The sequence below is a fragment of the Paramacrobiotus metropolitanus genome, unplaced genomic scaffold, assembly GCF_019649055.1.
Source record: "Paramacrobiotus metropolitanus isolate TYO unplaced genomic scaffold, Prichtersi_v1.0 Parri_scaffold0000096, whole genome shotgun sequence".
NCBI lineage: Eukaryota > Metazoa > Tardigrada > Eutardigrada > Parachela > Macrobiotidae > Paramacrobiotus > Paramacrobiotus metropolitanus.
Genome location: NW_026570316.1, coordinates 343,386 through 413,498, shown reverse-complemented (window position 1 = coordinate 413,498; position 70,113 = coordinate 343,386). Strand labels below are relative to the sequence as shown.

The 70,113-nt window shown below is 43.0% G+C and overlaps 7 protein-coding genes across 7 annotated transcripts; 3 read left to right on the top strand and 4 right to left on the bottom strand.

Annotated features, from left to right (window-relative positions):
- Positions 1–209: 209 nt before the first annotated feature.
- LOC129596826 (uncharacterized protein K02A2.6-like) lies at positions 210–1,493 on the top strand. The gene has a single exon (XM_055494200.1). The coding sequence runs from the start codon at positions 210–212 to the stop codon at positions 1,491–1,493; it is 1,284 nt and encodes a 427-aa protein (XP_055350175.1).
- A 23,264-nt stretch (positions 1,494–24,757) lies between these two features.
- On the bottom strand, positions 24,758–43,906 carry LOC129596804 (uncharacterized). The gene is made up of 5 exons (XM_055494173.1): positions 43,775–43,906; positions 42,870–43,568; positions 42,021–42,519; positions 25,404–26,011; positions 24,758–25,284 (listed from the first exon to the last, which is right to left on the bottom strand). The coding sequence occupies exons 2-5, from the start codon at positions 43,435–43,437 to the stop codon at positions 24,788–24,790; spliced, it is 2,172 nt and encodes a 723-aa protein (XP_055350148.1). The 5' UTR covers positions 43,438–43,568; positions 43,775–43,906; the 3' UTR covers positions 24,758–24,787.
- A 1,123-nt stretch (positions 43,907–45,029) lies between these two features.
- Positions 45,030–50,332, top strand: LOC129596825 (transmembrane protein 151 homolog). Its single transcript, XM_055494199.1, has 3 exons — positions 45,030–45,054; positions 48,568–49,125; positions 49,569–50,332. The coding sequence occupies exons 1-3, from the start codon at positions 45,030–45,032 to the stop codon at positions 50,024–50,026; spliced, it is 1,041 nt and encodes a 346-aa protein (XP_055350174.1). The 3' UTR covers positions 50,027–50,332.
- Positions 50,333–50,718: 386 nt separating this feature from the next.
- On the bottom strand, positions 50,719–52,938 carry LOC129596802 (serine/threonine kinase-like domain-containing protein STKLD1). Its single transcript, XM_055494169.1, has 3 exons — positions 52,414–52,938; positions 51,736–52,355; positions 50,719–51,640 (listed from the first exon to the last, which is right to left on the bottom strand). The coding sequence occupies exons 1-3, from the start codon at positions 52,514–52,516 to the stop codon at positions 51,536–51,538; spliced, it is 828 nt and encodes a 275-aa protein (XP_055350144.1). The 5' UTR covers positions 52,517–52,938; the 3' UTR covers positions 50,719–51,535.
- A 406-nt stretch (positions 52,939–53,344) lies between these two features.
- Positions 53,345–57,395, top strand: LOC129596811 (mitogen-activated protein kinase kinase kinase 4-like). The gene is made up of 3 exons (XM_055494186.1): positions 53,345–53,718; positions 54,083–54,464; positions 56,291–57,395. Exons 1-3 carry the CDS (start codon positions 53,647–53,649, stop codon positions 57,076–57,078), a joined length of 1,242 nt encoding a protein of 413 aa, XP_055350161.1. The 5' UTR covers positions 53,345–53,646; the 3' UTR covers positions 57,079–57,395.
- A 4,856-nt stretch (positions 57,396–62,251) lies between these two features.
- On the bottom strand, positions 62,252–65,000 carry LOC129596798 (serine/threonine-protein kinase sepA-like). The gene is made up of 3 exons (XM_055494164.1): positions 64,485–65,000; positions 63,646–63,991; positions 62,252–63,218 (listed from the first exon to the last, which is right to left on the bottom strand). Exons 1-3 carry the CDS (start codon positions 64,998–65,000, stop codon positions 62,572–62,574), a joined length of 1,509 nt encoding a protein of 502 aa, XP_055350139.1. The 3' UTR covers positions 62,252–62,571.
- Positions 65,001–65,665: 665 nt separating this feature from the next.
- LOC129596799 (uncharacterized) lies at positions 65,666–66,489 on the bottom strand. The gene is made up of 2 exons (XM_055494165.1): positions 66,434–66,489; positions 65,666–66,174 (listed from the first exon to the last, which is right to left on the bottom strand). Exons 1-2 carry the CDS (start codon positions 66,480–66,482, stop codon positions 65,675–65,677), a joined length of 549 nt encoding a protein of 182 aa, XP_055350140.1. The 5' UTR covers positions 66,483–66,489; the 3' UTR covers positions 65,666–65,674.
- Positions 66,490–70,113: the final 3,624 nt, after the last annotated feature.

Sequence of the window (70,113 nt, the reverse complement as noted above, 5' to 3'; positions counted from 1 at the left end):
AGGACACTTACCGGAGCCGAGAAGAAAGAAGGCAAATAGAGAAGGAGGCTCTCGCCCTGGTTTTCGGCTGCCGCAAATTCCACCAGTATATAGCTGGTGGCGAATTCACGTTATGCACGGACCACAAGCCGCTGCTGAGTGTCTTCGGAAGGAACAAAGGAGTTCTGGTCGTGACTGCCAACCGACTCTAGCAATGGGCATTACTGCTCATGAGCTACTCGTTCTTAATTGAGCATCGGCGCACCGAGGATTTCGGACATGCCGACGGCCTGAGCCGCCTGCCACTCCATTCGACCGAGCTGGATGGATTAAGCGGGCTGGGGATGGACAGGATGGTGAATGCTGTACACGGAGACAACGTATCACGTTTACCTGTCAAAGCAGAAGGAATCGCCAAAGCAACCGCCGATGACCAGGATCTGTCCACGGTCCACGGTTACATCCTGCATGGATGGCCGGCCATGGTTGATGAGCGGTTTCGTCCCTACAAACGGCTGGAGAATGAATTGGTGCTGATCAACAATTGCATCTGTTGGGGATCGCGTACGGTAATTCCGGTCCAGCAGCGTCGGCAGATACTGGACTACCTGCATGAAGCGCACATGGGAGCCGGTAAGATGAAAGGCGAGGCACGCGCCTATTGCTGGTGGCCGCAGATGGATAAAGACATCGAGCAGATGTCTCGCGAGTGCGGGATCTGCTCCGAACGCGCTAAGGAAACGGCCAAGGCACCGCTCTCGCAGTGGGAAGTGCCCGAAAACCCATGGATGAGGCTGCACATTGACTTTGCCGGTCCATACCACGGCACGATGCTGCTGCTGGTGGTCGATGCCATGCCAAAATGGCCGGAAGTGGCGCAATTGAAACACGCTACATCCGATGGCGTATTGGAAACTTTGCGCAACCTGTTCAGTTGGTACGGCGCTTGTACCGAAATCGTTACGGACAACGGCACCCAGTTTACGTCACCGGAGTTCGCAAACTTCTGTGCGGAACACGGGATAAAGCATCTCAGGACACCACCGAAACACCCACAATCGAATGGACAGGCGGAGCGGTATGTCCAGACCATCAAGGACGGAGTTGCAAAACTCATGGCTGACCGGAAGAACCTGTCCGAAGCACTGCGGCAGTTCCTCTGGAGATACCGAGGCGCGCCGCATGCTACAACTGGAAAGTCGCCAGCGGAGTTGTTACTGGGTAGAAAATTCCGTACTCAGCTCGACCTGTTGTCTCCTGTCATGTTCACACATACGGATAGAAACCGTCAACGGTGCCAGCACAATTTTGAAAAGCGCACCAAGCGGAAGAGTTTCGTGCCTGGCGACTTGGTAATGGTTCGCGATTACCGCCTCAACCGAACCGTCGACTGGACCAGCGGCCGGCTGGTCAGACGTGAAGGCACCCGGTTATGGGAACGTGTCTGTCGAAGGCGCCATCTGGCGCAGACACTTGAACCAGATCCGACCGAGATACTGGCTGCAGCCGGATGAGCGACAGGTGGCGAATTCCTCACTGCCCGCACCGGTTGCATTGCCAGTGAATACCGGAAACAACACACCCCGCGGTAACAGTGTGGATGTCTATTGATTAATAAATCGCTACGTCTCGTTTTCAAAGAATATTCCATAACACCTGATTTGAGATTCAAAGTTTGAAACCCTGCAGATTTTTGAAAAAATAAGTAGCTTGTTACAAGAATGCATGTGGATTTGCAAGTGGTTTGCAAAAAAGTTTGAGTAGTCTCCGATTCAGCGAAATTTTTAGAATTTAGTGCTGTGACATTCTGGAATATTCTAGAAAGTTTCAGAAAGGTCAATAACAGCGATGGATTTGCTGTTTCTTCGCATTATGAATAATTAATTTGCATAAACATATATATGCAAATGACGGCGAATTGTCTCCTGCCATGTAGTTGATACGTTTACCCGGAAAATTCGTGTCGTACCGGTTCTATCAACTCAGCTACAAAACAAAGCTCATGAGTTAGGCAGAGTGCAACGATGTCGTGAAAGAGCAGAACTCGTCACGGTACTAAACGTGGAACACAAGGCGGTAAACGGGAAGGTCAGCTTCCGTAGTGGAATATTTACAAAGCCCGCCGGATCCGCGGAATCCGAACAATGCACCAAATTATGTAGATCACGACACTTATCGGATTGCATATGAAAGCGGAATAACTGAACGGTTAACGACATCTAGCAGAGTTATTGTATAGACGCAGCAGAGCGCGTACCCAATAACATTTTTAGTTTGTTACTGGCTTTTTATTTTGGAATTTATGCCGTGCCTTTTTATGTGCGTGCGAAAGTGTTTTAGGTGACAAACGCTTACGCGTATTATGTAGATTACAGGAAGCATTCTGATGGCGAGAAAACCGAACAACAACAATACGCGTACAACTAATCAAAAAGCTATAATACAGGCGCTGCTACTGTTTTTTCTGTTTCCGGCAACTCACAATACATAGCGCGTTGCCTCTCTGAATTTGGATTGATAAGCGTAGCCAGAGAAAAAAATAAAGGTACTTGAAAGACCAATAATCAACCTACCAAACCCTATAATTATTTTGAACTCTCGACAACGGTTCCGCCCATCGTAGCTGAGGCAGTTTTCTACTACATAAACGAGTTCCCTCAAGAGCTGCCAGTGGTAACGCGTTGCTTGGGTTTAAAAGATCTGCCTAATGCGGGCGTTGAAGCACAATTGTAAATTTGTACTGGCCGGAAAAAAAAACCACTGAATCCCCTCTGGATTACACGCATATTTCGCCAAACTGAACGAATTTGTAACGTGTTCCAAAGGAACAATTTATCTGTGGTTTTTCTCTCACGGTTCTGTAAAGCGGAGGATATCGAAGAGCATTTTTTGGGAATACGAAGACAACCTAGTGAAACTGTGCGCCAATATCCACACTGACGATTGTTTCACGAAACATGTATCTCTACCAAAAACTCTCCAATGAAAACGCAGGAACTGATTCCCAAAGACGTGCGAAACCACTTTTGCTGTAAACTGGGATTTTTCGGCTAACGTTTTGGTCTGATAACGGAACAAAATCATCACCCTTCCGAACTGACAGCGGAGCATCTCACAATCAGGGATGGGTGACCATTGAAAAAGGAGAATCGTCTGCTTCCAGAAAGAACGTGACATTCTTAGCCAACCAGAAACTATCCCGGACGCTTTATCGGGTTCAGGACACTAAACAAATGTACGGAGTACACCTGACACGAGTTTCCAAAAATGTCGCATTGTTTAAGAAAATTTGCCAAGAGCTGCGTGTCACAGATTTTGGCACATTGTCTCAGCCGTGAGCACTGATTTTAAGGGCATTCCACATCCAACATTTTATGTACAAGAAGACAGCTTCTTCACTTTCGGTGAATGAGATCGAGGGTTTTCCCGAGATCGCTACACAGATACGAAGACGCTTTAAAAGGTTTTCCTAGAAATATCCCCCCGAATGAAATTTACGTGATACCATCCGATATATGACATTTTCCACCTATCATCAATCCGGCTGGATAACATATTTTCCGCTGTACGTTAACGACATAATTACAAAAAACGACATAGTGGTAACTTCCAAAATGACGAAATTGGAGTTTGCTCAGTTTGGTATGAATCGTTCCATAAAGCAGCCCGAGCAAGCTGCAGCTTTAGTCTTCCTAACCCATTCGAACACTCCCCATGTGACCAGTCAATACTGAAGTATTGCTTTTTAGATCATGTCAAAAATATTATATTAGCAGTTCTACATGTAAACTAAAGGATACATAAAATCTGACTTTTGACCCATCAGGGCTTAACCTGTATGACGTCATGGTGTGATGCCCTAAACGGTTAAGTATTAGTGTACATGTACTATGAGCTTGTGCTTACTGCGCAGTCTGCACTTACCGTCTCTAAAGGCCCGCGCTCAAGCTCTGACTCTGACTCAGACTCTGACTGCTCAAACTCTGACTCTGACTACTCAAAGTCTGACTCTGACTGTCCAACCTCTGACTCTGACTGAATAACCTAAGAATAACTTAAGAAACCTAAGAAACCTAAGAAAACCTAAGAAAACCTAAGAAACCTAAGAAACCTAAGAAACCTAAGAAACCTAAGAAACCTATTAAGAAACCTCAGAGTCAGAGTCAGACTTTGAGCGGTCAGAGTCAGACTTTGAGTAGTCAGAGTCAGAGTTTGAGTAGTCAGAGTCAGAGTTTGAGTGGTCAGAATCAGAGTCAGAGTCAGAGTTGGAGTCTAGGCCGTCTCTAAAGACTTAGTATCGTCCTATTACTGTACAGTACTGTAGTATTGTACAGTAAGTACCTAGTTCGTACTTACTGTTCTTGTCCAGAATAAACTTATAATTATGACGTGAAACGTACTTGCTAAAAACCCTAAATACGCATGATTTACTGTGGAACCTTGAACATCACCGTGTGTTAATACTTTAATACTTCCGTTAAAAAATCCCCGTACTCGTACTCAAGAAGAGAGTCACTGTCGATGTCTCTGCCGCCGTTCCAAATTTTTTGTTGTCCGAAGAGCAGCGAAATACGTTTGGTTTCTTTCAGAAGCAGATAGCTGGCAACGCCGATGATCAGTGCTGTATTGAACAGTGGAAACCCGGCAGTAGCTTCCGCAGTTGTGCTGACGTCATTGCAAATCTTATTACGCGATACTCCATGTACGGAAGCAACTGTTTGTCTCCTTGGCTAACAAGAGTTGCCGCTGACAACATCAACAATTCAGCCAAAGCTCAGAATTCCTGTTTGCACCGTATTGTGCGACCTCGCGCAGGAAGAGGAGCTCTACCAAGAAGAAATGGGTGACCTCAAAATTATTTTAACGGACAAATGTTATCTAATCGGGACGGGCAAAAAAATTAACGAGAGATAAAGGCAAGCAAAAATCAGGACATATGTAAGTGATGTCAAATTCCATTTGGCGGCCTCATTGTCTATTGTGTTAGATCGCCCGCTATGCGGCGATGGTTAAAAAAACGAAAGGACCGACCACAAGCAGCAAATTTACAGGACTGTATTTACTAAAGCGCTCGTCTCCTAAGCGGATACGATCCCGAGCAGTAACATTTCAGGGATGCATTACACAGATTGAGTGTTGGAGAGTCAACGGTGGTAGACTACAGATATGATAAAATGGTTTCACGGAATTATGGTCTTCTTCCCGATGAAGAACGGGAGACATTTTTTAGATTGCTATTCGATTGTGTGCCGAGCGAAAGCCCGTATAATATCAGGGCCCTGACGGATCTGCAAATGCCGGTTGCGAAGATCAAAGCTAAACATAACAAGAAACTGCCGCCGAAGGTAAGAAAGCACCGTTTTACTAAGCAGCTCCCTCGCATCACCAAAAATTTATCTTTATTAAAGAAATGACCAGCAGTCAGTGGGCCTGGATTCGGCACTTCACTTGTCACGATGGTCAAGGGTTATTCTGAAAAGATACAATCATATAAACGGATAAAGGGCTCGTAAACGGATTCCTGGATTTTGGGAGTGAAATTATTTATGCTTCTGGAACATCTCCAGATGACACGATGCCGTTGGTTGTCCTCGTGGAATTCGACAAGTACAAAGGGCCAACGTTCGCTAATAACTGTGTGCCGAAGACTGACAAAAACAGCGCTGCCCCATCCTACTGAAATTCGAGACTAATAAAATGGCTCGAAAAAAGCCGTCCAGACTGGAAGGCCCAGCATAGGTAGAGGAGGGCTGTGACCGTACAAGCGGTTGGGAATTTCCGGGCCATGGCCCGCAGTGGACGTTAAATATGGAAAAAGATGTAGAAAAACGGCCGACCCAGCACTAATAGTGACGGTGAATGGTTGGCTGTGTTGGGGCACGCGGACTATTGTACCGAAGAAGCTCCACGCACCAACTGGTGTCATATTTTCTAGCAAGTCATCTGGGCGCAGCCAAAACGAAAGGCGAAGCCCATGTGTACTGTTTGTGGCCGTCCATGGACAGAGGCATAGAGCGGGTGCAATAGACTATAGGGTGCCCCATATGTACCGAACAAGCACGACAAACGGCGAATGTTCCGCTGCCACAGTGGTCAGTATCCGACTGACCGTGGAAACGCAGCCAATTTGATTGCGCCGGCCGTTCCATGGTACGATGTGGTCAAAGTCAAAGTTCGACGTGTTATTCCGGTGATGCTGATCCCGGGGGAGAAGAAAAGAGAGCAACACAACCGAAATTTTAACCAGCGGCCGAAAGACGAGAATTTCCGGTTGAACAATTTAGTCCTGGACCTCCTGGTACGTTACTACTGTCTAAATCGCACTGTGCACTGGATCAGCGGTAAGCTGATTAAACGGGAGAGCAGGCTGGTATGGGAAGTTGTGGTGTATGACATACGACCAGAAGTACGTACGGATATCTCGGCTTACGTTAATATTATTGCTGCTGTTGTTGCGACGTTATCTGCGTTGCAACCGGACATGTTAAGCCTCGGTTACTACGCTAGTGTATTCGGTTGACTTTTTGCTCTATTACAAAACGGTAATATCGTACCTCAAATAAGTATTTATTAGACAATTTAGACCGTAGTCATTCGAATTAGGCTCGCGGCAATGGGTGGAACCAGCAGAATGCGGGGAAGTGGACACTGTGACAGGTCAACCGCCCGCGAAGTCGCATGTCCTGCTTCCGCAGTCAAAAGCGATCGAAAGATTCTTTAATAAGATTTTTAAGTCGGCAACTTACTGGGGAAGTGAGTTGTACCTTGTCAATCCGTGAGATACAGCCAGTTAAGGATGTGCAAGCTCGCAGTAAACATACATACTATTTTACGACAACCATATAACCGACAGCCTTGTTAGCATAGTTCATTCATGCACCGGCCGCAACTTTGAACCGATGGTATCACCTATTTGACAGTGAAGTTGTGTCAAACGGCTACGCGGTTCCAAGGAAAAAGCAAAATACGTGCGTTGGAACTCTGCCTCCCGCGCTGTACCATTTCAGTATGGTATCTGTACACCATTTCAATAATAATATTTAACATATTATCACATTTGTTTTTAGAATTAACCAGCTTACCTGAGTAGGCGCGATTGTATCGTATTACGGCTGCCGTGATTCTCTGGGGAGAACAAAATGTCTGCGCCGTCGAAGCTATCAGATAAATAATTTAAGTTTAGAAGAAATCAAATACGTAGTAAAAAACAAATCCCTTAACCTCAAGTTGCTTTACTTTACACTTGTGACGTAGTTACACGGCAACAGTGGTTGCCATTGGTCCATGCTCAAACTCGGACTTGGACTCGGACTTGGATTACTAAAACTCGGACTCGGACCACATTTGGACTTCTAAACTTGGACTTGGACTCTTCAACTTGGACTTTTCTTGGGTTTCTTTAGTATCTCGAGGTTCTTAGGTTTCTTAGATTTCTTAGGCTTAGGTTTCTTACGTTTCTTAGGTTTCTTACGCTTCTTAAGTTTCTTAGGTTTCTTAGGTTCTAAGGTTTCTTTGGTTTCTTAGGTTGCTTTGGTTTCTTGGGTTTCTTCGGTTTCTTTGGTTTCTTAGGTTTCTTAGGTTTCCTGGGCTTACTAGTTTATTTCTAAGGAGAAGTCCAAGTTAAAAGTCCAAGTTTCTGACCAGTTTAAAAGTCCAAGTTTCAGTTGAAGTCGAAGTCCAAGTTAAAAGTCCGATTTAGAAATCCAAGTTGAGAAGTCCAAGTCCAAGTTATGAAGTCCAAGTGTGGTCCAAGTCCAAGTTTCAGCAGTCCGAGTCCGAGCTTGAGCGCGGGCCGTTGCCATGGCGGCTGTAAGGTGTGCTGCGATACTGAGTCTGCGTTTGAGCAGCTCTTTGACTGCAAAATAGGCTTAGACAGGACGTGACAACACTGATATTAGCATGCTGGGACTGGGTGTTCGCGAAAATAAGCGGCGCTTTTCGAAAGCAGACCAAATTAATAGCATCATGGCGTGAACCGTCCTCTGCGAAGGCTCGCATTCCAGGACTTTCTTGATGTCTGCGTTTTGCTTGGCAACTGTACTGATACAATAAAATTATTATATACATGTAGATGGTACTCGATGCAGACTAAGTACGTAGCAGGTTTTTACAGACGCCTGCAGTAGACCTAGCCATAATATACTTAGTCATAATAACGGATAGGCATGCGTAAATGTAAAAACAGCTCGCGGTATTCATTGCAGAGTTGTAGAATGTACGAGACAAGTTTCCGCCTTGAGCAGTCACCAAAACTGCCAATTTCGACAGTTTTCGGAGCTGCAAAATACGGAATCTTGGCGGCGCACCTAATCGTAGCAATTAACAAGATTGTGCAGATGTTAGTACTTTAATTTACTGTAACTACCATCACAATTAACAAAATTCATTTTTTATTTTGCCATTCCATATTGCAGGTAAGTTTTAATATCATAGTAAAATCACACAAAGCCTTATTAAATAGAGTAGGTTCGAATGGCGTAGGAAATCGTGTGACAGCACGTCCGGGAATTCTTTCGCGTGATGACCGTGACCTTTGGATGACTCATGGCCGTACTTGATTACTGTTGGGCTAAGGTGCTTAAGCATACTGGTTTAGTGATAAATCGGTTTCTTTAACGCGTTCCAATACGTTTTGTTGCTAAATATAAAGCGCAATAAGCGAAACTGAGTATATTTCTGGCCCTGAGTAGTTTTCCCTCATACAACTTTTTTAAAATTGTTCATCTTAAGTTTATTGTTTATCTTAAGTTTATTGTTTATATTTTAAATTGTTTATTGTTTATCTTAAGCGGTTTTTTTAAACAAGAAGGCAAAGAAAAGGTCACATGTCTAATAATATGTTTTACCATCCAGCCTTCCGAAAACTTAAAGTATGACACACAATGCAGCGATCCAACTTTTCATAACTGGGAAAAGCACAATTGTTCTTTAACTCTTCGTGAGTGCACCAGGCGGAGGAGAACGCGGCGATCGTACTAGCACATGTTGGCCTATTCACCATTCACACTACAGAGTACGGAAGGAAACCGAACAAAACTCCGCGCAAAGCAAACGGGTGTATCTGTAGCCTTTACCGCCATACGCGTCACTCATGCTTCCCCAGGAAAGTGCGGCCAAGGGGGGTTTACTAGTCGTTCGACCCGACGGAAAAAAGCCCCCGAAAAACGGACATGATGTTAAGTTGTAATTTCAACGGACTGGCAGACGGTCGGCTTCTTCTGCCCGCACCAGTAAATCCATAAACGGGCTCTTTTTGAGACAAAGCTGCCAAGAGTAACATGCAACACCGGAAACCGTTAACCTGCGTAATCTTGAAAATAAGCCGCTTTCTACGTCGGAAAATAAGCGGCTTTCTCCACTGGAAATGCGTATTTGGCGTGCTGGAAAATTGGATAACCTCAAGCGGTTTTCCCGATGCCGGTCTCTCCAGTAACGACCAAAGATTTTCCGTAAACAGACAGAGACCGCGGCGACTCATATTGAACAGTCTCGGAAAGTTAGCCTCCAAGGTTACGTTGATGACATTTTTGGAGCTCGCTTCTACGGGGGAATCTTTATTCTTGTCATCAAGTGCACCAGCCCAAAGTTTTACAACGACTGCATTCCTCTAGCTAATAAAGTTCTAAAAAAATATTTAAAGACGATATTTTGTTTTCCGTGTGATGCAAAGGTTCCGACGGATATTGTTAAGTACTGCATAACATAGCAGTCATCAGAATTGAATTGTTGTGCTTTGAGTTTTTAACCAACAAACAATTATAATAATTTCGTATAGGACGTGATGTGGGTCAATATATAATCCATGGCTGTAGGACGATCGGTATAATCCGTATAACCGTGGCAGTTAATGTAACGTTAGTTTGCGCATTTGGTTGTATAAAGTTTGTGAAAGTTCATAATGCCGCGTCTAGTGAGGAAACAGATAACATTTGACTATGCTTATTCACCATACCGTTGTAGGGAACCTCGCCGTCGATGTTATGGGTGTGGTTCATTGGGCCGCATCCAATGATATTGCGGACAATTCAACACTAATGATAACTGGCGTCGCGCGCCACTCATCCACCTGAACCGCCTAAATAAGAAAGCGTGCAGATGAAGATTCCCGGAGTGGAAATCACTGTCCAGGCGAGCGGTAATGACCCAGTGACGGCGGTCACCGACGTCATGGCTGAAGTCGCCGAGGTTGGGAACGCAGTTGCGGAGATTCAGCTTGACGATGACTTTCAATACTATTACGATAATAACGAAGCGGAATTTCCTGACGCTAGAGACCAGTAGCTTACGAAAATTTTTTTATTATTATTATTTACTGTATTATGGATGTACTTTTTCGTTTTACTACTGTATATTAATATAGCGAAATTTATGCTATCATAAATTAAAGGGAGGTGTGATGTGTTGTGGTATGCACGTGTAAAAGGTCGTTGATATTTATGGTGGTATCATCCCATTTCGCCAACGGGACATTTCGCCAACCGGGTAGTTTGCTCCCGTTTACTGAACTACAGTACTATGCTATAAGACATCGTATATATGCCATTAGCATTAATGCACACGCCTCAACGCTACAATTACGTACAGATTGTACATCGTAGAATGTGATTCGAAACTGAGCGGCACATGAACAATTGCTGATGTAAATGAGTCGATTCGAAGTCATTACTCACATGTCAGTCATATTATGATTAAGGCTGATTAAGCGTAAAATCGAACCCTCAGTACCACTTTTAATATGTGCACAGAAAAAGCCGTTGGATAATCATAAATTTCGTATTAACCACAATTTTCCAGCTTTTCTGTCTACGTTTTTACATAGCAGGGCGCAGATAATTAACTGCCTAGTTAATTATGACGGAAATAACGTTTTCTTTTACCAACCGCAAAGGCAAGGTGTTGAATTACAAAGGTTATGAGTATATCGAATTCTGGAAACGCGCAGAAGACAGAACGGATAATTGTCAGAATTGGCGTTGCCGACTGCCGAGAAAGAGCCCACTGCAGTGCTCGTTTATATTATGCCGATGGCGAAGCTGTTGAGCGCGGCCAGCATTCTCATGCCCCGGATGTCATAAAGGTTACTGCAAAATCAGCAAGACAGGCGTTGAAGGTTCGTGCAACCAATACAGTGGAGCGACCACGGCAGATCATTGACGAAGTTCGCGCCGGGATGCCTGTATATGCTGCAGTAAAAATGTCCTCTTACAACGCTCTTGCCAAAACCATTGGACGCCAAAGAAAAGCGGAAGGTATCCCTACTGGTCGTGTAACTTGCTTAGCTGATATCGATGGCAGTTATTTTCTGAAAGAAACAACACGCAATGAATCTGTGCTAATTGCCGATACTGGTGCAGAAGACATTCATCGGATTATTGTGTTCGGAGATCCGAAATGCTTCGATTATCTGGAGAGAACAAATGTTTGGCTCAGCGATGGCACCTTCAGCGTTAGCCCGCCTGTTTTCACGCAGTTGTACACGGTGCATGCGGATGTTTGTGGTGCAACGGCTCCGCTTATTTATGCGCTATTGCCAAATAAATGTGAGCTCACTTATCGACGCTTTTTCACAATAATCCGTGACGCACTGATGCAGAAAAGTGGATCTGAAGAAGTCGGACCCGAATATATGCTGATGGATTTCGAACAGTCGGCTGTCATTGCGTTCCGAAATGTTTTCACCACGTCAAAATTAAGAGGTGAAATTAAAACAATATTTTTATTAATGGAATAAATTGTCTTATTTTTATGCAGTTAAAGTAAATAATAAGATATATGAAATATTCAGGTTCTCTGTATGTACTTAATTTCTTTGAATTTTGTTGTTTTACAACAGCTATTATTATTTGTGCTAATTGTTATTTTTTGTTTTCATGATTACAAATTTTTATGCAACAAATATAATTATTTGATCGTTGTTATTTAGTTGTTGTTGGCTGGCATTAATTACTACTAATTTAACGCACTTATATCACGATTTTCAAAGAATACGCCGGTACTACTGCTGTTAGTGAAAGCAGAAATACTACTAACAATGATTGATTATTAATAATTATTATCACTTGTTCCTGATTATTAACTGTTATTAATAATTATTGTTCATTATTGTTAATTATTATCTGCTAGAAATTCTATGCTGTACTTTATATAAATTTTTTTTGTATAATAAAAAATTTAATTTAAAGATTAATAATAAAAATTTTTTCTTGAATTCTTAAAATCAATGAAAATAAAAAAGTTTTGCAAATAATTAACTTACAGGTTGCAGCTTCCACTTCGGACAAAGCCTGTACCGGAAACTCGTTGCCCTGGGACACGGGCCCCTTTACGCGACCAATGCTGAGTTCAACATTTCCTGTCGCATGCTTTTTGCCCTCGCGTTCGTGCCGGTACAGGATGTGGAACGAGCGCTTATGGAACTGCTGGACGCGCCATTTTTCCCGTTCAAACACAACGATGTGTTCATCGAGTATTTGAAAACAACATACGTCGGCGAAACAACAACTATGTTTCGAGTAACCGGTTGTCGTATTAAACGCCCTTTGTATCCTGTTGAATTTTGGAGCTGTGTGGATAGACTGGAGCAGGATATTCACCGTACGACCAATCACCTAGAAGCTTGGCACCGCACGTTTTCTGATGTGGTTAATAAAGACCATCCCGGTATCTATCAGTTTTGCTGCTATGGCCAGCCAAGAGTGCCATATGCTAATTGTCCTGTAGACTAAGGCCGCTAAACGTACGGTACTGTAGGCGAAGTACCCTGTAGGCAGTTGGCGAAATGTCTGGTTGGCGAAATGTTCGGTTGGCGAAATGTCCGGTTGGCGAAATGGGTGGTAGCCCATCGTAGTCCTTGAAACGTGACCTTATTGTACAATCTTTTTCACCGGCAGCCCGACCGATTCGAATTCAGGATACCGGCAAAGCTGATACACCCCAGTGCCCATCTACGCGACTGGGGCGTTGAAAGGTCGCTTATGCGATAACACTGACTGCAGGCACAACCGGTATGCTGCACCCTTTAACGTGGTAGCCCCGAATGCCCAGACGATCGGATGTGCGGGAACAAGCCAGTAATTTTCCCATGCAAGTTAAACCTCCCCAAACGGCTCAAATTAAGTTTTTGGAAACAGCGGTATACCGGCCAGTGCCACTTCCTTCTGATATATGCCTGACCTGTTAGCTTCGGATCTCCAGCGACCGAATCGCTGATCATCTTCAAATGATCTGACTTAAGCAGCGGCATAAGATCCACCTCCGATTTTGAAACTGTCCGGAGTATACCGATGATTGTTAGGCATTCCATGTGAGGAGGTTAGTACACGCCTGCTGCAATGCTATTTCTATTCCCTGCAGTTGGGTGGTTTACTAGATGCACCGGCGGGAAGAGGAAGTTAAGGATCTTTTGCCCTTTTTGATGTGGACGCCGATGTGTTAGCGAAGATCTCCTTAATATTGTCGCCAAAGGACATTTTAAGCAAATTTGACAAAAAAATCGAATATAATCGTATATATGTGAAGCGGAATACACAGCTTTTTTCCAGAGTGGGATGAAACGGCTAAACTTTTCGAACCACATTGAACTCGTTGCGATGTGCACGGACGAGTCAGATACGATCGGATGTTCCAGTTAGGTATTTTATGGGCGCGTGGTTCCAGCTTTGCTGGCCAGCTTGCATTCTTTAGACTCCGTTATCAACCGAATATCTCAAGATGATCCCCATACTTGTTGCATTAACATTATGGGGGCAGGAGTTGTGCAGTGAAACAGAATTCTTTCACTTTGACTATCTTGGTGCTTCCTGAGCATGGAAGAAATACAATCGCAAAGCTGATTTATCCTCGAATTACTAATGCATCGCATGGTGGTTATAGCTGCTCGCTTTAATTTTAAAATTACTATCGCGCTGTTTGCGCTGTAAGAGCGATGCGAAACTATTTAGCACTGCAAGGAAGTTTAAAAAATTCGCACAATGCTCTGTAGTCTGTTTGTCACTTTCGACCGTACACTTGTTTGGAGATCTACGTTTGCTACAGATGTCCTGTAGATGAGCCACGCCCTGGATCTGTCCAATGTTCGAATTACAGCTACGCTATGACCCCCAACAGAACCATTGCGAACATTAACCCTACTCTCAGTCATTCTATCTAAACAGCTAGCCGTGGATTTGCTCTGGCATTATACATGTTGCAATTGTGACAAAATATTTAGAACTGCCACACGCAAACGGTTTATTCTGCGGCAGATCAGATGCAGTAGTTACAACTAAAGTTAGTAGAATCTCACTCTCGATATCACCAACTGCGCGAAAAAATTAACGAGGTAAATAAGTAGTCCAAAATCTCAAAGAATGTGGAAGGAAAACCAAACTCGTGGCGGACATTTGCGAAAGGTGCACGCCAACACTTACCATTAGTCCAATATCCAAGCACAGCGAGGACAGAGGCACCAAGCGTTCATCAGCAACCGCGATTTAATTAACAGTTTTTTTGCAAACTTACGGCACGACCATAACGGGCTGTCGCAAGCCCTTAAATCGAAAGAAATTATTACAAATTTCGACGGCTTTTTCCGGCTTTTTTTTCGACGGCTTTTTTGTCGACGGGTTTTTCCTGCTTTTTCGGCGACATCTGGTCCGGAGATGTACACCATTTTAAGTGTGGTAGGCATGAACAGATTATACCTGTATTCATGCGGAATAACCTGAAGCGTCTGTTGGACCACGTGGAAGGTGTTGTGCAGCTGACGTTAACATCGGCCGAACAAAACTACGGCCAGACCGAGAAAGACGCCCTAGCCTTGGTATACGCTAAGGAAAAGTTCCAACAGTACCCGGTCGGGTGAGAATTCACCCTCCTGACCGATTACAAACCACTGGTAACCATTTTTGGCAGCAGGCGTGACCAGCGGTAACCGCTAACGGGCTGCAAATGTGGGCCATAATACTCATGGCGTAGCAGTTCACCACGGAGTGCGGAAGACTGAAGGACTCGGCCAGGCCGACAGCCTAAGCAGGCTTCCATTGCACTCCGCCGACTTGTTCGACATGAAAGACATGGGCATCGGTGGCACTGTGTACATTCTGCAGATCGAAACGCTAAGCCGTCTACCAGTCTCCGCGGAGTCAGTAGCGGCAGATTATGATCTTACCCAAAGCCTATCCGACATCTTTGGGAGATGCTACGATCTAGAAAAGCTTAACGCTGGCATTTTTCTTTTGGGACAGACCTCGACCTGAACAAATTGCTTATAATAAAGGTCAAAACGATTAGGAAGAACAAGTGGCGATGAAATCTCACACCGCCATGCCCATCAGCTGAGAAAACGCGGCTGGAAGAATGATGACATGGATGATGTCACGCTCACAGTGCGTACTCCAGATACTGTGCGACAGCTTGATGAAGTTGATCACCAGCACGAGCTTCAACGCATGGGTGCACAGTTCATGTAGCCAGTCCATAGTTCAACAAGCGAGAAACGAAGCTCGGACGAGCGAGAGCCAGACCACGGAAAAGCGAGCGGAAGTTCAACCTGTTAGACATTCAGCAAGATCTAATTTTGGCGTAGCACCAAATCGTTATGGTTGGTTTTCTGAGGTACTTAGTTAATTCGTTGACTCATTAACTAGGGGACCTAAGAAAACTACTGTATCTCGAGATAGAAATAGCTTCCGACTAAATTAAATTACTAAGAGAATTTAATTTCGTAATTACTAAGAGAAAGCAAAATATATTATTTATTAAAAAACGAACTGTGCTTAGCGGAAACACCCTATGTTGCCGGTTGAACGTTCGCTGCGAACATCCAGGTGACGAATTAATTATACAACGGAGCCTCCGGCCAAAGTCCCGCGGCGATTTGTCTTGCCCGAAGCGCCGCGGTGCCGAAAATATAGAAACGCCTGAATCATGATGTCGAACTTTAACCGTACGCCGCTGACACTACAAGTATGCGAACCCTAGTGTTTTTCTGCAATATTGGGTTATGCCATAATTTAAACTAATTTAATGGCATTCGCATCCGGTTTAAGGGATGCATATTGTTTGTTACTTTTCTAAGGTAGTTGTTGGTTACGGCAATGTAAGCTTTTCTGCGGCTTTCAGCATTAAAGTCATATGATATATTTCACGCATATTATGCATAATGATGCACTTCAAATAAACTGGTGAGGCTACAAAAAAAACCGAAATCCCACCGACGCACTTAACTCGCGAAAGCAATGCAACCGCATAGTTTCGCACGCACACTGCTTACCAGCCTTACCTGCTTGTTCCGCTGAGCTAACTACCTTGTTTGTTCGGCAACAACGTAACGGTCGCATTGTAACTGACGGTTTTCTTGATCGCCAAAACAAAAACTTTTCCTAATAAAAATGCTGAGATATTGCAGAATCTGGATGAACAAACTCCACAGCAAGATTGTTGCATTAAAAGCAATGTGTAAAAAAACAAATATGAATCTACAGACTGTATCTGTATGTACAATGACAATAAGCGCTAAGCGGCAAACACCTGATTATTAGTACAGTACTAGTAAGTATTTATTCTACGGGAAAATTATTAGAAGCAATGGCGTGAACTATAGTATAATAAGACGTGCTATCGCGGAAAATTATTTGTACAGCACTTGGACGTGCATGACTATTGTCGGCAGTTGTCATGACAGCTGCCCAAATATGCCCGCTGCAGCATACGGCGTTTTGTAACCATGTTTTCGAAAAGCACTTACCTACGTACTTTGGCATATTGCGCACCAGACAATGGCACCGTACATTGCGCGAGTCAATGCATTGGACGCAGTAAACTGTCCCTGCTTTTTTATCGATGTTTGTATATGGCCGATGGTCGAGGACACTAACTTCACAGTAAGCGGGCTTCCGATACCCAGTCTGGACTATGGAAAATGGAAACAGTAAGCATTTTTTTAGGTGCCCTTGTTACAAACTTTATTAAAGGTGGTTTTATCACACTCCGTGGCACATTCTCGCGGATTGTATGTTGTCAGATTTCAGGATAATATTGGTTGAAGAATACAGGTACGTGAAATGAATTGTGTAATAAGGTAAGGAATGGAAACCGAAAAGTGTTTATTGCGGTGCCAGGAAGTTTCCTGTAGCTGTGTCATGCCGTTATCAATATTTGTATTTTATATGTTACAAGAAATCCCTGCGGCTTCGCCTTCGGGGTTCTTGAGTTCTGCGAATGTTTGGTAATGGCACAGAGCTTTGTATTAATTGTAGTTGCCGGAGTTTATTCATATAAATATAAGAGCCGCACGAAAGAGCATGACCTATGCTTCAACAAATGTATTAGAGGACAATTTCTGCATAGTTAGCGCTTCTCCCTCTGAGTTCGCGAATTTGGTTTAGACCGTTGTTGTTGTTGTTGTTGTTGTTTTCTTTTATTGTTGTTTTGTTTCGGCTTGGTTGAGTCGGAATGGGCAGTCGCTAGAGGAGGTAGATGATAATGATGCGCTAGTGCTTGGCTGTAGAACGTCCGCAAGATTGGTGGAAGTGAAGTCATAACTGGTCAATATATGTTGCTGAAATGAGTTTATCAAGGAATTTTTTCTCCACGAGTTTACGTGCAGGCGAATGACCCTGTAAGATACATGAGTATTTATAAGGGTAATTTAAATAAATTTAGGTGGAAGTTAACATTTTATTCAATAACCGGAATCGATCCAAAGGATTGTAGTTTGGTTTCTGCACTTTAATTAGCGATTCTCGAGTACAACGTATTTAAAGAGGCAGATTTTTTTTCATAGTTATTGTTGAAACTTCAGCCTAAATTGCATTAACTTGCATTAAATCCACGTTAAATGGCATTAAATTGGTATTTCTGAATGCACCAGAGGAAGCTCGGAATCAGTTTAAATCGGTGCCGGGACAGTGTGGTCAATCACTGTAACAGCGAGGCGGTTTTTGGAAGTTCGGACAGCGTCAATACAGTAAGTGCCAAAAAACCTAGTACAAAGAGTACATAGTAGTTATAATAAAAAAAGAGTTAGTACATACAAAAGAGTACAAAAGAGTACAAAGAGTACATAAAAAAGGATCGATGGTATAGATTAAGTGTATGCTGAGTTTAATAAAATAAATTAAACCTGACCATGTGATTTTGATAAGGAATGGGATTGAGAATACGCCAGTAAATCCGTAAGCGGTGGTAACACAGGATGCTCATCGAGTATGATAAGAACCGAGTTTGTGGAGAACTTGATCTGGAGCAACGACGTGGCCCATCTCTGGATGCTGACTGTTTGGCCGGATGAAAATATTACGCATCTCAACAAACTGTTGAGTTAATGAAATTTTGTTACAAATTTGGAAAATTAGGATTAAATGTAAAGAAACTTACATCGCCAGGTTGAAATTCCGAGATGCGTAATTGCTTGATTGCAGCATAGAATATTGCGGCATTCATAGTGCCAGTACGATCGCCGACTACGACGTACACAATCTGCTTTCTATTGGAATCTGTAAAGGGTTTTTTGATGGATATTAGAACTACTCGAACTAAGCCAAAAAAGAATTAATTAAGTCTAACTGCTCTTCGACTCCACTCAGCTATACATGTCCACTAAAAGCTTGAATTGCTATTTTTATTTCAAGGTGACCTTGAGACTTATACCGGAGACAGATTTACCGGTACCGAAATGAACATCATGGGAAGATTTTTTTTCGAAAATAATAATCATGTGACACAGTTTCTAAACATGCTGAATCTGATAGCGTTTACAGTTTTTTCCGATAAATTACGGTTTTTCCGATTTCATTGTCTCAGGTTTTTATGTAGTTGTATTATAGATCTTGTTCCTTGATATTTATGTGGTGACTCTATTTGAGGAATTTCATGATCACGTTTATACAGTTCATTCACTATTGTTATTCACCGTGAGGTTCTTATATGTTATATCTGCATTTTAGTCCGTCTCCAGTCTAGAGTGTGCCCTGTAGGCTTTCGGTCCTTTACTTCCTTTATAAAGGACATTTCTTTCAATAAAAATATGGTTCCGTCACTTCCGTGCATACCAGAGTAGCTCTTTTGTACGTGCTTTTACTACAAAGGACATACCAAAAGTTTTTTTCGCTATTTTGCCTGGTTCTCGTTTGAAGTGATACATCCACGATATATTTTTTTTTGCATAACTAATTCCCTAGGCTATCGAAGGAAAAAATAATTTTAACTATCGATGAAGAACTGGCCAGACGAAAAATTGTCTAGCCGGTGCTAGTTCGGGCAGCCTAACGACTTCCATCAGCCAAAATTTAGTTCTTTTAGCGCCACTTCTCTCCTCCTTGACGGTTTTGATTAAAATTTATGTTATTGAATTCTAGTGCTGTCCTTGTTTTTGTCCTAGTGTGAAAACGTTTCTAAACCTTCCGCAAAAAAAGATAATTTTTTTTAGAACATTTTCCATTTTCTCGTTTTCCTTTCCTGCTTTTCTGAACTTCTGATTCTTTTCATAAAAAAACTGTAATTTTGTTGACTCCATTGCATTTTAGCCAGAGTTATTTTTCGCCAGGCTATCGACTACGAATTTTTTCACAAAACTTTAATATTTATTGCCCATTTTCCGAGTTTTGGCATCTGGTCGTGAACAGTTTTAATTGTTTTAAAAAACCATTCGGGGTTTTATATTTTTCTTTCTTAAGTTGTTCTGAAAGAAAGAAGAATTTCAAACATAAAAACAGATTGTGCTTCTTGAATTACGAACGGGGAGAATGATAACAAAACAAAACTGATGCGAGGGAACCACAGTAGAAGGCGCCAGAAACTATCAACCGTCTTTTCTTTGCATTCTCTCAACCGCATCGAATAAAATCTAAAGTAAATTTTCTACTGACTAGTCGATGAATGGTATTTATGAAAATATTAAAGAGAAGAGCTGAAAGAGTTTGCGGGAAAACATATAAAATAGGGAAAAAAACTTTTGGTATCCCCTTTGTAGTAGAAAACTGCCTCATTGCGGTGGAGGTCGAAGGTACGATGGCACGGATTGGAGCGGCGGAGAAGCGGAAAATGAAGGTTTTCGATGCGCTACACTGTCTGACATCTATGTCAGGACTGGGTGTACCCGAATGAATTGATTGGATTTCATCGCCAGAATCGATAACAAGATTCTCTAACGACTGCTTGTTATGATGAACCATTTTATGCAAACTGGGGAGGGGGGCAGTATAGATATTACAATACTTCACAATTTTGACCCCGCTTTTCTCGCTGATTTTAATAAGCGCTGCGTCACAGGCTGCTTGAAATCTGTTTTCGGGGAGTACCCATCACGGTACTTTCCGTCTGAAGTGGCATTGGTGGTGGACACTGGACAGTAAAATTCACTCCGACAATTCAGTAAAATTCTGGACAGTAAAGTATACGCACAGATACTTTTCTTATTACGAGTACATAAAAGTGATAAAACAAACGGGAGACACTCACTCACTCTCAGCCCGGCAGCGGTTGCCCATCTTCATTTTTATACGGGAATGAAACTCATTTTTCCCATTTTTCCATACAAAAGTGGTACGGCTATATGAAAATAAGAAGCGGCACAATCAAAGCGATTGCAATATTTTGTACGCTGCGCTGATGCGCAGATCGCTTACAACGTCTAATGCGTATTTTATTGAAGCTATCAGTTAACCAAATCTCGTCTTTTTTTCTTTTGTTTCGTAACGTCAATTCGCTCTTTCTGGATTGTTTCCCAAGAACAACATGCGTCCTATAGGGTCATTTAACTTCGTTTCTGAATCCCTTTTCCCGCCCTGGGAATCGGTTATTCTGTCTATCGTTTTGGACTATCGGATGGTCTAGGACCGGTGCACATCATGCCGATAACGTACAGCTCAAAGTATGCCGCATGTACATATTGGTTTCTAAGTTTACTTTTGTGGGGCTGCACTCCAAATTTCGTAAACTCGATCTGGAGTTAAAGTGCTCTGCATTATTTGGACTTCCACCCAGTTGCTAATATGAGGATATTAGCAAACGGCTTTACCGCCTATTACGGGCCGCATTCCAAACAGCCGACTGTACGTGCTATCCTAGCTCTACATTTCTTGCAATCCGAAATCGCGCTTTTCAAATATTTTTTCATTAGCCTTCACGTTTCGAAAACATGCTGCGAACGGACCATCCCACTTTCTCAAACTTCGTTTTAATCACCTCTGTGGCCAAACCCTTGGTAAAGTGTATGATTGCTGGGATGCCCCTCTGACCTTAACTTGTGCCGATGTCAAGCGAACCTATTGTTCTTGCTGCAGCGCTTTCTAAAGCACGATTCGGGTTTTCATAGGGCTCGAAAGTCTTCAAATACTGTGCTTTTTTCGGCAGATCAGGTCACTCACGGGTCCAGGTTTTGTGGGACCTGGCAGTGGGACCTGGCAGTACGTTCTCAATTAGCTCCACATCGAAGTCTGTTGAAGAACGTTGGTGCTATCTAGATTCTAGCAAGGGATCAAGGAAAAACATATCTTCCGGTTGTGCTTCTTCACTTCCATTTGGCTTTCCAGCCAAGCGGGCATGCTCTGATGCAAACGCACGATTTATCCTTATTCGTTATTGAGTGAATTGTGAAAAGATCAAAGTTGAAGATTAAGACCATTAAGACCATGTGAAAAGATCGAAGTTGGAGATTAAGACCATTTTTTGGGTTGGGTATGAGTGGCCTTCGCCTTCCGCCTTCGCCTCCGCCTTCCCCTTTTGTGCGGTGCGCATTCGCCTCCGCCTTTCAAAGATTCGCCTTCTTATGGTCTTTCTTATGTAATATTATGTTTCATAGGTAATGTTATGTTGTTCTTAGGTTTCATGAGATATATTCCTAGGTTTAATAAGATATTTCACAGTTTCTTTGGTATCTTAGGCTTCTTAGATTTCTCACGTTTCATTGGTTTTCCAGGTTACTTAGGTATCTTAGGTTTCTCAGGTTTCTTATCTTAGGTGTCTTAGGTTTCTCAGGTTTCTTTGGCTTCATTGGTTCTCAGGTTTCTCAAGTTTCTGAGGCTTCTTAGGTTTCTCAGGTGTCTTAGGTTTCTTAGGTTTCGTAGGTTTCTTAGATTTCTTGGGCTTTTTAGGTTTCTTAGGTTTTTTTAGGTTTCTCGGGTTTATTAGGTTTATTAGGTTTCTTAGGTTTCTTAGGTTTCTTAGTTTTCTTAATTTTTTTGGGTTTCTTAGGTTTCTTAGGTTTTTTTAGGTTTCTTAGGTTTCTTTGGTTTTCTTAGGTTTTTTTAGGTTTCTCAGGTTTATTAGGTTTATTAGGCTTCTTAGGTTTTCTTAGGTTTTCATAGGTTTCTTGGATTTCTAACTCAAGAAACGTAAGGAAACCATAGAAATCTAAGAAACTTATAACGCTTAAGACACCTATGAAACCTAGGAATCTAACTCGAGAAACTGTGGAAACTTGAGAATGCCAATGTGAAAGCGATCTTGTGGAAGGCGAAGGCGAATGCGCACCGCTCAAAAGGCGAAGGCGGAGGCGGAAGGCGAAGGCCACTCATACCTATCCCATTTTTTGCGGTTTCCATGTCACACCAACCTGTTTTCGTAAGTTTCTTCATAGTGTTTCATCATATCCTCCGGTTTATGTATTTTTTGATCTTCTTTGTTTGATAATAGCGCGCGTACGCATATGTGTAACCTCAAGTACTTGGTTGAAGTTCTTTGTCTCGTTTGGTTTTGGTGCTTAAAGTGTTCTGCAACTCACTGTGGTATATGTGGGAATAGTACCGCTTCATTCGTGAATCGTAGCTCGACAACAAAGCAACTAATTCTGCTGTCACGTAAGAACAGCAACGTAAGGACAACGGTCGCTAAGGACGATACCGCGCCCTTCATATGCAGTGTCTCAGTATATCTCACACTTGCCATGTTATGCTCTGGCGTTAGCAGCCCCGGTGGAAATTTGTAAGCGAGATTCTTATCACTGCAGCTGACAAAAAAAAGGCTCGCCCGAAAAGCTTCTGGTAAATCGGCGTCCGCTCATGGTGTCGCATAACTGATAAAGTATAAAAACTTAAAGTTGTCAGGGCTCAAAACGTTCTTTTGCACCCGTTGGTCACCGCTACATGGTGTGGATTCGAGCTTGGCCTACACTCTCACAGCGAGATAGGGTCGCCCGTTTGAATCATATAAATTCGTACCTGGGTTAAGCCGTAGTTGCTAATAAGTAATAATACGAGTAACTTGCCATTTAAAATTATGATAACACCTGCGTTTCCGCATTAGGCAGCTGCGAAAACTGCTCACAACGACAGTTTTAAAGTCTGCTTAAAGTGGAAAGCCTGGGCTTTACAGAGCTAACTGCTTCGCTGGGCTTTGATTTCCTTTTTACGTAACCGCAAGTATACTTACGTACAGTCTAGAACGAACATTGCATGTGCACTGGTGCAGTCTGTATAAAAAAGTAAGTAGTACAGTATATTATCTAAGAATGTGGGAAACTAAGTTGGTCACGTATCTCTTCCAGAATCCAGACCATACTCCGTGCAATCGTAGTAGTATCTATGGTACCTCGATAAAAAAGCTGATACATGTATCGTTACTGCGCTAGGCAAAGCGGTGTCAGCGCTATGATGTTAGCGGAATGAAAAAATGATGTTGCACCCCGGGTCACTACCTGTTTTACGCCCGATCCCAAAACATAAGCAGCGTTTCCACGCTGAATTTCCCCACTTATACGCTAGTAACACTGCCACAGAAACTCGGTAGCGCGCGCTTCTCCTGTTTGCTCTTTTAATGAGAGCTTCACTGTATTTGGCCGACGGGGTCGTAAAGATACGGGACGTAAAGAGCTGTTATCGATCGACTGCTGCTTCCTCTCTCAATTTGCCTTTGCAATGTACATAAAAACCCGTTTTTCGGTTAGGCTGCTGCTTTACAATAAACTCTTTTATTCGTTGAACTTTAGTGGTTGAAGTAGTCTGATGGCAGCACCTGTACGTACGAGGAATATTTTGCATCCATAAAATTTCTTTAAACTCAGCGATTACCGTGTATGTACTGTATATTAAAACGCAAACTAGGAAAATGCACCGAACTGTCCGTATGAGAAAGTCACGTTGAAGAAACGCCAGGTTTCGCAACACGGTTTGTAGTACCGGTCTTTTTCTATGTGCCGGTACCGGACTTCAGCATACATACAGGATAGATTTTGGGTTTCGCGTCAGTATGCCGAAATGGTTGAAAACTTGAACATGAAAAAGCATTACTTTCAGGGCCGACTGCGTCGATTTCTTTAATCAAGAATAGTTTTCGTGCGTGTACGTAGGTGCCATTAAAGACCATTCCAACATGTTGCACTGTACTTCAGACCTAGGGTTGGCTCAAAGGATTTTATTTAAAAAAACGGCGACAGCTGGAGGGAAGGCAACCGCATATTGTAACAGTAGCGCCCTATCTGGCTGCTGTTCTAGTGGGTTGGCGCGTTTGACCGTACCACGATGCTGTGTGGGCTGTTGGGATGAGAGGTGGCACGGCCGGCAATGATGCTGGCCGAGGAGGCTTTTACTGACATAGCACAATTACTGAATGTAACAACGGAAGTTCACGGCATGTTTAATGACAAAAACAATGCAAGACAGGGAGCAAGGTTTAGGCAAGAGTTTAACAAGCTGTAGCAAGCGGAGAGAAGAACGAATTCTAGAAAATGTAAAGGACAGCTAGCCGGTAAAATGAAGAGAGTTCATAACGTAATGATGAATCATAACTGGGTGGTCTTATGGGTGTACAACTTCTAGCGCTACAATATTGGGCGGATGGGCGCACATCGTTAATGATTAATCATGTTGTACAGATATTTGAGCAAGTAACTCTATCGTATATATTTGACGTAGGTATAATGCAGTCGCGTCGACTGCATTCTCATCATGAAACTGAACGGCAGCTCCAGCAACAACAACACCGCCAGCACATACCAGCGCCTCTGTAAAAAGAACGGCCTCTCCGAAATGGTGGAGACCAGCGCTGCCGGTTCGAATCCGGCAATATCGAAGGTTTCACTGAACTCGTAGTATTTATCCCGCCATTTGTTTTCCGCGATAAACGTCATTCGTTGTCGCTCAAACTCCGCTTGCGTCAGACTGTCAGCCAGGAGGAAGCGTTTGGAAAATTTGACGCGTGTCATCTTGTAGACTCCGATGTTATCCAGCTGCCGGTCGCTAGAGAAATCTTCCCAGTATATGAACTGAAAGGCTTGTGCTCCTTTCCAAGTGTTCACTTCCTCGATGCGGGTTGTAACAACTTTTCCCGATGACTGATTACGATGCTTGTTATGATAGCATCTCATGTGCCATACGATGGAAGGCGCACCTGCAAAAAAATGGCATCACAATTCGCCCGGTCGCAAAAAGCCGTAAATTTCAAAGATTGTTAACCAAATTTAGCATTTTGAGACTAACTACGAAAAATGATGTTATTTCTTGCCGTACCGGCTCGGACCGACTCCACGTGCTCGTTCAGATTTGCCACATCAATGAAATTCGTCAGGAACGCCATACTGGAATTACAGCAGAAGGCCTCTATTAAGTAAAGTATATAGCATACCACGAACGTCACGACGCCAGCAATTCCCTCCCGTTTTCGGTCCTCTTCCCACAAGTAAAGAGACGCTAGGACCAGGCCGGTGATGTTGCCCACGAGCAGGCAGATGCGCCAGTACGTGATGCACTTGCTGAACATTTCGCTGCAGGCCGTGCCCATGTTCTGCCATGCGCGCGCATCTTCGGGGTGGCTGGCAAAAGGACGTTCATTGTGGATGACATCAGCGTATACGGGCGGCAATGGCGGGAGAATTGCGTCTGAAGTTGAGCCGGAAGGTAACGACGGTCTACCAGTAGCGTTCGCCGTTTCGTGGAGGATTTCCTGGTAGGAAGGTGGCTGATCGGGACGAATACGAATAGACAATTCCAGCACGACGTTTACGGCGTTCCCATTATGTTCGTAGGATCCAATGTCACTGTTGACAGCTGCGCTGCTAGGCCCATCCCCATGGAATCCGGGCAATGATGCTGCCATGCCGAGCACGGATCTGCTATATCTACAATTAATTTCAAAGATTTATCCAATTTGGTTACCTACAATATTATACTATAAAGCAATACTGTGGGTGAAATATGTAAACGCAATTTTTCCTTAAACGCCTATTCTATTATCCGGATCAGCTCCGACAGTTTTATGGCGATGGGCAGACCTGTAAAGCTACGCCATTAGTCTGCACTAGTGTAGCGCGAGTGTCTCTAATCTTGATTAATTTTATGTGTTTTTATACGCATATCATAAATTATCATTATTATATACAGTACATATTTCTTTCCATTGTCCTGTTTTATGAAGCGACTAAGTTTTCGGGGACACCCCACGTTTCCCCACAGTGTCGATTCATAGGATATGGTCACAGGTAACATTACCTATGGCTATGGGCTATGAGTACTAGGCTAGGCAGGTGCTGCAAAACGCATGCAGGTTGAGACTCGGGTGTAGCCCGTAGGGAAGTGCTACTAAAATAGTAATAGCACTAGCTGATGACAGCAGATGGCGCATATAAAGTTCTTGGAAACTGCCATGCTGCACTTGCGCCTTGCGTTTGGTGGGGCTATTTCAGCATGTACTTGTACAGATAATAATTTTAAATTTCCATGCCTTACCCTAAAGGAGACGGGCCTGGAGGTCCGCTCGCCGCAATATCAGATGATAAATCAGTGGAACGACAATAAAAATCGAAATATCGTATTTTATGACTTCTTTAGCCGTGCTGGCCCTTCGATACTGATAAATTACTGCGTCCTGCGTTAAAGAAATAGAGTCTTGGTAACGAAATACAGTACGGTAGGAATTTACAAACTATCCTATCGTTTGACAGAACAACTTCAAAAAGAAAATCAATTAACGCACTTTTGGCGAAAACTTTTTAAGGCTGTTGATGAATGCAAAGCCCAAGAGTGTGCCATGTGCATCTGTATACAATACTTTACACAGCGGTTTAGTATTCAAATTTAGTGCGTTGTAACAATACGAGCATATTGTAATCATTCCTATACGATAATAATGGCTGTACGAGTGATCGCACTGCCAGACTCAGTGTACGCAGTCTCCGTGCGGCCATGGGCCACCGTCAAACTGCACTTGAGGAGGAATCGACATTCCGTCGTTTGCATAGATGCAGAACATGACACCGATTAGGGAGCGTTTAAACTGCGCTCTATACACCATAGTCAAGCTAACGATAAAAGGGGAGACGGACAGCTGCAGGCCGTTCAGGTGGACATTCCGGCCCTACTACCGGGAGATCGTGGTGCCGGTTTAATTACAGTAATGCGTGCTGCAGCTATTGACTGTCAGTCGTACGAGTGCAGGGCAGGCGTAAGCCTTAAGCGCAGAGAGACACCAGGGGAAATAGGCGTGTTTAGTGTTTAGCCTGTTCACTGTTCAGTGCGGGTGCTTGCGCGTGCACATGGACTATTTCTGGGTATTACTAAAGTCTGTGACTGTGACTGGGTGGGACTGGGTGGGAGTGGGAGTTTATGTGACTGGGACCTTCTGTGACTGTGACCGTCTGTGACTGTGCCGGACTGGGCCTGGGAGCGATGGGGACTGTGACCATTTGGGACTGGGACTAGTGTGCGCTACTTTACGCCAAATCGACCGAAAGCGCACTTCCGGTCAGTTTTTTAACCAAGTTAAAAATGCGTATGTTAAACTATTTAATCGAAATTCGTCTGACCAATCAGAAAGATAAGGCGGTAGCTCCGAACGATTGAAAGTGTCCGTGTGCTTGAGGCCATCTAGTAGCAGTTTCTTAGATCGCCAACAGTTCATTTATTTTACAGTAAAACTTCCTCTTACGTACACTCCCAAGATACGTACACCTCTATCTTAAGTACAAAAAATTCTGTACCGAAACTCTCCGTAGACTACAGTACAGGGGGGAACCTCTACCTGACGTACACCTCCACGATGCGTACACGTACACCTTTTCTCTGTACCGCCTAAGCATTGAACTGTACGCAATCACCTCGAATATACGTAAACCGGGGAGTTAGCATTTATTTTTTTAAATATTTGATGGGAAAATTGTGAAAATCTAAAGGAGCTAGCTCAAAATTGTACGTTGTTTTTTGTTCTGAACTGATTCGGACGATGTTTTCTGTTTGAACTATGTGGGAGAGACTATTTCCGCCTGCTTATATGCTGTAAAAAGATAAAACTGTGTGTGAACTGTGAACTAATGCAGAATATAGCATATGCAGTACATTTCAGAACTGCACGCAGTGTACAGTGCAGCATAATGCAATACACTGAGTATTCCGCGGTGGGGCACTGCCCTCGTTATACAGTCCCCCCAGGGGGGCTTGGGGGTGGCGATTCTATGTTACGTACACCTCTGAGATACGTACGAAAATTTTTGAACGGAGGTGTACGTATCTTGGAGGTTTCACTGTACCTGAAATTGTGTGATATCAGCGTATTTTTTTACGAAAGCAAATTCTTTGATAATTATGAAGTAGCTAATTGCTTAATAAACAGCAGCAAATTAGTACACCGATAACCGTAATTTACGTTCTTCGGTAACTACATGTATGAATTTACTGTGAGCCTGTGATTACATAACTGCGGTCAATTTAAAACTCATGACAGTCTGTGGAAAAATTATCGGAAATATGAAATTTCTGTACGCTGTTATCAAAGGCATTCAAAGTGGACCTCTTTAATATGAGGCGTCATTGATGTCTAACAATAAAATTTTGTTGCATGGATAACATTTATTATTAAGGCTACAATTTAAATATATAATTTCAATTAATTTGCTAGAAACTGGGATTGCTAGAAACAGTGAAGCGAACAGCAAGATTTTTTAATCTGGCGCAGCACCCGTGGGTGGCATGCGATAGCGACAACTTCGGGACGCATACCGAGCGCGCACCTGCTTCGCGGCCCAGGCTCAAACTCGGACTTGGACTCGGACTTGGACTCTAAAACTTGGACTTCACTTGGGCTCTAAAACTCGGACTTCACTTGGACTCTAAAACTCGGACCTTACTTGGACTCTAAAACTTGGACTTTATGACTTGGACTTGGAATTAGGCGTTTCTCATGTTTCTCATGTCTTCTTACGTTTCTCCATGTTTTCTTAGGTTTCTTAGGTTTCTTAGGTGCACTTAGGTTTCTTTGGTGTTCTTAGTTTTTCTGGTCTTTTAGGTTTCTTAGGTTTCTCAGGTTTCTTAGGTTTCTAAGGTGTTCTTTGGTTTTTTTGGCTTGTCTTAGGTTTCTTAGGTTTTTCACGTTTCTTAGGTTTCTTAGGTTTTTTAGGTGTTCTTAGGTTTTTAGGTCTCTTAGGTTTCTTAGGTTCGTTAGGCTTCTTAGGCTTCTTAGGTTTCTTAGGTTTCTCAGAATACCAAAGAATACCTAGATAACCTAAGAAATGTTAGTAACCTCAGAAACCTAAGAACACCCAACAAACCTAAGAAAACCAAAGAAACCAAAGAACACCTTAGAAACCTAAGAAACCTGAGCAACCTAAGAAACCTATGAAGACAAAGGAAACCGAAAAAACCTAAGAATGCTAAGAAACCTAAAAAACCTAAAAAACCTGAGAAACCTGAGAAAGCATGAAGAAACGTAAGAAGACTTGAGAAACGCCTACAACCAAGTCTAGGTCATAAAGTCCGAGTCTTAGAGTCCAAGTGAAGTCCAAGTTTTAGAGTCCAAGCGAAGTCGAGTTTCAAGTGAAGTCAAGTTTATAGTCAGATCCAACAACTTGGCAGGCCCTGCTTCGCACATCGATTTTAAAATGCTAAAAAGCTGTCGGGGCATAGGTAAGGGGCATATATTCTAGAATTTGGTGGTTAATTCGCTCAGAAATAGCCTATAAAAGATAGTCCATAAATCACGTAAGCAATGTAAATAATTTACTGTATTTCGATCGTTCATTTCTTCCGCGCGGGGTTTACTACTAGTACTCTGTAGTCAGAAAATAATTTGCACCGAGCGCGAAGCGCCAGGTGCCCTTCGTCAAGAGCATAAAATTTGTCTGACGCCACGAAGAGCGTACGTCACGCTTTTCCAATTCCACAAGTCCAATACCATTTCCCAGTGGTACTGGCGCTCGCGCTCGTGCAATGATGTGGTTCGCAACCACCGCTAGTAAGTACTAGAAGAGCACGTACGCGTGTCACTTACCGTAAGTTACTTACCGTTAAAAGTAACCTATGTAAGTTCTGCAGCGAAATAATTGTTACTTACCGTAAGTAACAATTATTTTTCCACTTTCTTAAAAGGCGTTTCCTAACCTCCTATGTTTGTACATCCAGCCCCTGCTCCAGTCAATATCGCGCGATGCGCTGTTACATATTTCAGAGTTCATGCAGTTTTTGAATTATTTTTTTTATGGACAAGACCAGGGAGAGACCAGAGCTTTTGTGTTGCAAAATTTTTTAATGAAAATTTTGTTGTGTAAAATTTTATTGACGACAATTAATGCATTAAAGGTGCAAAATTTTAAAAAGAAGGCTTCAGTTTAAAACTGGCCGGAAGTGCGCTTTCGGTCGATTTGGCGTAAAGTAGCGCACACTAGTCCCAGTCCCAAATGGTCACAGTCCCCATCGCTCCCAGGCCCAGTCCGGCACAGTTACAGATGGTCACAGTCACAGAAGGTCCCAGTCACATAAACTCCCACTCCCACCCAGTCCCACCCAGTCACAGTCACAGGCTTTAGCAATACCCACTATTTCTCTCTGGGTGCCTCTCTGCAACTGCACCTACCTGACGCGTTTCACATCCCCTGCCCACATTAATTTTGTACGAGTACAAAAGATGATATTTTGTTGCACACTAGTAATCGATAATTAGTTCCAAATAGATTACAGTTTTTCGTATCGAAAAAAGATTCATTCTGTAGCCTGCATCTATGCAACGACGGAATGTCGATTCCTCCTCAAGTGCAGTTTGACGGTGGCCCATGGCCGCACGGAGACTGCGTGCACTGAGTCTGGCAGTGCGGTACCACAGACGCGTTTGCATGAAACGTACGTAACTTTTTTACACTTTGGAGGGTCAATTTCTACCCTGGCACGTAAACTTACTCGTCTTCTTATTTGTTATTTCATTTTTTGCTGACTCATTCATCGTTTTTTACGCGTCGCGCCGTTACCCTTCGCGTAACGGTTACCGAAATGTAATTGACCTCCACCAATATTATCACAGAGGCAGCCATAAGTCGGCTGTCCGTGGTGATCTCAGCGAGGGAGGGCGGTCAGATGAAGTTCTGTCTGTTGAGGAAATTCCGAAAAATGGCGATGGAGCGGAATCGATCCGCTGGCTACCGAGTGAGATCCACGTAGCACAGCCACTGTGCCGTCGCCGCTGTTGGCGAAGATCAAGAGATTTGTGCTTGAGCTTGAGCCAACCAGGATAGGCGGCGGATGGGCGGCTGCTGTGTGTAAAGAAGATTCTCCTCTTACAATATTGTAACGCCCGTTACCTGTATTTGCGTGTACTGTATGTATGCCTAACGGTCACTCCTGTTCGCCCATTCGTTATACATGTATCTGTTCCTCCTACTTGCCTCTAGGCATTTACATACAGCCATCTCATCGCATGCTGACCGATGGTCATTCCTCAACACTTCACTTTTCCTTTTTCCTTTCTGCCAGTTGATGAATAAAGTTACAAAACGTACAGTTTGCCGGTTTGCTTAGCGTACGCATTCACACACAGACCGTAGCCACACGCTACATTTGGTGCCGAAGACTTTGGTCTGACCGTGACCTTTTTGGTTTTGCTGTTGCGACGACGCAATCCCGTCGCCCGCCGCCGCCGCCGTCTATTGCTCTCCCACCCCGTTGCTCTCCCATCTGTTTTCCTTCCCATCCGGACTGATCACCCGGATCCCTACCGCCCGGTCTCTCCTCTTGCCTATCCGCACGCGGCGCTGCTTCGTACACACCCGGCTTCATCGCTCGGTAAGTTTGCACCACCGGCCACCGGCCGCTTTCCGTTGCGCAGATATTTGCGTTCAGCCATTTACACTATAAACGCATCTCTGTTTGTATTGCCATCATTGTGGTATTGCTTTTAAAATTTCCACGGTATTAAGTTTTATCGCCTATTTATCACTTATCGCTGAACTTGTCACTTTTATTTTATATGTATACTACTACAATCTTGTATTAGCCTGCGTTTTCCCTTGAAATCTCGAAAATATAAAAAAAAAACCGACTTACGTTCATATTGTTTAACTGGCCTGAATAAAACCTGAGTTTAACAGCGTTTTGCGACTTTCGTTTATTGTGCCTCTTTGCGGTACTTATTTGCACTTAACTATTATCTATTCAGTATTTGTTGTTTGGTATCTTGAAAATTCGTTAGCACATCTTCATTCGCATACCGTTTTAAAATTCTGTTTTCATATAGAAAAATTTTGTTTTGATTCCGACCAGGGTTGCGAACTCAACAAATTACACAACTTCTTCTTTTTTATTTTAAAGTTCGTTTCATCAATCCAGCATTTCAATTTTATAATCTTACCTAATACTGCTTACTATCATCTTGCTCCACATATTGTGCTATACCTAAATACAAAAAAACCATAATTGTGCCATAACTAAATACGTACAAAAATCAATCGAGTGTTTCTATTCGCAATCTTTTTTTTTTGCACATTGGTTTGCTTGCACGATTATCCGTCTTGTTATATTTGATACCGACAACTACGAGTCCTGTATGTTTTCGTACCTTATCGCTGCGCACCGGCATTTTCGTGCACGACACAGATTCCTTAATTTCTGCATTCACACAGTGGCCAGACAGTCTCGCACATACCTATAGACAGTGGATGCAGAACAGCGCTCTTTTTGCTCAGCCGCCGCTACCGGTATAACGCACATAATCAGCATTCTTCTCCAGCATCTTGCTAGCTAACAGTGCTATAGTTTGTCACGGCCGCCGACGGCAGCCAGGATCATTAAATAGCCGCTTTCTGTAGCCAGGATCATTAGACAGCTATAAAATATTCTGTGTCGCAGCATTCAGCCACTATCAGTACCCGTTTTAATTACTTTCTCAGCCATGACAGCATTCAAACAGGCTTCTCCACCTTAGTCAGCATTCTCATTAAGACACTGCTCAGGTGCATAGTTCTATCTTCCAAGGAGCCATTAATTTTCGTTTCTCATCACTGTACGCTAGAGCGTCACTTGCCCAGTCACCGCTAAAAGCGCAGTCCATTATCCAAAACGCCATAAATCTCGTTCTACCGTAGCTTTCTACCATTAGCGATCGCTTTTCCCACTATCACACCTGGCAGTTACCTTTTCTTCTGCATCTGTTCCCCAGGCTTTGCCAGCATTACGGTTCACTTACCTATCGTTAATTTCGGCGTTTTACCTTCTCGGCTCATTAGTACTATACGTATACTCGCTATTCGCTAACTCCTTAGCCAGGTTTTCTTTGCTCACCGCGCCGACTGCATTGTCTCAAGTGTCCAGGTGCTCGATACAGCCTCTATAGCCCACATCTGCCGGTCACGCCTGTCTCCCTCGCCCGTTGTCCTCATCTTCCATTACAGTGACCTCAGCTGCTCGCCCTCTGCAAACTGTGTGCATCCGGGCCCAGTGCCTGGTGCGGCGCTACGAACATTCCGTTCGGCACCGCTCGCACGTTCTGTTCAAGTGGCGGGAAACGCGTGCACAATAGACGGCTACCCTGCCCTCTGGTTTGTGGCCCTTCAGGCCGGGGCGAGGCGTTACTTGGGTTAGATCGCAACTAATAAATTGTAGTTTTGCACATCACTTTAATTTAAAATAATTAATTTTGCAATCCCAGCAGTCACCCACGCAACACTTTTAAAGTTTTCGCGCCCAACCGCGGGTGACGTCCATAGCTTAGACGGCCTCCACGCGCCGGCAGACGGCCTCCACGTGCCGGTTTATACGGCCTCCAGGTGCCGGGTTCGCGAAGCGACGCGCATGTTCGCGCAAAAGTCCGTTAAAACGCTACACCATGTCAAAACGTTCAGCTAGTGACGAACGGCATACCGCCGGATTCTCAGCGCTCAGTCCGTTAAAACGCTACACCATGTCAAAACGTTCAGCTAGTGACGAACGGCATACCGCCGGATTCTCAGCGCTCAGTAAACCCGTCGATCTGGCCGAAGTTGCGCCCCGCTCTCCAGTCGATCCGCAAACCCGATTGGCGCGGACCGGCCTAGCGGGCGTGAGTCCCGCCAGTTGGACCGGTGCGCGAACGTGGTCGAGCTGGATGCTCTGGCCGCCGCCCTGGAGCGTACAGGGCTCGGATCCACCATCGACATCCCGCGCTTCAGTGGAAAAGCAGGCGAGAATGTTGCCGCATGGCTGGAAAATTATAATCTTACGGCCTTAGCGAACGATTGGACTGAGACAAAGCAGTAAAAAATTTCCTCAATATATCGACGCATTCGCGCGTACCTGGTATATACAGCTACGCGAAACGGAACCCTCACAGTTGAGAACTGGAACCTTTTAGAGGCCGCGCTGCTTACCCACTTCCGGCCGCCGGATTTTGTCGATAACGTTAAGCGCCAGTTGCGCAATCGTAAGATTAGGGAAAACGAATCATTGACGGATTACGTCAATGACGTGTTATATATGTGTAGTACGGTCTCACCCACAATGTCCGACTCCGAAAAGGTTGATTATTTAATTCGTGGACTTCATGGCGATTTACTTGAACGTCTTGTGCCCATGAAACCAAAGACACCGGAGGAGTTTTTGGCCGACTGCAACACCGTATTTGATTTGCAGCGCCTTATGCGCCGCAAGATCAACGATACGGAAACAAGGGAATGTGATTCAGTTAACATACCGGACGTAGAAAATCGTTTTTTCGACCGCAACTATTGTCAGAATAAATTTCGTCATACTTTTAACCGCGATTCCCGTTATTGTTCGTTTTGTAAACGTACAGGTCATGTAACGGAAGCTTGTCGGCGGCGCCCGCCGTACCACCAGTCTCGCGCATCGTGTTCGTTCTGTCAGCGCACGGGTCATTCAGTTTACGAATGCCGGTCATGGCAAGCCCGCCGTCGCCCAGCCCCAGACCGCCAGTGCAGTTTCTGTTTTCGGACTGGCCACAGTGAAGCCGAGTGCCGCACAAAGGCACGCGTTTTGACGATGCGCAGGTCAACGCAACGCAAACAGTCTACCCACAAAGCAATCATCTTTCGAGCCACTCATCCAGTGCGCACAACATACCCAATCGGCATTTTCAAAATAAGCCATTTCAGCGATCAGTAGGAACAGACCATATTGTGAGTTTCACCATAAATATGGACATTCCACTGAAATGTGTCGTGCTCGTGCTGCCGGCTCGCAGCCTCCTGGCGCGCCTTATACTCGTACTAATAATAATCACCGTACACATATTACTACAAACTAACTTCCGCACTAATCCGCCTACCGGTAATAATTTTCAAACTTTAACGTCTAATATTTCCAATAATACTCCTAACGCGGGACCGGGCGCTAACACTGGTACTTACACGCCTCGACCGCTGAATACGTTATCGGTTATGCAACTCAATTCTATCTCTATCCCTATTCCGCATGCCCTTCCTATAATACGGGTTACTGTTAATGGGCAGCCGTATAATATGCTTTTAGATACTGGCGCAGCAACTAACGTCTGTAGCTCTGATTTTGCATCTTCTTCCGGTTTTCCGGTAGCGGAGCCGCTTCAAAGGTCTTGCTAATTGATGGTTCCGTTATTCCGCTGCTTGGTACAGTACGTGTACCGCTTACGGCACTAGGGTACACCGAAACAGTTGTCTTCAACATTTTGCCGACGCTCGGTTCCGACAAAGATCTTATTCTCGGTTACGAAACGCTTGGTCTTTTGGTGCCGTCATCGATACGGCCAATCGTACAGTCTTCTGTGCGCCCTGTCGTATGTTGCGCAGTACAGCCTGCACCACCGGTCGGGACCACAACGCCTCCGTCGCCGCCTCAGTGCGCCCGGCCCTCACCGGTGTCAATCGCTCCCATAGAGCCCTCCTCTGATTTTGTCCAGCCGTCGCATGTTGATGCCGATAATAATTTCAATTTTTCTTGCTTATCTCTCGGCACTACCTCGATGGTAATCAACTATCCAGTGTCCTTGCGTTATTACGCTTTCATAAAACGTTTTTCCTACACCGACGCGCCCACTTGGCTGCGCGTATAGCTTCGAAATGCACATCGATACCGGCACGCATTTGCCAATTAACTGTCCTCCTTATCGCACAAACCTCCTTGAGCGTTCTCATATTCAGGCTCAGCTGGATGAGCTCCTTAGGCTTGATCTTATTGAACCCTCTTTTGGCCCCTGGGCGTCCCTGCCTTTCTTGTTCCGAAAAAGAATAAACAGATGCGGTTTGTTATAAATTACTCTAAACTCAACGCAATTACTAAGAAAATGGCATATCCCTTGCCTCGGATCGACGATATTCTTGATTCCCTAAGCGGATGTCTCTATTTTACCACGCTCGATATGAAGGCAGGATACCACCAGGTGCCCCTTGCCTTGTCAGCTCGCGAAAAGACCGGTTTTGTCGTTAATGGTAAACACTACCATTACAAAGTTGTTCCTTTGGCCTTACGAACGCACCTTCGATTTTCCAGTGTATAGTCAATACCGTATTATCGGATTTCTTGTGGCAGTTTTGCTTAGCATACATTGATGATATTATCATCTATAGTAAAAGTTTTACCGAACATCTCGCACACGTTAATCTTGTATTAGGACGCCTTCAAGACGCAAATCTGTTGTTAAATCCAGATAAATGCTTATTTGCTAGCCAGGAAGTAAAACTTTTAGGATTTATCGTTACGCCCACGGGCACTCAACGGACCCAGACAATGTCCGGGCCATCTGTAAACTACCTACTCCTAAAAAATTTAAAAGAACTTAAAACGGTCCTTGGTAAATTAAATTATTTTAGAAAACATATTAAAAATTTTTCCAGTATTGCGACACCGCTTACAAAACTGGACCGCGTCGGGGTAGCCTTCGAATGGGGCGCGGAGCAACAGGCTGCTTTAGATTATTTCAAGGCTTCTTTAGTATCGTCCCCGATACTTCGTCATTATAACCCAGCTCTTCCAGTTACGGTCCATACCGACGCATCCGGTTATGGTATTGGCATTGTGCTTCTCCAGCCCCACGGCGCTGATGACCTTTTACATCCGATTGCATACGCGAGCCGTACTCTTTCCTCCACAGAACAGCGCTGGTGCGCCACCGAGCGCGAATGTTTTGCCTCTACTGGGCCTTTTGCAAGTTTCGGCCTTACCTTATTCCGGGACATGTTACGGTTGTCACGGACCACCACGCGCTGTGTTATCTTTTATCTAAATCTTTTAATAATAATAAACTAACTAAATGGGCTTTATTCTTATCTGAATATAATTTAACTATAGTTTACAAAAGCGGTAAAACTCACGGCGACGTCGACTGTTTAAGTCGTTGCCCTTCCCGAGGACGCCATTGAAACGTCGTTGCATCCTTTGTTTACATTCGGGTCACTGGACGTGGCTGCGCTTCAGCGCAAGGACAAGTCTATCAGCCGAATCATTAATATGTTAGAAACTCCGATCAACGAACTTTCAGTGACGCCCGCAAGATTGTTCGAACCTTTATGCTTAAAGACAATATTTTATATAAGCACTTTATTCGTGAAGGTCAGTCGTACAACTTACTGTATGTTCCTCGCGCATTGCGCCGGCAGGTTTACAGTTTTCGCATGATAACCAGCTCACCGGCCACTTGGGCTTTGCCAAGACGTGGAGCGCGTTAAAACCCGCTTCTACTGGACAAATATCGTAACCTCAGTTCGCCTTTACGTGCAGTCCTGTTTAACCTGCCAGACGCGGAATCCGAATAACAGTACTCAGTTAGGCTTACTTCAAAATTACTCTGTGGCAAAGTATCCGTTCGCCGTCATATCCATCGACCTTATGGGGCCGCCCGGTTTCTTACTCAGATACGAAGTACATTGTTGTAGTAGTCGATCACTTTAGTAAGTTTGCCGTTGCTGGCGCATTAAAAACTAAAGAAGCCATTGAGATAGCCAACTTTCTTGTCAACTGTGTTTTGCTAACTTTCTCTTCCGCAAAAAATTGTATCAGACAACGGCTTAGAATTTTGTAATCAAGTTTTCGATCAGGTGTTAAATATTTTGAATATTAAGCATTTGCACTCATCGCCTTACCATAGCCAAGGAAATGCGCCCGTCGAACGCGTAAATCGCTCTTTACTCGAAATAATTTCCAAATACGTTGACCTTTATCACAAAGACTGGTCACTAGTCTTACCATATGCGGTATACGCCTACAACACTTCCGTTCATACTACGACGAAGTTTTCTCCCTTTTCCTCATGTTTGGTAGAGAGGCTACAATGCCGGTGGATCTTGTGTTGCCCACCGAGCCTACGCAGTTGTCTCGCAATCTAATCGACCGCTTCTCCGAAATTTCAGAAATCGTTGTTGCGAACGTGGAAGCTTCTCAAAACACTAATCTCAGCTATCATAACCAGTTCTTAAAGGACGCTCAGTTTGCTATCGGCGACCTGGTCCTTCTTCATAAACCTACGTTTAAACTCAGGACGTCAAAAAAGCTTACCCATATGTTTCGTGGTCCCTACACGATTACTAAACAGCTCGGTCCAGTTACATACTTACTCACCAATTTGCGTGGTAACCAAAAGACCGAGGTTGCTCATATTTCTCGTCTTCGTCCGTTTCACGATCGCGCTGCGTTTACCTCCGATTCCGATATTTCGGACCGCGATCGGCTACGGATTTTCTTGTTACCAGTCGGTGACCGCGACACTCACCGCCAGGCACGCGCCGCCGTTGTATCGCTTCTTGATAACTACCGCCCGCTTTACCACGCCACTGAGACCACCATCCTCCAGACCGTCAATTCGTTCGAACTGACGGTCACGCCATATCACACCTGCTTTTACAGCGGGGATTGGGCTGTTCCTTTCTTTGGGCGCCCAAAGTGCCACGGTGCCCCGCTACCACTCCTCGCATCCGCGACCGCAGTCGCCGCCGACCCCACCGTCACCACCACCGGCTGCAGAGTACACTATTCGCTTAACACCACGTGTGCCGGCCGTGGCCACACATTTGGCCTTTTTCCTCATGGCCGCACTCCTCCTCCGCCATGCCGGCGCTACCGGCACATCCGGACACATTGTCCAGGTGTGCGACTGTCAGCACCCACGCTTTGTCGGCGCACTGGACCTCTCCGACTACGACTCCTGCCATCAGCCTAACCGCGCCTCCGACTTACAGGTACCGGTTTTTTATAAACTTTTCTCCGCTGTAAGTACGTCGTTCAACTTTAAAGGCTATGCCTGTAGAAGCTGGGTAAACGTACTGTACATTAGTGAATTTTTCTGGGGTTCGACGGACACTTACCAAAAATCGTATCCTGTTGTAGTAAGTGCCGTAGATTGTTGGCATATGGTCCAAACGTTAGATTGTTCAGGCAATGTTATGGTACACGACGGTCACGCATTTCGTTATGAAGCCGATCCTACAGGCTCGGCCAGCTGGCTGCATAGTAATCAGTTTCGTACTACTAACTGCGTCTTCGAGGAAGTTACCTGGAGCGAGACTGCGACAATTGTGCCGTGGTCTCCGTTCAGGGTAACCTAACTGGACAGTACCCTTCGGGTTATGCAGTTCACGGTCATACAGCTTACGTATGACGGTATACAGCTTACGTATGGCAAATAATCGATTCACCGAAACACAACATTGTTCTAAATTTCACGAGCTTCATTCCGGTTTAGGTGTTTTGATTAAGACTGATAGTACCATTTACGTCCGCGATAAACTTCGTCAAACTGATTTGTATTTTAACTTAACTGTCGTCTCCGACTGCCCCATGGCAAATGCGACAAATTATCCCTCTTTGACGACCAATCCCTTCTGCTACAAATTTTAATCGTTCAACACAATTACCGCTTAATTTAACCTCCCACACCACAATTTCTCAACATGTAGATATTTCTAAGCTTACTGTGCGTTTACAAGTCTTTTATACGTCGGCTATCCATCAACATAACCAGTGGTTACTAGATACCATGTCCGACCAGATTAATAATCTAATTGCCGATAGTAACAATATTTTTTGTAAACTCCGTCAAAATAAAAGCACGATCTTTTCCTCCTTTCGAAACTCTCTCCAGTTCGTGCAGCACACGCTTTTAATCTTCCTCTCTGTAACCACCTTGATGTACATGGTAATACTGCCATTCTCCGTACTTGTACTTCCTTAAATACCACTTTTCATGCTGTATTCACTAAGTGCGGTCCTGAACCTATTACATCTATACATAATTCTAATTTCACAATTGGTAAAGATGGTTTCACTCTGCATCCATTTTCCACATGTTTCTGGTCAAACGGCATTACCAACTTTAATGGATACTCGTATATTTATAATAACATTTCCTGGGTACCTCTGAACTTTACCAAATTCTCGAAGAAAATCCACTTCCGCTCCTTTTTCGTTACACCGGTAGACCATATTTTTCACTCTCTGTCTGATATTACTAATAAAGAATCTTCCACTTAATATGATTGCTGAATTGTCTGCCTTACTGCAAAATTCTAAATCTACGGTTTTAATGATTTAATGCTAAATACTAATCAGATAGAAACAAGTACTGTACATATGTCATTTATTGAGCGCATAAAGACAGTGTCTGTACTATTACTCGTCTTTGGCCTTCTGGCCGGATTCCTGTATCTTGGAATCCGTACAGGCTGCTTGCAGTGTTTTTCGCCTGCCTGCGGGCGTGTGTATCATCATGTTGTTTCAAGTTTTCAGTACCTCTGCCAGACTTCAGAACGCACCTCCGCATTTACCAACGCGTCCCGGCGGTAACCTATGCAACCGAGCCGGACGATGTCATCATCCCTCTGCCTACTCCGCCACCAAAACAACCGCAGCCCCGCCGGGTTGTTCTGCGATATCCGCATTAAAACCGCGCAGGCGACCGGACATTGTCCTCATTGGACCGGCTGATGGCTATATATGCCGTTCCTAATGGATATCGTACTCGCCGCCTAATGGCTCAACTATTATGGCACCTTATCGGATCCCGTTAGTGGATTCCTTAATACCACCTCACTGGCCGTTTATGGACGGATCGTTAATTACTCTTTTCATCTTTAGCCATTGTACAATGTACACGCTTCCAGTGCGTATTAATGTTATCTCTCTTGTGGCTTCGATGAGGACATCTTCAGACTTGCATGGGGCAATGTAACGCCCGTTACCTGTATTTGCGTGTACTGTATGTATGCCTAACGGTCACTCCTGTTCGCCCATTCGTTATACATGTATCTGTTCCTCCTACTTGCCTCTAGGCATTTACATACAGCCATCTCATCGCATGCTGACCGATGGTCATTCCTCAACACTTCACTTTTCCTTTTTCCTTTCTGCCAGTTGATGAATAAAGTTACAAAACGTACAGTTTGCCGGTTTGCTTAGCGTACGCATTCACACACAGACCGTAGCCACACGCTACAATATTATTAAAGTAACGATTTTGTATGTGGGCGGAAGCAGAATGACACGGTTTGAAAGGTGGCACCGGGAACGTGCGCTAGCACATGCAGCGGTGCGGCCTTTTAATATTTGACTGATTGTGAGTGTTTCCGTTGCACTTCGCATAATGTGGATGAGCGATTGTTAAAACTGTACGTATACTCAAGATCATCAGTGGTTGGCAATTTGCACCTATCGTTAAATTTAAGCAATGTGTAAAAAAATTCGACAAAGTTTCATGGGACATGATATCATTGTTCTATCGTATGAAAGCAACTTCAACGAAGTATTTCATAACGCCCCGAGCATAGCGGGGTAAAGGAAAAAAACCCAGTAACCAAGCCCGCACAAAATGGGACTAAGCGGTGCGGAAGAACAGACCTGATTCGATTTTCAACAGAATTCATGCATCTGATCTGACCGCAGGCAGCACTGTGCTATATTCCAAGCTTTTTAACATACGCATAATCCATCCGCCGTGACTGCATCTTGATCATCAAACTAAACGGCAGTTCCAGCAATAAAAATACCGCCAAAATATAGCAGTGCATCTGTAAAAAGAACGGCTTATCTTCCGTTGTCGAGGCCATCAGCGCCGGCTCGAAACCGGCAATCTCAAAGGACTCAGTGAGACTGTACTCTTTGTCCCGCAAGCGATTGATGGCGACAAATCCATCGCGTTGCCCTTCGAAGGCCGTTCGCGCCGCGCTGTCGGCCAGGACGAACTGCTTCGAAAACTTGATGCGGGTCTGCTTAAAGGCTTCGATGGCATCCAGTTGCTGAGGACTAGAGACCTCTTCGCAGTGGGCGTATTCGAAGGATGCATCTCCACTCCATGTGGTTACTTTGACCGTGTAAGACTGTATTCGGGTGTGGCGATTGCGCCCGGTGCCCGTGGTTACCGTACGTGTGCGCCTTTCGTGGTGGAAACATTCCATGTGCCATGCAATCTCCGCTTTTGCTAAGATTACAAAATAAATTCAGAGTTCAGAAGGATGCTATGAAGCTGGTTCTTGTTTAGAATCGTCTGCATGGTTAAACGCGTTTTATAGCAAAGTGTCAAGAGGATCTAAATATAATTTGAGTTTGGATACATGAAAATGCGTATTTTATTACTGCATTTTTAATATAATTGGGTACGATTTCGCGATCTCGGCAACCAAATGTTACTTATATTCCTCATTTTTCCCTTTTTTAAGAGTGCTTTAAAGGGTAAGTTGAAGTGGGCGTACACGAAATTTGCACGATGTACTATTTTTTTAAAGAAAAGAAAACCTACTACTCTGTACATGTGCGGACAATTAATTGTACCTGATCGGATGCTTTGCACGTGTTGTTCTAGTTCCGCAATGGACAAGACATTGCTGAGGAATTTCATATTGGAGTTATAGCAGCATGTATCAATGATGTACCACAGACCGAACACTCCCAACAGTATCCATCCGGTCCAAAGCGGCCAGGTCACATCGGTGATCGTGTTGCGCGCCAGAACAAGGAAGACGATCCCCATGATGATACCACACTGCACGATCATGCGGCAGCAGTTGACGGCGTTACAAAACTCATCACAAGCCACCTCCGGATCTTCCCAATCCCGTCCTTCCGAAGGCACAAACGCGGGAGGCTGTCCGGGTCCAAATAGATCTTCGTACAGTGGCGGTAGGGGAAGGTTAAGGGGCTCTGTCGGAAGATCCTCTCCCGACGCGTCAAGCATCGGTGTGCTGTGCGTGGCCTCTTTATAGGAGGGCGGATCGTCGCGGAAGGCCCCCGCGGAGGATGACGGTACGTCCATATGAATGCGGGTACTGTCATCGCCGGGATTGTTGATAAACGGGTCGAGAGTAATCGAAGTTTCCGCCGGCGCGCTGGGATTCGGCATAAATACTGCCTTCTCGGAATGTTTGCTGCGTTCAAGCGAGTACCTTGCCTTTTATACTGTCGCTGTTGTGTCGGTGGAATGGGCCTTAACAATTTGACGTGGGTCATCCGATAATTCCCAGAAACGTGGCGCTGAATAATGCAGAATGTGAGAGACACAAAATGTTAAGTATTTGCATAAAGCGATTACATAGACAGATCAAAGTTACACCAAATAAAATGCACCAACGTCTAAACCTATAGCAGTCATATCGTCATATCATGTGGCGACTGCCGTCTGGTTACTTTTAATGAAGAGCGAAAGAATACAAGAAAATAATAAAAAACTAATTAGGTACCTAGTTGCACGGTGGACAGCAAGCATAATCAAGGCGATGAGACTCTATTGGAAAAATAACAGCGAAAAACTGCAAAGTATTTTCGAGCTAGCGGCGAGCTGCAGCGTAAAACATAACTCGGATGAAGAGGTATACATACTAACCGCTGAACATGTTGGATAGCGAGTACGGTATGTACAAACTGTAGTTTATCGTAGTCCCGTAGCGTGCGTCGTGCACATGTTTCCGGTTTTGGCGTGCATGGGAAACTCGTCCACATGCTGCCGGCTGATGGTCTCGCTCGATAATAATGGGCCGCAACATTTGCGGATGCTATACATACTCCATTGCCAGATGAACGTACAGCCGGCATCTCAAACCCGATAGTTCAAGAAACCCGTGCGCAATATGGGTTAAACTTGCAGCCGGCACATAATGCCGGCAAAAAAAGTGCTACGGTTGATGGATTTACAACCCCGTATTTGTAACATCATAATAACAATAATTATTTTAACGACCATACACAGTATCCTAACAAGTTTAGACAATACGTAAAAATTTGTAGAGCCTGTCACTGGTAAAACTGGTAAACTGCCGAAACAAGCAGCATGTATCTGTAATCTGTTAATGGTGGAGGTCAATTACATTTGGGTAACCGTTGCGCGTCGGGTAATGGAGAGACGCGTAAAAAATTAGCCATGACTCAGCAAAAACCTAATCGTCCAATCGTGAGTCGAGTACGCTTCCGTGCCAAAGAAATTGAACACCGCAGCGGAACCGAAAAACTCATTTTTAATGCTGTAATGTGGTAAATGTGGTATTACGTCAAAAAAGTTAATTATGAATTTTGGAGTGTGAATCTGGGTCGCTGGATGCACTTTTAGTTCAAACAAACAAAAATTTGGTCGATCTGTGCAGGAGAGGCGCGAGTTACTTGTAGTTTGGATAACGGTTGCGCTTCGACGTCGAAGCGCAACGCTTACGCGGACAAGTAAGCTAAAAACCCATCCCAGATTTTGTGATCACGAATCAGAATGCTTACTTGCTTACGCGCTGTTACGTCACGATTTTTACGCGTTTCCCCGTTACCCGACGCGCAACGGTTACCCAAATGTAATTGACCTCCACCAATATCAGTTTTATCGTGGTAACAAACGCAGCAACACCAGTACAAGTAAAATAACAGCCTTGATCACAAAATTAATCAACACGTGGCTAATATGTTACTAGTGCTTTCTTGTGGTGGAGCTATCGTTAATCTTCCGTCCTGGTTTTAATGAAAACTTCCGAAATAAATCTCAGTAAAAATTTGAGACTCGGGGAAGGTGATTTTTCAGTCCTGCTCGTTTAAAAAAATACCGTTTTCCTTAAAATGATGACCCATTTCTCAATGCCTACGAAACCAAGGACCTCAGGTCATTCCTAATGAAATAATATATTATCGGCATTAGTTGTGTTTGGCCACTAGAAGTATAGCAGTACATATCGTTCCACATTATTACAAAGATTTTTCTCTTCGTATTGTTTAAGCCGGAAGCGCAGCTGTTTTCTGCTTCTTGAGAGTTGCGGTTATTTTTTTAACCGGAAAGCTTTTATTTGTACTTGCTACGTTTAAGAGTGGCGGTTTACCATGCTAGCTGCAGTCCGTAATTTTTGCGGCAGGTTCATTGAACCGTGACAGGTTCTTATACAGAGTATGCGGTATACGACTAGAATCAGTCGTAGCATATATGAAACTGTAGTTTCGGTTTTTGGTCTTCGATATCCGTGTGTAAACAAAAGTAATTTTTGGCGCCCGTAGAGTACGGAAGGGTCCAGCCGGTTGAAGGAAGCGGTGGGGCCTAACAGTCATGTGACATGAGTCATGTGACATGAGTCGAGTAACGATGCGTGAAACTTGTAGATGGCGTTGTTAGCTCGGCATCTTTTAGGTTACATTATGTGCTCCTACATTATGTATGAGCACCTTGCAATGTGCTCGTACATTATGCAGGAGCACATTGCATCGGTTTCATCGGTTCTTGGAGGAGAAAAACGGAATTGTAGTATCCAAACAAACGTAATCCAATATGCTCCTGCAATGTGCTCCTATATATATGTGCTCCTACACATTGCAATGTGCTCCTACATAATATAGGAGTACATTGCAGGAGCATATTGTATGTGGAGGTTATAAGGGGTAGGAATACAAAGTGCTGAATAGAGAATTTAATAATATAGTAAATTATATTAAAGGTGATATGTTTGACGAAAAGTGATAATGAAGAAAGGGTGTACTAATCCAGTGTAGCGAAGAAAGGGTCTACATTGAATTTGGGTGAAGGTAAAGGGATTTTTACTGTAGTATGGTATAAATATATTCGACTTTCTGGTTGTTCGTATTTGAGTGTTTAATGAAGTGTTACAGGAAGTGGAGTGTGTTGCGGGTTGTAGATAGTGATGGATTATTGTGGAAAATTCAAGAAATTTCGAGAAAGTTGATTGCTTAATGGAGCAGACTATTATGTTTTGCTCTGATAGTCTTGGATGTGTAGGAACAGGTGGTTTGTATATGGGAAGTAGGTTGGTAGGAAAATTAAAAGGTTGTTCGAGAAAATGTATAGTTTAATTTGTTTGTTGACTGGATGTTTTGAGTTCGGTAGGTATATAAGAAGTTGAGGAATCTTGTGTTTGAGTTATTATGGAGTGGACGAAGTATATGGAGTGAGCAAAATGTTTTTCTTGTTGGCTATTTTTGGTGGCCGGTGTGGATTTGTGGATACTTACTGATTCAGGTTGCTGTCTTTTGTTTGGCTTTGGTAAGTCTTTTTAGGTTGAGTATAGTTTAGTAAGTTTTCTTTCATACAGTATTTTCGTTTAAGAATTCTTTTTTTTATAAAATAATGGAAGGTGGTTGTGATCGTAAGAAATACATGCGTGAGTATGTGCGTGATTATAGAAAGAAATGCAAAATCGAAACTGATGGTAATTGTAGCAGGGAGGATAATGTGCGAAGTAGTGATGATGTTAGATATGAGAATGTAAAAGTTAAAAAACAAAAATGTAATCGGAATACTAAAGGTGGTGCGTTTTCTGGTATGTTTGGAAAAAATTGTTGGAGAATTTTTGGACAATTATTGGACAATTTTTGTAAAGGGAACGTGCTAAACGACATTTGCGGAGTATGGTAATGTGTAACGGTTGTCCGGATCTTTTCTTAAGCATTACTTTACGATTTTGTCCTGAATTGTTGTGTTTTGCTGACCCTGTTAAGTTTACATTTTTGTTTTTTAACTTCACATTTTCATGTCTAACATCATCACTACTTCATTATCTTCCTTGCTACAATTACCATCAGTTTCCGTTTTGCGGTTTTTTTCTATAATCACGCACATACTCACGCATGTATTTCTTGCGATCACAACCAGTTTCCCTTATTTTATTAAAAAAAAACAATACTTGAAAGAAACTATCTATGAAAGCAAACTTACTAAACTATACTCAACCTAAAAAGACCAAAGCCAAACAAAACACAACAACCTGAATCAGTACGCTTCCGAAAATCTAAACCGGCCACCAGAAAATAACCAACAAGAAAAACATTCTCCTCACTGCATATACTTCGTCAAATCCATAATAACTCAAACACAACGTTCCTCAACTTTTAATATACCCACCGAACTCAAAAAATCCAGTCAACAAACCAATTAAACCAAACATTCTCTCGAACAACCTTTTAATGTACGTCCCAGCCTACATCCCATATACAAACCACCTGTTACTACACATCCAAGACTATCAGTGCAAAACATAATAGTTCGCTCCATTAAGCAATCAACTTTCTTAACTACACAAATTACTACTACACAAATTACTACCACCAAAATGACTGTGTAAACCTATGGAAAGTTACAGACTAAACGCGCAATTTTCAAGGTCTCAACTGTAGTAAAGAAACACCCACAACCTCTCATATCCTTCATACACTCACAAAATTGTTTCCCCTACTATTATTATTCCTTTTATATACACAAATCCGAAATTATTTTAAATCCCAGTATTCCTCTTTCTTATCCCGTACCTGCCGCTACACAATCGAGAGATTGTCCACGCAGTGTATATAAAACGTAATGACGTTCATTTAGTCAGATATTCTTGACTCAAACAGCTTTATGCCGTCAGCACACACTACTGATTGTGAGAACAGTCAGGACACACTACCGGCGCTGAAATTGCTGCAGACAGCAAAAAGTACGGTAGACACTGCACGTCGATGTCTGTTAAAATTATAAAGTATCGATTTCCAATCATTCGGAGTCGGCTGTCTGCCACTAACTGTTCGTGCTGCTGTTAGCAAAAAATTATTCAGACTTGAATTTTTTGAATGCAGCACACTTGTACACTGTCTGCACTGCCGTTAAATATACGGCTGTAATCACTTTAATTCAATCTACATGTAGGTACAAGTATCCCATATTCCCAGCAAAAAAAGCGGATCGCGCGTCAATTTTCTCGTAATACCAACATACCGGAGTCACTCTAGAGTAATAGTCTGTTCACTGTTTCTTACTCATCGATGATCTCATATGAGCGTGTGCGTATATGAAATCATCGTACTTCGTATGTCATTGACTACGAACAGATTCGTCACGCATTCAATAATCCTGAGAACCTAAAGTCGTTGACGTCATAAGCGTGCTGCTTATTTAGGCTTATGTATGTACAAGAGGTGAGTGGCTGAGTGCACCTTTACGACAACGGTGGTAATAAAAGCCCAGTCGGTCACTCGTTGGATAGTTTTATTCCAAAAACATTGATGTCTGCTTCTCGCGCAGCTACTGATTCCGTCCACATTGACATTGATCCTCGACATTTTTATGATGACGACGAAGATGCTGATTCGGACACGTCTAATCCACATCGTACCGCTCACTATGACCAGCCTCCGTCATACCAGGAAGTCACCGAGACCAAACCCCGTATTTCTCAGTATCAAGATGGATCTCCGCCCGGTGGTGTTCCAGGCGCGGTAGATCTGCCACTGCCGCCACTGTATGAAGATGTCGTGCGCCAAGAGCGTCCCTTTGCCAGTCATCCCGAGGATGCCCGGGAATGGCAAGATCCGAGTGCTGCGTGTGACGAGATGTTCGGGAAATGTATTACGTACTGGAGAATCTTGGTCTTTCTGGGTAACATTGCCGGTATAGTTTTTCTGATGCTGCACTTTTACGAATACGACATTCCATGGGCGGGCGTCACCGGGGGGATTTTATTCGGAGTGTTTTACCTACTGTATTTAATCGAAACGTTCTGTTACAATTCAAACATGAAGTTTCTCACAAATTCGGTTATGGTGACCGACATTAACGGTCACGTGGACAGCGTTCGAGCAGGTACGCGTAAATTTTGTCATATTCGCCGCACAAACGCTGCAATAAATTCTATAACATATTATTGCGTTATGTATAAGCAAGTGGTGTTCAAAAATGCTTTAACAGTATAGTTTAGGATAGTTCTAGTCCAATTTCCGCTATACATCGCTGCTTTATTTTTATTCAAAAATCGAAACAGTCTATATGTATATGACCTCGATTGTATTATATGTTGCCGTTCGAATGGTCCGGCGGTTCCAACGTTTCGACAAAAACCCAGAATAGCCCAAATTTACATTTACATAGTAGAATTTGTAATGCCCGTGTAATTGTATGCTAATCGGATACGACTCACTGTAAAAAAAGGTGGCAAGTTGACTCGACAATACAGTACAGTATTACAAGCTTTCTGCTTTTAAGTTCATTCAAGTCTGTTAACTCAGATATCCTTTCCTTCGCTGTAGGCGAACCTTCCGTGTTGTGGCGCATGGAATGCTACCACTACGAGACACGCACTCGGACGGTAACCACCGGTACCGGCACGAGTCGCAGCACCCGCACCGAAACCTACACCGTCAAAGTGACCACCTGGACCGGTCAGCTGCATTTCCAGTTCTCCTACTGGGACGATGTCTCGGATCCTCGCCAACTGGATACCATCGGGATCTTCAAGCAGACGCGAATTAAGTTCTCCAAGCAGTTTGTCCTCTCGGATGGCCCGACGCGGGAAGCGTTTGAACGGCAACGCGACGGCTTTGTGCTAGCCAATCGGTGGAGGGATGCGCATCATAATTTAACGGAGACATTTGACATCGTCGGGTATGAACCGGCTGTGCTAGTCTCCACGACAGATTCGAAACCTTCTTTTAGAGACTCACTGGTATGTCCTGGCGGTGTTCTTGCTAATGGAGCTGCCGTTTAGTTTTATGATTAAAATGCAGTCAGCACGGATTCAGTATCTTTATGTGAAGAAGTTAGGGATAGCGCAGTAACGATTTGGTCGTTTCCTTTTATCTTTTGCCTTTGGTTGCGGCAAAATGTCTTAGCTTGTGGTGGCAGTCCGACAGATATTGTTTTTGCAATGCAAACCTTGTTTGTTTCAAATGCAAACGTCGAGCCATTTTGACCGACTCGTGTTTTGTAAGGGGTTCTTGTTTGGGAGTTATTTTGCGTATATTCTTAATTATGCTTCACTTAGTCTACTTTTATAACTGGAAATATAATTATTAGGTGCAGGAATATTAAAGAAAATCCAATTTTTAACTACGCACGCCATTTTCGTAAGGCTGCTGTATGTCGGTGACAAAAACACCTAAATCGGTATTTTTGGTTTCGAAAACTGCAATCTTCGTTCAGATATCTTGCAGATTCCCCGCAAGCAGTTATTCCGTGAATTAACACGACTGTTAACCTAGATGATGTTAAATGTCAAAATAATAAACACCGAATCGTGCCCATATTAAGAACTGTCATGGAATTTTACTCAGCAAGTATCGGTATGCACTTTCCACACTGTCGGCGGATTTTTAACTGCGAACCTCTAATCACCCAGATATTGTGCTACACCGCATATTTTAAAATACGTATTAATTTTTAGTGTTTTTTAGTGTTTTAATTTAATTGGGTTTATCATTTAGCATCGTCGCACAACGTAGCGTCGCTCTCTCAAAGAAGAAAACACTAACGATTTAATATGAAAAACTATAGACACAGAGACCCACGATAGGCAACTACTGCAATAAATAGAATAGAGACAGAAAACAGGCGAAGGGATACGAGAAAAACTTTGGTAGGCTTCTTAGGTACCCACATATGCCACCGCCCACCCAATTGCACAAGATGAAACTAGCAGACGCTACGGTTTGTCAAACCGTCGGTAAGAGCAGCCACCAGGACTGGCCGTCGCAATACACCTGCGACCTGACGGTCTGGCATTCCTTTACCGCATATCGCGCTTCGTCGGTAACGCAATATACTTTATAAAGACAGTTCAGCTAACAGTTATAAAAGACAGTTTACGAAGGACCGTTTCAGCACCACAATTCAGGCAATAATAATAATGATACAAATAATAATAATCGACAGTATATTTTGACGCCAGCTACTTTGAAATCTGAATTTAGAATTTAAAATCTTACTGAAATCTGAAATCTGAAACTTGAAATTAAGGCATTAAAAAAACAAAATTATACAGCACATCGCTGTACATGTAAAACATGTACAGTATTAATTTCAATTCAGTTATGATGCATGTGCAATTAGTTACTAATGTGTGCTTGGTATTGCCTTTCTGCTACGAGACGATGAACGTCATCGAAATAATGCAGTAAATAATAACTGCTATTGGTTGCCACGCTTGGTAAGAGGTCATCACTGTGACATTGCGAGGAGGTCTTCGTGTGACAATAAACCGGCTGCACCAAAGTTGGATTTACTGTCCAGCTGGACCTACCAGCAACAGACAGTCTTTCGGTGAAGATCTTGGCGATTGCAGCGGATTCTGTGAAGCTAATTCACAACCCGGTATCAACGCAGCCTAAGGAAGAAAAAACGCGCTGGAAAGATAGTAACGTGAAACCGGTATTATTAAGGTTATAACTCTGGGATTTTATCGGACAGATGACTACTCACGGACTGCAGTTGGTCGCGCAGTTCAGCGGCGGATATTCTTTCCGTACTTTTGAAGCATAACGTTTTCCGAATGCAGGAAGCCAGAGTTTCTGGGATTGATTGCGGCACGTGTGGCAGATACCCATTAAGTATTAATGTCAAATAACAGTACACGGAAATATCTTCAGCATTAATGATATCAGCAACGTTCTGTATCTGTCTTCGGGGAATGCCGCATGCTAGATCCAGTAATATGCAGCCCAGACTCCAGATATCGGTCCTTCTACCGGTTTGTAATTCGAGACAGGGTTTCGGAAAACGGGATACATTTACTAGCATCTCCGGTGACATGTAGCGCATCCCAATGTCTTGCTGTGTAATGTCCAAAGACCTCGAGCAGCGGAAAATCCATAGTGATGAATCGTCCAGGTCACCAATGATCATACTGCCGAGTCTGTTGTGATATTTCTCTGTCTGCTTAATAAAAACACTTTCCGGCTTTAAATTCCCATGGACAATTTGCTGTGCATGGAGGTAAGTGAGTCCGTCGGCGATTTCGCCTCCACAACGCGCCACAGTGGACATGTCACACACCAGATTCTCTTTCCACTGTCGCCTCAGTAGGGATGCTAAATTACCACCTGCAACATAGAAAGATGTTGATAAAAGTCTCGACTGTATTGCAGTTTACGAACAAACCTTCGTAATAATCCGTCATCAGTTCGATGCATACTCCTCCCAACGTCCGCGTGGTTTTTATTTGGTGATATTTAGCCACGTGCTCATGGTTAAGTTCCACCATTTCAGCCAGGCGTTTTCCCAGCTGCTCCCACCTTTTCTGCTTAGATCCGTTCTCGGGATCTTTAGCTAAATGGGATACTTTAACTGCTACCGTCGAGTCTCCAGTATAATTTCCCCGGTCGGTGATTTTTGCCTTGAAACTCGTGCCAAACGTGCCTTTTTCAAGAAAATCTGCGCTGCCATATTGAAACTGGCAGCTGTCTCCTGTTGTTCTGCAGTATCCCGTAGCGTATTCTAAAAACCAAACTGAGAAGCAAGGTCTGTTAAAGCGCTTTTGCCGCCTTGTGCATTCGAGCCGACAATCAAAGTTTTCCTACATTTATCCATTTTCCCTCGTTTTACGAAAAACCTATTATGATATACACAAAATCGCGAGCTGGTGGTATCAACGGATGCCATATGCCGCCTTGCGCCACGTTCTAGTTTACGTGTACATTCCGTTGGTTTGATGTAGCACATGGTGGCACTATTAGTAGTATGTTTAATATGAATCATTTCATCGGCTGATCTAGTTTGATGATAATTTGAGCGCCTAGATCTAGTTTGATGATAACTTGAGCGCCGATGGACTTCTCTTCTTTGGAGCGGTATAGCGCGTCTAACCTTCGGTTAGATGGTTTACTGAAACTAAAGAAAGTATTATTACATTATGCCGGCACTGTTAGGGGATAAAGCAAAATCAAGTGGCAGTGTCGGTGATCGTCGGTCCTTAAAGCAGTGCGCTAATCTTCCTGCTTGATCGCCAAACACCGCGGCAGCAAATCGTGATAAAATCAAATTAAAACAAAATGCAGACTGCCACGTAGACCAAACTAAAGTGCAGCGCACGTTATGCCGCGCTTGGAATAATTTTAATTGCTGCAATTATGTTTTCGTTTCTCTTGTTTGCGGTATCAGTCCAGTTGTGTTTTTGCATTCTTTCTCCTTTTTGTATTGCAGTCTACTGAATTAGCGTGGAAGCTTTTGAATTCAGAAGTTTCCATGCTAAGCGATGTTGTAACCGTATCTGTTGGCAGTTGCATTATTATAAGCAGCCTTTTCATATAAACGTTTTCCGGCAAGTGCCGAGCCGAGGTGCCGGGGCCTCAGCTTCTTCAGGTGTCGAATCCACTGTCTACGCGGTCCGCAGTGATGGAGCCGATTAAACTTGTTATTTATGTGGTTGCAACAATTCTTGCCTTTTTCCTGGAGCTCGTGATCTCGGTCAGCTTACGAATGATATTCAAGCACATTTAAGCGGTTTTTGCAGTTACCTGAATTAAAATAAATTTATCGCTTAAGAAAGACGTAGTCATTTCTTTCAGAGATTTTTTGCGTAGCAGTTAACGTCATTAATGTCTCGTTCGTTTAAAACTATTGATAATTAATTGCTTTTCCTTCACATTAAATTTTGATTACAATTAAAAGACTGATTAGATTAGAACAGAGTAAACTGGATTAGATCAATTAAAGTTTAAATTTAATAGAAATATCATTCCCCTTTCAAATCATTTAAACGCGTTAAGGCCGGCGTGATTTTCAAACGATTATAATATCCAGAATGTTAAAAATTTCATTTGAAATGTAGGTTAGTGGTTATTTGCTCCGCGTGATACGTCCGCCGATGCAAGCAGATGAGAAGGATGCCAACCCAGTGATATTCGGATCTCTGTTCAACTTCACGTACGTAACAAGTGACTGGATTGGTGCAGGCGGCAACGGCTCCATTTACAAAGCCGCAGTACTGGACGATGCCGGCAGTCCTCTGCAGGCCTTCGTGGCTGTTAAAGAGTTTTTCTTCAATCCTCGGGAATATTTCGCCCAGCCAGAGCATTTTGACGAGTTGTGCCGGAAGTATTCGCTGCTGCCAACCATCAAGCACGATAACCTGATATCGTACCGTCAAGTGAGGATCGCCAAAGCCGATCTGGGAGGAGTGTCAATCAAGATCGCCATGGATTATTACCCGGGTACGTACATTGTTTGCATGTAATTCTGTGGAGAATTTGATTGGTTTATCTAGCTTAATTAAAGTCTGGTTAACCTCAGTAACCTCTGCAGGATTATCGCGGAAACATTTTGCTAACTAACTTTGCAGTTATACTGCGTGAAACCCTTTAAGGGGAAGTGTACTCTGTGATTTATTTGTTGAGCAAAGGTACAGCGAGGAACACAGATTCAGGGTTACGCTAAGCTCCATATCACAGCGCGCCACGCCACACTCTTTACGCGTTACGTACGTGCATTCGGCATTGCTGATGTACGTCAAATATTGAAATAGTGTAAACCTATTAAATATTTTAAAATCAAAAACTTTGTTGAGGAAATTTATTCATCTTAACAATCATCGTATGTATAAAAAATTGAATCTATTCCTGCAAATGGTTTTCACGCATAAAAATCGATTATTTGATTAGACAGTGTCATAAACTTTGCAAAAACGTGTTTATGAGAGTGGAAATGCAAAATTGTTCTAACAAGTACACGGTTTTGTGTCATGTGAAAGCCAGGTGATTACTGTAATTTCTTGCAGATTAAACATATAGAGAGAAATTAGTTGCCACAAATACAATACTTACCCTGTAATGCTCTAGTCATCCGTATGGATTTCCACGTCATGGCTGAACAAAAATTTCTAAAGCGTTTACATTATATTATACCTGCGCACTGATGTACGTATCTGTACATGTACGTACCGATGTACGCAGTGATGTACGTAGTTTTCAGACATCCACCATCAGTGATAATCAACAAGTGCGTAATGCATTTTTCATTTTTTTGATACTTGATCTCAAAAGTTTACATATGTACGTTTTTTAATAAAACTGTAAGAAAATTTTAAGTAAAAGTTAAATTTTGTGCGTAAATTTTTGAGATCAGTCATCACCGAATCAATCAAAAATCCAAAAAATTTTACTAACTACTATCAAGTGAGTAATCACTATTGACGGGTACCGTACATTGAATTTTTACTCCGTACAATTTTTACCGGGTTTCAACTTTCAAATGGGTAGAGCAAAGAAACAGCGAAAAATGCATATTTCTGGGTTACGCTAAATGCGATACCACGGCGCGTCGCGCTATATATTGGCGTTTCAAACTTTTGGCATTACTTAGTGCACGCCAAATATTGATACAGTTATATTCGTTTAATTATTCTTTTGTTTTAAATTTATTGAATTACAATTTTCTAGTTGTTTTGTAGGACTGAAGTTATTAAATTTGTAGTTTCGACCAAATATAGTGCAGTGGCTATCACTTTAAGCGCCAATATTGCGCTCATTGCGCACTACCTGTTCCTTTATGCAACCCATTAATTTGAAAATCCAGCTTGTGCAAATGCAGTACTACCGCTTCTGTACAGTATTTAACGCGCATGACAGTCGTTACTGTCATGCCAAATGCAGGCAAACGTCTGAAACACCATACTGGCGAAACCCGTTCCCATGAATTTTTACGTCAGAGATTATCACTGGAGATACAACGGGGAAACCTAGCATCAGTTTTGGGAACAATGGGAGGAGCAGAAAAGTTTAATGAAGTTTTCATGTTATAAAAATCGTGTTGTTCTTTATTTACGTTTTACCAAAGGTTAATAAAAAATGCATGTTACAGGTAAAGAGTGAGGGCAGTGTTATGAAACTTTGTGTAACCTAAAGGCCATGAATCTGTATTTCTCGTTGTACCTTTACCGGCTGTACGCAAAAAATAAATTCCCGGACTTGTACCGGGTCGCCTCCATTTATTAACAATCCCGTGTTCGGTATGTAATATTACGTCATTGTTGTCTTTGCAGACGGGGATCTGGCCATGTACTTGGAGAGATTACATGGACGGAAAGAGCTACTTGACCAAGCGCAAGCCATCCACTTTGCCCTGGACATCGCCCGCGGTTTGCAGCACCTGCACGCCCAGCACATCATCAACGGGGACCTTAAGCCCCAGAATGTAATTTTACATATCCTTCCCGACGGAGAGATACGATTGGTCATCTGCGACTTAGATGGGTCCATTCGCATGGAAACGAACAAAACATGCTCCAGGGATATTACGCAGCGCTACGGTACGGACGGGTACATGGCACCGGAAGTCCTGAAGAAATTCGCTGCGAAAGGAATGGAGCAAAACGATCCCGCTGTAGCCAGCATACTGATTGGGAGGAGTTCAGACATATGGAGTTTAGGCTGCATCCTCGTCGATTTCGGCAACGCTATGACCGGAGCAGAACCCGTACTGCACTACAGGAATCACTTTGTGCCGGCTGGAGCCGGCCAGCTCGGTTACATGGCATGGAAGGGTTTTCTGGAAAGCGGTTATATTCCGTATATTTGTGATACAGTCCTTGCTGACGTGGCCCGCTGCTGCCTGCAGCTCGATAGCGATAAGAGAATCTCGGCAGGTGATCTGGCAGGCAAACTGCAAACCCTCGAAGAAGCTCTGCAAGCGCCACCCGGTGGAGGTCTGCGATCGTATGGTCGAGATTTTTGCATGTACGACCGCGTTGCCCGTGACGGCGTTTCTGGTGGTCATGGGCGGGATATTATGGCTGTGATTAACCCAAAACGATATGTACAGATTGTATAGCTAGGCCGCTATGAACTATCGCACCAGTTTTATATACTCATACTGCCCAATTTAATGATCCTGTTTTTCCAGTTCTCATACTTCCATGCTTGTTTTCTAGGATTAATTTTTAAGTTAGACAATAATTTAGAGTACGACTAACATCATTAGGCAGCATATTTATTTTATTTGATGACAAACACCCGGTAAACGCCTTGTGATTTGATTTGCAACACTAGAGTAGAGAAGTTTTTCGTTACAGTAGAACGTATTAATATATGTACTAGTACTTATGTATGTATGTGCGCGCTAGATGTCATATTGATTAGGAATACCGATTAAAGTCCTGTGATTTGTCATAGGAATAATTCGCCAGTGCAGCATACATGTGATAATCATACATAACTGAAATCTGATCTAAAGTATTTATTGATCAATACATTATCAACGAACGGTTGATCAGGACATACACTCTCTTTATATTCTCGTATTCACTTGTAATAATATTTTACAAGAGAAAAATAATTCTCCAGCAAGAAAATTTAGAAATTCCACTTTTTTGAAAGCTAATCAACACACGTTTATATTAACCACTTATGCATAACGCGAACAGAGATTTCTTCCGAAATAAAATATCAATTTTAATCAAATTTCGGACTCTGTGAAAACACAGTATTTGGAAAAACAGCAAAAACTGCTCCAAATTTAAGCAGCTAACTGAATAATAGCATTTCGTATGGCGCAGTTTATTAAATATGAGCTAAATAGATGACTAAGCGAAATCAAAGCGTAATCCGGAGTCAGCTTTCTAACAGTCAAGGTTATCAGTTACCGGCATCTCGTCAAGCTGTCGGTATCTGTAATCTTAAATATTTAGCAGGATGGCTAACGTTTTTATGAACTGCTCCATTTGGCTTAATGCATCCTCACGTGCACAATATGTGTAAGTACCTCAAAAAAAGCCTACATTGTGTTCCATTGTCGGAAAGGCTAATTAATAATTGTACAATCATCCATCCCCCCTTGTCAGCATTGCAGAAAACACTACACTTACAGTTTACAGTTAGGTCGTCGTAATCGATCATTCAACCGTATGGCAAACGACGATCATTACCTGTGCCACTGCCGGCAATTACACCACAATTAATCCATGACAAATTGCACAAAGCACTTAACGGTCTGCCTATTAGCCCGCGCGAGGAGTTACTTAACGCTGATAAACAAAGTTCTAAATCAAAAATCCGTACCGGTCGCGTACTTGACATCAACATCACGTGCCGCCAATCATTCCACCGCAGCACGCCCAGCGCCGACTACACAGAACGCTGGCTCGCACGATCGCCGTTCTTCTATCGAAATTCCTTGTAAGTTGACCACGGTGATTTGGCATGATACAACAAATTTCGTCGCTGCGCCCAGGTGTATCGCGTACAAGCTTATTTAAGCGCCGAGTGTGTCGCGTGTCTTTCATTAATCACAAGCTCATCAGTTCTGTTTTTCTTGAAAGGAAACTGTTTCTTTTATTTAGCCGACCTAACTGTTTACCGCTCAGTTCAGCCAAAATGCAGTGGATTGAGTTGCTTATGAGTATCCTGGCGATGTGGATGATGGTGGCGATGGTGATGGCCGCCGAGGAAGCCGTTGGTCAGCAGCAAGAAGAGTCCTTCCAGGAGCGTTTTAAGCGTATGTTGGGAGGAAAACGTGGATAAATTACCAAGGATTGCGCGAGTGCAAATAGCGGAACAAGACATCGAAAGAATGATTTGCACCTGGTGACCTTTATGTTACCTTAATACATCGCGTCCTGAGTATGTTGTATTAGACCAAATCCTGCGATTCTACGCTCATTTTATAATGTTAACGCAAATTATGGTTGTCTGCGTTCGTTTTGAGAATTAACAATAACATCGATGGAATTTCACTGGTCTCGCGACTGTTGTTATACTATGCAGTTTGTTGTTATGGATTTGCGCAGTTTCAGCTGGCGTTCCCTTTGGGTCATTTGTGCGCGGCACTGACAGGCATTTATTTAATCAATACATGTTTCAGGAACGATTAGCAATGAGTGTGACGACGATGTACCTTATCCCAAGGCATGATTTCGTATGCTCGCCTAGCGAGCACAAACGGATACAGAGGATCGCTTGGCGAATACGCAAAACTGTTTGATTCAAAATGGCTATAACATTATTCTGCCATCATGCGCGACAACTTCTTAGGTATCAAATATCTTCCCAAATGTTTCTTCATCTTTTGACGCTTTGCTTGACAGATCTCATGAATCTGATCCTGTTATAACAAAAGATTTCATCCAGAACCAGATCCAGTTAAAACAGGATCTAGTTCTGGATGAAGTCTGCGAACCAATGCGTCAAAAGATGGGGAAAATTCTGGGAAGATTTTTGATACCAAAGAAGTTGTCGTGCATAATGGCAGAATAAAATTATAGCCATTTTGAATCAAACAGTTTTGCGCATTCGCCAAGCGATCCGCTGGGTGCTCGAAATCTGTATCCGTTTGTGCTCGCTAGGCGAGCGTACGAAATCATGCCTTGGGATCGGGTTAACTACCTTTCCTATCAGTGACCTTACAGACGTCAGAGTTGCTGGTATTCGTAAATTCTGCTAAAAAACCTGGAAAATATTTAAGTGATTTATTATGTGTTTTGGCTTTGAATGCTGTGTACTCGTACGTAATATTTGAAGCAGAGAAAACTATGCAGTATGCACACTAGACCGATAAAGAAAGTAAGAAATTAAACGAGGCAGGAATTAGGAAGCGAAATAAGGAAGCTGTTTATTGCAACAGTCACCGGTTTCACCTTCTTTCGTGTTGCTACTCAGGAAGCAGCACAATTACCCAGTTGTTGGCGAGAAACATAAATCCTATTTTTATGCAATATATGTACGTGCACGTAACATAGAGACTGTGCTGCCATATTGGCCATACGCTGAATTAACTTGAATGCGTTCACCGAACACAAAGCCGTGTTTTTTCCAATTTTTTAGCGAGTTTTGTATAAGTGCCACTCTGTTCCCGGTACTGCCAGCGGGTGAACGGTAATTACCAACATGAGCGATATTTACATTAGATGAAATATTTCAGTAAAAGCCAATTTTTTTCTAGTGATACATCGTGCATCAGAAGGTGCATCAGATCGGTTGCACGATAAGAATAAATTAAAATTCCAGTTTGCCTATGATAATTCAGGCGAGCGCCTTGGTTGACGTTGCTTCAATTATTACACACTTAAAAACACTTAAGATAAGCACTCAAAATTCTTAATAGACACTTAAAATACAAGTATAGTAGAAGGACTTCTACTTGGAGCGTCAGAAAGAGAAAAAAGCAATAATTACATTTTACAATATACAAAATATCTGTGCAGCAATTTAACGGTGTCACATTCCGACGAGTTAATAATAAACAGCTGTAATCGCGAAACATTTCCGGAAACCATTATCTGGAATCGTCCCGAAAACATGCAGCAGACATATAAACAAACTACTTATCACTTGAACGTTTACAACTTCAAAGAACTGTCGGATTAACTTTTAATGCATGGAAGTGGTGAACATGTCCAATGCGTGTTAAAGCCGACAGTCGATGTTCTTGAAACATTTTACATTGTACAGTTGTATGCACGTTGTTGTGTGTGCCGTATACGTATGAATTATGACTGTGCCGCTGCAGCGACGCGAACCCGCGGCTGTCAATTAACCTTCATACAAAGACTTTTGCCGCATAATCCCGTGATACTGCACAAAAACAGCGAGGTGCGCTGTACTGCATTGCGGTTGGCATATAATTGATGCGAGGAAATTAAAGCTAATTTTTCTGTGTGCTACAATGACATGCGAAGAATTCGAGCTCTTTTGTCGGCGCGCCGACAAGCTAATAATATTATTGACGCCTCTGTCAAATATTGTCAAATCAAATTAAGCGGCCAGCAGCATGATTGGCTTTCTTGTCTGAGAACAAAAGGTGGCGGCACATTACCGCATACCATGAAAATGTGTCTCATTGAAAAGGAATGTTTTCGTTTTTTTGACATCTGGAAAAATTGTTAAAGTGTGTAAACAAAATACTGTACATACCAGCATTGTAGTTATCGACGATATGGTTTTACGATCCACCCGTGTATAAACTTGCTCATAATTTTTGCAGCACTGTAACTGCAGTATTACCAGTGTACATGTAAAATAAGAAACTCACGAAACCGTGTAGAACGTGCGCGGCCATCGGAAAAAGTGAAACAGGAGTTTTTGTGAGTACGATAGGCCTAAGATAGGTTTTTGTGAGTACGGTTTTTGTGAGTACGTAGTTTTTGTACGGTACGATAGGTTTTTGTGAGTACGATCTAAGTCAGGCCAGACTGTATATGCACCGGTCACCGTTGTGCTGGTGGAAGAGTGCAATGAAACAATACGAGTGGATTTGATCTTAGAATATTACATTAAAGGCGTATGGGCCAGATGGAAGACCGTGAGAAAGTTATGAAATCATAGCACAAAGCAAAACGGGAATCGCATAACCACCGGTACGCTGAAGAAGCGCAAACTGGAAGAATAACTGTCATTCGCCGGTAATCATGACGCACTGGGCCACTACGTTTCGTTTTTTTCCCCAGGACACTCAGGTTAAGAACCGCGTTAACTCTCCAGCGCTCATTCCCCGAAGGAATACGAGTTTCTTCTTGAAAACCTGGATTTCCCGATGAAAAAATTCAATTAAGAAAAGAAATTTTTATGTGCTCGTGCTGACCTTGGGTCACCCGCTACGATAGGGGTGTGTGACAACACTCGTGGGCATAGACGGTCCAAATCACAAAAACGATTATGTAATTCTATAACAATCACGCGAACAACAACTGGCAAAAACAAAAACGTTCACCGTATAGTACATAAATAGTACTTCAAAACAAGAGTACTGAAGTGGTCAGTGAACTAACCACTGGTCACCAAAAACTAGAAAGCACGGGAAACTTTTTGCAATTGTTTTTCTACGATTTTATTTTCAAAACATCGGATACGTCTTATGACTGTCTTTATACAGTCTGTATGGCACAATGGCACACCGAATGGCATTACCTTGCTTGCATTGTCCACGCTTGGACTTGTCCTGGATGCTGCGAGGGTTAACCGATTCCAGAAGGTCAAGAAGCTTCAGGTTTGCTGATAGTCCTACAGAGTATATACTTGGGACATCCAAGTTTGTCCCAGCTTCGGTTGCTGTATGGAAAACGATTAGTCTGCGTGACGCTATCTGTGTATTCACCTGAGCCTCGTATAATACCCTTAGGTGCTGCTAGAGCATTTCAGTTGACACTACTTAAAAAGGCATGGATCAACGATTTTTTGGTTGAATTACAGATATTTACCTTTGTGGGGAAAGAGCAACTTGCAAGCCAACTCCTCTATTTTCAATGCACCCTTTCACAAGCTTTCACACGCATATGCTACAACCTTAGCCAAGTACAGTCTGCAGATATAAACCACTACTGCAATAAGCGTTTTAAGAGGTGGATGTTGACACTTTCAGCTGTTTTATGAGATCGGTTGCAGTTATTCTGTCTTCGCTTGACGCGGACAAACACTGCCGAAGGCACATGGCCAAATGTTCCGGGATGTCTTCCGAAACAAACGGCACGTAGCCGGCAACTATTTTCTCCATAAACCGATTGTCGGAAATGTCGTCTCCAGCTTCGATTTTGTCTCCGCTTGCTGGACAAACGATCCATTTTTTGTTGAATGTATGAGTTTGCGTTAAACTCGCAAGTCCCAGAGTAACGCATCCCAAACTCCAGATATCGGCACTTCGTCCGGGAGATTTCGTTGGGCAAATTGCAACGTATTTCTTTATCATTTCTGGCGACATAAAACGAATTGTTCCCCGTATGTGAGTGATATCGTTGGAGCAGCTAATATCACTGCGTTTCATCTGTACGAAGTCATCCAAATCACAAATCGCTAAAATCTTTGTTTCGGTATCCGAGCGCTTCACTAGCACATTCGCAGGTTTCAGATCCCAATGAATAAGACCTTGCTGGTGCAGAAAAAGCGCTCCTTCTGCTATTTGCAATAAATATCGAATGACTATTGATTCGCTAAGGAAGACCTTGCCTTCTTTGATGATTTTTATATAAGCGGATAAGTCACCATCTGAAAAATCATTAGAGTCAGCAGACACCTATGCATTTCAGTTTCTGATTTTGTTTCGTTTTCTTAAACTCATAACTGAAACGCTGCGTACTTTCTTACACAACTTAATGACCAACAAATTAATACATCACAAATCTGCTTTCTGCAAACTTGTTCGCAAGTAGCGTGTCGAAGCCTCGTAACTGGATTATTTTTTTTGTCAACAAAACCGATAATTATCAAAGAGGAAAACAAAATCAGCTGCCCGGTTCTGTATATTAATACAGAGCCATAATTTAAAGCATCGCCGTATATTATTCTACGAGTACTTTATTGCAGTCCTGTAGCGTAATAAATTTTTTTGCAATTTGTACTGTAACGTGCTAATTATGAATGCATCCCAAATATCTGAACTGTGTGCACGACACGCATTTATCAGCACACTCACCACGATAGTAATCCATCATTAATTCCACGGTTGCACCGCCTAGTGCTTTCGTGATGGCCACTTTATGGTACGTCACTAAATGATCGTGTTTAAGTCCAATCAGCTTGCTAAACCTGTCACGGAGCCTTGAATACATTTCCAACTCTTCCTTTTTTAACTTAACAACCTTGACCGCCACGAGAGGGCTTCCATTAAAATTTCCACGGCTTACAATCGCTGCTCGGTAAACACTGCCAAACTGGCCTCCCCCTATGTAGTCAGAATTGCCATAGCGATAAATGCACGTTGCACCAAAAGTTTCATCTTGCACAGACGTTTCTGCCTCACGTCGAGAAAGGTCTTCCATCTGGAAGAAAAGACGAGCGCTTGAAAAGGAAAGCGACAGTACTCAGTTGCTTTAAGAGTATGTCACAGGACTGTAACGCAAACATCTGGGAATTTTTTCTGACGGAAAACTTTTGTTTTTCATTGGCAGTAGCATAAGTGTACAGGGATTTGGAAACGAAGTACCGGTGCTCCATTTTGTGTTAGCAAACTGTCAAAAACTCTGCCCAATTACTCTATAATTATGTAAGGAAGAGCGACAGCCTACAGGTGATCTTTACGATGGCAGAATATTTACAGTACTCGTACCGTTTCTGAGAAAAACTAAATAAAGCAATATCAATCACAACATTTTGTTGTTTTTTGCCAGGTTAGAAAGTTTTGCCGGCGATTCAGGTGTCTTGACGGTTTTTTCAGGTATACACCTTTTCCCATTTATTTTCCTCTTCCGAATTGATCCTGTGACTGAGACATCCTTGTACAGTTCACAGTTGTGCTGTACAGACTGTACTTACCAAATGAGCAGCATGTATTGCCGCTCCACATGCTATCGACTCACCAGGGCTAGCGTCCTGAAGCACTTGTTTTTCGGGAAACAACGTGTGCAGCAGTTGTGCCGCCTCTGGTATGTTGCTCTTAGCTCCAACCATGACAATTGCCTCGATATCTGTCGCAGTAATACCGGCATCGCGTAGAGCTTTTCGGATAATGGAAGAGATTACTTTAACTGGAGCACTGAAAACCCGCTCCATTTCATCCGGAGGTACTCGCCGTAAATAGTCCTTGTTTCCAATAAAATTGGGTATATGGACCCTAACGCACTGCGAACTTCGAGCAGAACTTTGAACAGCCCGGTTGGCTTTGATTTCTCTGCAGGCTTTGTATAGACGCTGAAGTGCTTCCGAATGGTCTCGTAATTCAACGTAGCAGGTATTTTTGTAATCCTCCACCAACCAGAGTTCGAGGGGATGGGCTAAGTTATTTCCTCCAAAATTGAACTTTCCTCGTGAGACCAGGACATCTAGTTGCATATCAGAGCTAACCTTTAGGATGGAAACGTCAAATTTGCTTTCCCCTAAATCGAAAACCAATATCTTGTGCCCCGCTTTATATTTTGCTGGCACAGCATGGCGGACCGCTGCAGCAACAGGTTCATTTACTGTAGCGGCGGTTTCAGGTTAGACCACAGAGTGTGTTTACCGGAAAATGCGCACTGGACATATCCACGCTGCAAGGGCAAAATTCACGATATTTTACCAGCAAATCAAAATCGGAGTTCCTTGAGCTGTTGAGCAACGTTCATGATTTAACAATTCATTTAACTAATTAATAATATCTTAAAACGAAAAATCAGATAGAATCTGCATTTTAGAAGGCTGAAAAGTAAGTAATACAAAGCAGACCTCTGATGGCCATGTTGGTTTGTTGTGGTTTTTGGGGTGCCCCTGCACGGACGGTTTTTAATCACCATTGGGATGGACGGTGAACAAGTTCACAGGATGGGCGCAGAAAGGGAATGATTTTCAGAGCTGTGATTACAAAACATTTTTGGTGAAAAAGTAGTCAAAATTACGTGGAAATTTGCTGTCAGAAATAAGAAAATGTAAAACGGGATTTGGTTCGTGAATTTTGCCCGTGCAGCGTGGGTATATCCAGTGCGCAATTTTCCGGTAAACACACTCTGTGGTCTAACCTGAAACCGCCGCTACAGTAATAGAACAACAGAGCTTAAACCGGCAATATGGGCCGCATCTTTTGTAGCCTCTCGTTGTGAATCTGTAAAATAGGCAGGCACAGTAATAACTGCTTCCGCAACCGAGTTCTTCAGAAATCTCTCAGCTGTTGCTTTTATCTTCTCCAAAACCATGCCGCTGATTTCTTCCGGAGTAACAAGTATTTCATGTCCGTTCTCCTGTATCACAATATGTGGTTTGCCATTTTTATCCACAATATTTAATCCAGACCGTTTCCAGTCGGACAGGAAGGACTGGATTATTCGATCTTGGAAATGTCGACCAATCAGTCGTTTCGAATCGACCACAATACATTTCGAACTGTGGAGCACCAGCATAGGCGATAGATCGCCAACGTATCGCTTCCCGCTATAGAATACAACAGTGCTAGGGATGCGACGGCGGCCTTGTTCGCACGGAATGACTGTGACTTCTCCATTACGGAAAACCGCAACGCAGCTCAATTTGGTGCCTAAATCAATACCAATGGAATATTGCTCACACATCGCCATGTTTTTGAGTTATGTATATAATTGTACTAAAGTATTATATTTTGTTAATCAGCCTCCTAAAATACGCGTGGAAATCGAAGAATGCACGACCATTCCAGCAGTTGATTACCAACGTTACGTCGCTTTTGTAATTAAGAGGACCCAAGTAAAGTACTGTAAAGTGTAAACTATGAACCATTTCAAACACATATACCGTAATATGTACATTTGTACACGCACCGTAACATACGAACAATTTAGCTGCAGCCGATGTTTCAAAAGCCGGCATGCATCGTGTTATAACACGATTATAACACGAACTCGGGTAATTACCCGAGTTCGTGTTATTTTATAGAATGTATTTGCAGATAAGACAATGATTTGATACCTAATACAAAAGCTACGTCAATTAATATGGTTAAAAGATACAATATTACATTGTACATTAAAAGATACGATATTACATATGGTTAAAAGATACGATATTACATTGACCACAATGCCGCCTATACCTGGCAATCATCAGTCGTTGCTGGTAGTGTACACTGTACAGAATGAAGCCATACAGTATGAAATACAGGAAATACGAGCTGAACATTACAACCGACTTCATTTAATTTTTTCCGCTTCCTCCATTATGCCAGTAGTAACATTTTTGACATAACACAAAAAGTTGATGTATTTTATTAATGAACAATACTGTGTTTATACAATACTGTCCAGGTCTCGCTATTTGCCGGTCCAGGACAAAATATATATTCTTCTCGTGCCTCCGATATCTGGAAGCCAAAATTCATTTATATATTCAATAAAGACATTATCAGATATTCTTCAATATGGCGCTTCAGGTTCCTCTATGAGATATTTGCGGATTATGTTTCCAAAATTAAAATTATATAAAAAACTCCCGTAATAACTGCAACAATTAACATGCATACAAAATTATACGGCAGACATTTCTGCTAATGCGCAGCGCTGCATTAGAGTAACTATTTAGGCACTGCAATCATGAAACACTGAAAGAGTCTTGAATTCTTTATTAGAAAAAAATGTTGTTTCCAAAAAAATGGTCTAGCATTGTAGGTTGTCGTTTTTTATCAATCGGATCTTAGGCGCAGTATGCTTGAGATGGTTAACATACGAATACGAGTGTTTTTGAGATGGTACTTATATATACTAACCATGCCTAATAAATTTATTTATAGATGTTTGTATTTTTTATGATAGAGGATTTTCGCGAATTGGCAGTGACTTTTACGAGCGTCAGACTGTAATGCTATTTTTTATATTGTGCAGTTGAATCAATCTGTTTTTGCAACAAGATGAGGTTATGGAATAACAATATTTTCAACTGATTTTCCAATTTCTGATAATGTCAAAATTTGATATCCAGTCATCCATGTGTTCGGCCAATGAGTGGATAATACCTGGGATACAGATTCGATTATTTCACGGGATTAATGTAGGAAAGATGAGCAGATAAGAGGGGAAATTGAATGCGTTTCAAGTAACACTTTAAATCCATTGTCAGCGTAATGTTTCCCATCCACAGAATCATATACAGTTGTGATACCGTGTTGTGCTGTGCGCTGGCCTTTTAAAATTGACTTTACGCGAATCTCATCGGCGCATCTATCCGATTGAATTACGCTGATGCATGATGCAGTGTGTAATACGCCTGCTATATTTACCGCGCGACGCGCCACTGCCGGTGACCTTTCAGTTGGAGACCGGCAAACAGGAAATTCATTATGGTTTCTTTTACATTTTTGCAACTGAGAGTCTGGGATGACCGAGAATTTCAAAAGTGCATGGGTAAGGACGGCGGAATTTCGAGGAAAATTGATTAGATTAGTGCGCAGTCAGAGGCCAGCAGTAATAGTGTAACCAAGAAGTAAATTATTTTTTCATTTTGAAAATGATGCGTTTATTCGGGCCAAGGCTTTAATTAATTCCTTGATGCAGGAATAACTGTTAATTGAAAGCCGTACGATAGAAATTTAGGGGGCTTCTGAAATAATGCTTTGGACAACAATGGCGTCCAACGAAATCCATAAAAATAAAAAAATTCGTCCGAGAAGCTGTCATGACACGCGCTATCCGCAGACAGGTAAAAAATGCCGACATCTAAGTTAAATTTCTCCTGTTAGTAAAACATGAAGTTAAAGTATGCAAAGTCGATAGTTAACGTTCCTACAGTTACAAATGTAGACTTTGCTAAAAACATTATATGTACAACAATTCGGTGTTACAATTTCCAAATTATGTTGTTGGAAATTAGACCAACTGTCAAGATAGCAATAAATTTAACAAGAAAATGATGATGAAAATGTACGCATTCACACTAAACTGGAATTTATTGATAAAGGTCACCAATACGACACATTAAGTTATCGCAACGACGATGAGCGCGTGCAGCGTCTTAATCTGCATCACAGCAAGACATCATCGCTCCACTTTCACATCATGCTCCAACCGTTTCCCCCCGCTTTCGGCGTCTCTGCTTAAGCCGGCAGTTAGTAGCCGAGCCAAGGATAAATTTAGCTGGCAGAAACTCATTTCCCTGCCGGCCGATGATTGGCCGTTAATTACCGTAAATGTTGGAGAAAATAGCGTTTCCGCGCGCACGCGGCTAGTGTATATACAGGGGCAATCAAACACGGGTTACATGTGCTGTTCTGCTTGGCTGGACCGGGACGGAATTCTATTTCGGCGCATTTCGGGGGTGCAGTCAGCAGTATACAGCGCAGTGGTGTGTTATGTGTCTGTGTTGACGCTGGCGGAAACTGGCGCGTTGGGGATTGCAATCCTGATTAGATTATTGCCACGCTGGCCCCCCTGGGGGGCACCCGCCAATCCGCTGGCCCAACCTGACCCCCGGTGTCATATATGCCCACCGAACTCATCAACCGTACAGGCCATATTGCTAGTCAATGCCGGATTGTGTGCGAGTCCGTAAAAGCTGAAATTACCGAATTGCAGAAAATTCTTAATTTTTGGACTGCTGAAAGATGTAACGATCCGTATGATTTTACGAAGAGCATTTGCAAATTACAATCACATAATATTTTGTGAAAGAAAACATTTTAATTATACCTTCTCGAACACATCCGGTGATACAATCCTTGCGTGAGCTGATTGCAGTTACTTTGGTATATTTTGGGAAATTTTGAAAATGGTATTAAAAATTAATATCAGGTTTCAGTTGCTTTTGATCAGTGAATGCAAAGCAGGATTTTGATTTAGCATACTTGTATTCCACAGCATTAGGTAGCCCAAAAACTATTCCTGTATTCACGATATGCTGCTCGAGAACCCAAAAAAACTTATGTCTTTTTATCTGGTTGAGACTTCCAAATTAAAGTTACAGTTCGAAGTCGTGTTACTGTACAATAGCGTTTTTCGTGCTGATAATAAGCCATTTTGCTACGATTTTTCCAGAATTTACAGTGCATTGTGGTGGTGGCTAAAGAACAATATTGTCACCCGAAAATAGAACAACTACTGTGCTACTTCACCACCAGATCAAATAAGTAAATATCTACGAAGCCAAGGAGTCTAAAATGCAGACAGAACGTAATACTGATCTGGTGACCTTTGCAAATATGCACACAATCCCCTGCGTGCCGGCCCCAACAACTTGATTACAGCGTCAAGTGCACAAAGTTGTGTATGCGATGTTTAAATAAAATGTGTATAACACTGGCAGATTGCCATGTTGCCGGCGGATATTGGATACAAGCCTACCACGCCTAACTTGATTACAAGTCAATTTTCTTTTGGCCTTTATATCATACCAGCATCCTTCGCGCTGCATCTGCGATCCGGTCCCAACTGTGGCCAAACATCTCACCAGTCCTATCAAAAGGTTAGCAAGGTTAGAAAAACACCACACAACCGAGTTATCTTGTGCCAAATGG

Excerpts from the sequence above, each read along its gene's own strand:
- LOC129596826 (XM_055494200.1), top strand. The coding sequence starts at position 210 with ATGAGCTACTCGTTCTTAATTGAGCATCGGCGCACCGAGGATTTCGGA.
- LOC129596804 (XM_055494173.1), bottom strand. The coding sequence starts at position 43,437 with ATGCCGAATCCCAGCGCGCCGGCGGAAACTTCGATTACTCTCGACCCG. Across the intron at positions 42,520-42,869 it reads CGTGCAAAGCATCCGATCAG|CAAAAGCGGAGATTGCATGG; the intron begins GTACAATTAATT and ends TTGTAATCTTAG. Across the intron at positions 25,285-25,403 it reads CGTGGAGTCGGTCCGAGCCG|GTGCGCCTTCCATCGTATGG; the intron begins GTACGGCAAGAA and ends ATTTTTTTGCAG.
- LOC129596825 (XM_055494199.1), top strand. The coding sequence starts at position 45,030 with ATGAAAACTTCCGAAATAAATCTCA. Across the intron at positions 45,055-48,567 it reads AACTTCCGAAATAAATCTCA|CTACTGATTCCGTCCACATT; the intron begins GTAAAAATTTGA and ends CTTCTCGCGCAG. Across the intron at positions 49,126-49,568 it reads CGTGGACAGCGTTCGAGCAG|GCGAACCTTCCGTGTTGTGG; the intron begins GTACGCGTAAAT and ends CCTTCGCTGTAG.
- LOC129596802 (XM_055494169.1), bottom strand. The coding sequence starts at position 52,516 with ATGGTGGAACTTAACCATGAGCACGTGGCTAAATATCACCAAATAAAA. Across the intron at positions 52,356-52,413 it reads GATGACGGATTATTACGAAG|GTGGTAATTTAGCATCCCTA; the intron begins GTTTGTTCGTAA and ends TCTATGTTGCAG. Across the intron at positions 51,641-51,735 it reads TGCGCGACCAACTGCAGTCC|GCTGCGTTGATACCGGGTTG; the intron begins GTGAGTAGTCAT and ends TTTCTTCCTTAG.
- LOC129596811 (XM_055494186.1), top strand. The coding sequence starts at position 53,647 with ATGGAGCCGATTAAACTTGTTATTTATGTGGTTGCAACAATTCTTGCC. Across the intron at positions 53,719-54,082 it reads TCCTGGAGCTCGTGATCTCG|GTTAGTGGTTATTTGCTCCG; the intron begins GTCAGCTTACGA and ends TTTGAAATGTAG. Across the intron at positions 54,465-56,290 it reads CGCCATGGATTATTACCCGG|ACGGGGATCTGGCCATGTAC; the intron begins GTACGTACATTG and ends TTGTCTTTGCAG.
- LOC129596798 (XM_055494164.1), bottom strand. The coding sequence starts at position 65,000 with ATGCAACTAGATGTCCTGGTCTCACGAGGAAAGTTCAATTTTGGAGGA. Across the intron at positions 63,992-64,484 it reads CAATACATGCTGCTCATTTG|ATGGAAGACCTTTCTCGACG; the intron begins GTAAGTACAGTC and ends CTTTTCTTCCAG. Across the intron at positions 63,219-63,645 it reads AATGATGGATTACTATCGTG|ATGGTGACTTATCCGCTTAT; the intron begins GTGAGTGTGCTG and ends ATGATTTTTCAG.
- LOC129596799 (XM_055494165.1), bottom strand. The coding sequence starts at position 66,482 with ATGCCGGCTTTTGAAACATCGGCTGCAGCTAAATTGTTCGTATGTTAC. Across the intron at positions 66,175-66,433 it reads TAAATTGTTCGTATGTTACG|GCACCAAATTGAGCTGCGTT; the intron begins GTGCGTGTACAA and ends GTATTGATTTAG.